The sequence below is a fragment of the Callospermophilus lateralis genome, unplaced genomic scaffold, assembly GCF_048772815.1.
Source record: "Callospermophilus lateralis isolate mCalLat2 unplaced genomic scaffold, mCalLat2.hap1 Scaffold_124, whole genome shotgun sequence".
In the NCBI taxonomy this organism is placed as follows: Eukaryota; Metazoa; Chordata; class Mammalia; order Rodentia; family Sciuridae; genus Callospermophilus; species Callospermophilus lateralis.
In genome coordinates, this window is record NW_027512424.1 from 631,876 (window position 1) to 703,964 (window position 72,089).

General features: G+C 40.6%; 1 non-coding gene and 2 pseudogenes across 1 annotated transcript; 2 read left to right on the forward strand and 1 right to left on the reverse strand.

Moving 5' to 3' along the window:
• Nucleotides 1-15,912: 15,912 nt before the first annotated feature.
• On the forward strand, nt 15,913-19,250 carry LOC143640157 (C-X-C chemokine receptor type 4-like; annotated as a pseudogene).
• A 237-nt stretch (nt 19,251-19,487) lies between these two features.
• On the forward strand, nt 19,488-26,666 carry LOC143640158 (small ribosomal subunit protein uS2-like; annotated as a pseudogene).
• A 28,495-nt stretch (nt 26,667-55,161) lies between these two features.
• On the reverse strand, nt 55,162-55,233 carry Trnaa-cgc (transfer RNA alanine (anticodon CGC)). The gene has a single exon. It is a non-coding gene; the product is annotated as a tRNA-Ala (tRNA).
• Between the last annotated feature and the right edge of the window lie 16,856 nt (nt 55,234-72,089).

Genomic DNA, 72,089 nt, shown 5'->3' on the forward strand with positions numbered 1-72,089 from the left:
ATTAGTTATACATGATAGTAGAACATATTTTGACATATTATACATATATGGAGTATACCTTCTCATTCTTCTGGTTGTACACAATGTAGAGTTACATTGGCAGTGTAATCATATAAGTGCATAGGATAGTAATGTCCTATTCATTCTACTATCTTGCCTATTCCCATTCCCCCTCCCTTCCATTCATTCCCCTTTGTCTAATTCCAAGTATTTCTATTCTTCCCTACCCATCCCCTTATTGTGAATTAGCATTTTCATATCAGACAAAACATTCAGCCTTTGGTTTGGGGGTATTGGATTATTTCAATTACTATGATATGCTCCCGTTCCATTTCTTTTCCCAGCAAATGCTATAATTTCATTCTTTTTTATGGCTGAGTAGCATTCCATTGTGTATATATACCACATTTTCTTTATCCGTTCATCTATTGAAGGGCACCTAGATTGGCTCCATAGTTTAGCTATTGTGAATTGAGCTGCTATAAACTTTGATGTGGCTGTGTCACTGTGGTATGCTTTGTGTATAAACTGGGAGTCAGATGACTGGGTCAAATGGGGTGGTTCCATTCCAAGTTTTCTGAAGAATCTCCATACTGCTTTCCATAATGTTTGCACCAATTTGCAGTCCCACCAGCAATGCATGAATCTACCCTTTTCCCCACATCCTCACCACCATTTATTGTTATTTATCCTCTTGATAGTTGCCATTCTGACTGGAGTGAGGTGAAATCTCAGTGTAGTTTTAATTTGCATTTCCCTAATTGCTAGAGAAGTTGAACATTTTCTCATATATTTGTTGACCATTTCTATTTTTTTTTCTGTGAAGTTCCTGTTCAGTTCTTTTCCCCATTTGTTGATTGAATAATTTGGGGGGTTTTGTTTTTTGTTTGTTTCTTTGGTTGGTTTGGTTTGGTGTTAAGTTTTTTGAGTTCTTTATGTATCCTAGAGTTTAATGCTCTATCTGAGGTAGAGATGGCAAAGATTTTCTCCCATTCTGTAGGCTCTCTCTTCACATTCTTGATTGTTTCCTTTGCTGTGAAGAAGCTTTTTTAGTTTGATTCCATTCTCTTTACTGATTCTTGATTTTACTTCTTGGGCTTTAGGAGACTTGTTAAGGAAATCAGTTCCTAAGCCAACATGATATAGATTTGGGCCTATTTTTTCTTCTAATAGGTACAGGGTCTCTGTTCTAGTGCCTAAGTCCTTGATCCACTTTGTGCAGTGTGAGAGATAGGGGTTTAGGGGCTGGGGATGTGGCTCAAGCGGTAGCGCACTCACCTGGCATGCATGCGGCCCGATCCTCAGCACCACATACAGACAAAGATGTTGTGTCCTCCGAAAACTAAAAAATAAATGTTAAAAAAAATCTCTCTCTCTCTCTCTCTCTCTCTCTCTCTCTCTCTTTAAAAAAAAAGAGAGAGATAGGGGTTTAATTTCATTTTGCTACATACGGATTTCCGGTTTTCAGCACCATTTGCTGAAGAGGCTATCTTTTCTCCAATGTATGTTTTTGGCACCTTTGCCTAGTATGAGATAACTGAATTTATGTGGATTTGTCTCTGTGTCTTTTATTCTGTACCATAAGTCTATGTGTCTGTTTTGGAACCATCTTTTTCTTGCCACCTATCTGGATTTGAATTTCTAAGGGGAGCCTCAAACAGCCCCAAAGCCAGTGACCATTGAGATCCCTGTAACTAAAAGAACAGTCTCTCCTAATTAGATGGGCATTCTTTAGGAATCCGGAAGGACATTTAAGGGGGAGGGGCTTGGCTGTCAAATTGTAAGCAGCCCTTTCCCACCCCCATACTGGAGCAGCTGTAAATAGTGGGTGGCTGTCTCTGGGGGACCCCCATAAGGCACATACATGCTGCACGGTACAGTAGGGAGTATCAAGTCACTGACTTCCCTGGTCCTTACCTAAAAAAAGCAAGATGAGCATCTGATGCCCTTGTCCTCCTCCTTCCCCACATCCTCAACATGGGGCTTCTGTCATCTTCAGAGAGTGGCATCCCCAGCTCAGAAAGGGTGCAGGACAACTGTGCCACTAATGTTGATGATGATGACTACCCTGGTGGCAAATAGCAGGTACCACTATTATCTCTTAGCAGATGCCCTATTACATGGAGTAGGTAACCTGTCCAAAGCCTCTGAGCTAGTGAGCCCAGGCCTCTTATAATGGACAGAGGAATTGGGTGTGTCAGAAGCACTTTTTCAGCACCACCCTGTTCTGGCTCCTGCAGCATCAGTCTTCTGTCACTCCTTGGCGCCAATTTTGTGCTTGAAATCTCAATTGTGGGTTTGAGGTCATAACTGTCTGTTTTTCCTCAAGAGGGGACACACCCACTGTTCCCTGGTTTCATTTGTACATTGGGGTTCCAACTGTCACTCCCCAGCCACCGCATTGGTTTCACTTCCCTGAGCCCTAATTCATTTGAAATAGGGAGCTACCTACCAAGTTAGTGTGAGAAATGAGAAAAGGGGTGTAAATATAATGCCAGCAGGAGCCTCACCATGATCTGTTCATGCACCAGCGAGCACTTCACAAACAAAAACCATCCTAATGAATTATTTTTGTCTTTCATAACAGTCGTCTTCAACTCTGGCTGACATCAGAATCATCCAGAGCGTGTTCTTAAAATACAAACGTTCATGACCCTACCCCAGCCATGCCAAATCAGAAACACAATAATGGGGTCCAGGAATCTGAATTTTATCTAGCATTAAGCTCCTTGTTGTGCAGGGGCTAAGGCCCAGCTCATGTTCATCCTTCTGGAAGGTTCCATAAGGGATTCTTACCCAGTAAGAGGTTTAGATGACCCAAAAGCTACCTCTCAAATAGCAATCCACTTATTTGATTGGTTCTTGGTTTGTAGCTCCCTAACTACAAGTTGAGCAGTGATTGGAAAACAGAGAAATATTTCTTCTATCCCATTCCACATTGGTTATCTCCCAAACTCATATCTCTGGCAGTCAAAGTAGGAATAGGCTCCAGGTACCAGACTAAAACTACACTCCCTCCATAACTACCTTTCCTCTACTAAACATGAATATCACTTTTAACAACCACAAAGTTTTATGAACCAACACATGAAAGCTGGTCATGCTGGTAACATGTCTGTTAACAAATAATATTCTTACACACACACACATAAAACTCCTATGAATTCAAACACTTCCAGATAAATTTAGTACTTTTTAAAATCACAGTGGTATCCACATGTATTTGGAATATTACCAAACATTATTTATTCAACCTTTAGAAAGATTTGGGACTTGGGAATATTTGAACCCTTCACAACACCCTCCATAGGGGTCCAGATTGGGAACCTCAGACTGGGAACTAGCCTGCACCACCCTGTCAGGGCCAAAGGTCAGTAGCCTGCCCTCACTTGTTCATGCACAGCAAATGTCATCTAAAAAACTCCAACTGTGAAAGCAGCAGTGTTTGAGATGAGCTGCCAGTGAGTAACCAAAGAGCCAGAAATGTGATCTGAAGCCAAGAAGGAAAGAGAAAATGGATCTGAAAACAAACTCTTCTCATTGCAAATTGTATCTGTGGCCATCCAGGAACCACACAGCATGAACCAACAATGAACAAGCCAAACTAGACCAAAACACTCAGCAAAGAAACTATTATAATGGAATAAAGGTCTGGGAGACAAAAATAGCTGTTTTCCTTTAGAATGACTCTGGCACAATTTATAAATAAAGGCACAAATGTAGAACAAGTTATTTTCAATGTTTCACTGAAATTATGCCTGCAGGTGGGGAGTCCTGGAAGGACCAACTTCAAGTATCTTGGGTATGACATCCCAACAACACGCTCACCTGGGAGGCGAGTGCCGTGGCGATAGTGTGGGCTTCCTGGGAAGCTCAGCTTAGATTCCATCTCTTCTGTAAATCTTCGCCCAGGTCCACTAGTTTGTAATAACTCTTTCTCATCTGAAACACTGGGTCTTGACCATGGTCATTCTGATTCTGTCTGAGGAGGGTAGACGCCATCAACTTCTTGTTTTCTGTAAAAGTCACCTCTAACCATAAAAGTTACAGACAAGTGTATCTGAACTGTTATGACATCACAGATGTTGATCTAAACTCATACCTAAGCTCCTAGGACATCTGCTTTTTCTATTCTGTCTTTTCTCCTTGAGCTCTTTGGCACAGTCCTCGGCTCTGATATTGCATAGTCACACACTGATTTGCTTTAATCTAACATATTGTCCTATCCTACAGAATCAACTGGTCTTACCCAGGTAGAACATTACAAATATAAGGAAGGATCTAGAAATCTTCATTATTTTTTCATCTGCCAAGTTTACTTCCTTTGATGGTTATCTTCTAAAGATGTGCAAAGGAGGTGAAGTCACCTTGATGACATCAGTAACCGGATGTCATTGTACTACACAAAAGCCCACAAGTCAGAGGCAGGCATTGCTTGAGAAACCCAAAGTCTAAAAAATAAAAAATATAAGCCTTCAAACTTTCTCTGAACAACATCAACTCCCCTCCAAAATAGTCTCCCTTGACCTGCATTCATTATTCATCAACTGCAGTTGGAGACCCCCTGGCTTCCTCTTTCCTCCTCAGTCCCACATCAATGAGTCACCAGATGCTGGTTCCCTAAGTTTCTTCTACCCATTAGCCTCCTTCTAACTCCCACCACTATGCAGCTAACCAGACCTTTATAACCTTCCTCCCTAGTTACCCAGATATTTTTCTATCTGTTCTATCTACTTCAGCTTTCTCCTTCCAATCCATTCACCACCCCACTTACAGACCAAATTAAAGCCTGTAATTCTGCTCAGATTATTCTCCCAATCAAAATCTTCACACTTTTCCTATGCCTTGATAGAACAATATGCAGACCTAGCCTTGTTTATAATTCCATCTCTGTTCTGGCCTCCATATACGTTACCAGACAGAACCCCAGCCTGTATTCCAGACAACCAGCTAATCCCTGTTCATGACTGCAACTTTCTATTCATGCTTTCTTCCTTCCTGTTGAACTCTTTCCAAGTCAAAATCCTATCCATTCTTCACATGTATTTTCTTTGTGAAAGGAAGGCCTCTTCTTTCTCTCCTGGACCTTATGTGTACATTGCCCATCCTGCTCTGGCTCAAGTCACAGTTATTTAGGTTCTTCTATTTATGTCCCATGCTAGACTTAAGTGTCTTGATACTGAATAATGTATGTTATTCATACAGTATCTTTCCCAGTACCTAGGGGAGTCCTGAACATCATTGGGACTCAAAATACTTTGTGGAAAGAAAGGGGAGAGGGAAGAAAGGAAAGATAAAAGGAAGGGAGGAAGGGAGCAAAAAATAAAAGGCAGAAAGAAAGGGGAGGAAGAGAGGAGGGATCTAATGAAGAGGCTTCAGAAATAAGAGGAGGAAATCAGAAGGGGCTAGTTAGTGCAGGAAGAGAAGCCACTGAAGAAGAAGGCAGGTTGTAAAGATAAATGGGGAAAATAAAATACTATAGGCCTTATCCTGGGCAGCATGAGAGTATGTGTACTAAATTTGCAAGGGATTTGCAAGGGAGAACCAAGGAAACTTGCTTGCACCATCAGAGAACTTAACAGCAACCCTGATTTTATTCAGTGGCAGACAATCATCTTATTATCTCCCCCACTTTTCACAGCAGGGCTGAGGTTTTCAGGCCAAAGAATGGTCTCTGATTTATGAAGTCATAATGGGTAGAAACTCACCTCATTTTATACTTATCTAGATTTAATTAAAGCATCTTATCTCTAATAATAATTAACTTTAACTGAACAATCATTTCACTTTACCAAGTAGCCATATGGATTACCCTGGATGATCCTCAAATCAATCTTGGTAAGATAAATAGTTAATAGGATTACCAGAGAGTGGCCTTGCACTTCAGAATGTGATAAACTTCTGGTTGTGTGCTGTCATCCCCCTTGGCCCTCACTCATATCTCCATTACCTAAGTCACACTCAGGGAAACCCATTGACCCCAGTTTGAAGAACACAAGCCACTGCTTTATACTTCCAAGTCTTTGCCCATAGGGTTCTCTGGGTAGAATTTGCTTTTAGTCCTTCAACAACTTCACCTCCAGAATCATGTCTTCTGAGGGGAGAACCAGAATAGCATCCACTGAGAGAATTTCTAGGGTTCTCTTTGGAGGTTGGGGATGACCATCAACAGACAGGCATGCCTGGTTTTTGGCAGCTGCTTCTGTGGAAATTCGGGAAGATGAACCAGGACCTAAGAGATTATGAGACCCATACCATCACCTCTGACCAGTGAATAAATACAGACATGTGCATATACGTGCATATATGCTCTGTCTTCAGCACACCCCACCCCAGCAACAGAGAGAAGGGAGGGCTTACATAGTAAAACCCACTTCCCTCGCTCTCAGGAGAAAGAGGTGTTTACACTTAGAACAAAGTGGGACAGCAGATGGGTGGGGGAGAAACCCAGACTTGTATTGGCCTCTTTGGACCAATTTCTGGATGAATCCATTCCCCCATCTTTAGCTCCTTCTTCTACAGAATTCAAGATGGGCATATTCCATTCACAGAGGGACACAATGGCATGGGGCCTGGAGACTGCCAATAACAGGTCTTGAGATCAGAGTATTCTATGTGGTTTTCTCTGATTCGAGGTGGACATGAACAAATTTTTCCAGAAGAAAATGAGGTGTACAGCTTGAACAAAATATATATACTTAATGATGTACATTTTTTTCAAGGTACTAAGTATTGAACCCAGGGTGCTTTACCACTAATCGTTACCTCTACCCCTTTTTGAGACAGGGCATCACCAAGTTTCTCACTGACCTTGAACTTGGAATCCTGCCTCAGCCTCCTGAGTAGCTGGGATTACACGGATGCACCACTGCATCTAGCATGATGTACTTTTTTAATATTTGGAAAGCAGTCTATTGTTTTCACAATGCAAACTAGAAGAAGTAAATAAAGTTAGCAAAACTCTCTTGACTGTCGGGGAATGGACAGCAGAAATATCTTCTGTATATTTGTACTTTCAAAAAAGAGGCAAAGGACAATTCCTGGGAACTGTTGCAAAAGAGCATCAGTTAAATTTTTACAGATAGCATAAAAGGACAAAGGGGATCTTTGCTGACCAGGCACCAGGGAGCCTCTCTCACTTTCTAGGCCAGTCCTGGGACACTCAACCCCTGAACTCAAAGAGAGAAGCATAGGTAGGAATGTGTGTGATGGTGTCTTAGTGAGCTTTCCCTTTTCTAGAATGGACGTTAGGAATGGGGAAGGCAAATGACAAAGAAGAGAAAAATCAGGAGATGCTAGGGTCTCCACAAACTCAGAAGCATGAACTAGGGGGCAGAGCACTTGCTTGTAAGAGGCTCTGGGTTCCATCCTCAGGATTGAAAAAAAACTTTTTTTTTTCAGAAGCACTAGAGAACTTGGATATCTGGGGCAGTAATAAGTGTAACTGTGTGGGCGTACATGTGTGCACACATGTGTGAGAGAAATTGGGGAAGGTTTTGGTGGAAGGAGGTGGGTGGTTCTTTTTTTAGTCTGGCAAATTGTCAAATTATGACAAAAACCTCAGGACACCCCATGGGTGAAAGGAATAGTAAAAAAATAAATCCCTTCAAAAAAGTAACCAGCTGACAAAACCTTTATGCTGAAGTGAAATTTTACCTGGGAAATTTTACTGAACCTGTTCAGTCTAGAGGAGGTTCATTCCTAAATCAGGTTAGAGAGACACTTGACAATGGAGCTGGGATACCCTCCCATTTTCTATCAATTGGACACACAAATAGAGACCATCTCATGGAAAGGATTAATCCAAGTGGTTCAGAGTTGTTCCTAAAGTGTCTCCGTGGAAGTTGTTCTTTCTTCTCTGCCCCTCCCCCCCCACAAGCAAGTCATAAACTATCCACATGTTAGCTGACTCCCAAACCATAAAGAAACAACAGGGAGGACATAGGACCTTTGATGCCTGCTCAGACAGCAGAGCTGCCCCACCTTGGCTTTCAAAGATAAGAGGGGCCAGGGACAGTGGTAAGCAAAAATAACCCAAATAAACATAGCCCAGCGGGTGCCACAAAGGATTAAACACCTGGATAAATGAGTTGTGGGGGAGGGGGAAATGAAGAAAACCGGAGACATGCCCCTGTGGTATTTTTAAATGACAGTGAACCATTTTCCTTTCCTCTATTTAAAAATAAACTGCTCCAACACAGAGCCATCCCCAGCTCACACAGATCTCAGGAAATTCCCTGAGCTTTTCATGGGAGGGAATGACAGGGAAATCTAGATGATAAAGCAATATTGTCTCCAGGCAGCCACCAGCACCTGCAAAAAGGAAACTCATTTGAGTATGTATTGTCAGATGACTTTTTAAATATTCATTTGAACCTGGTTTTGCCTAACGTAACACAAAGCAAAGAGGGGGTTCACTTCATTCTTTATTAGCCTGCTTCCGACACTGCTACTTTCCTGCATATTTTTCTCCAAGGCAAGTATGTCTGAAAGTCTCAGGAAGCCTTAAAAAGTCTAGCACTAAATCTTTTGAGACACTTAATCCCTAAATCTTCCATGTTTGGAGATAATTTCTTTTATGAAAAGAAACCCTAACCTGGCCCAATTCCTCTCTCAAACTCACTAATGGAACAAAGAAGCCTGCCGCAGTCTCTGGCTGGGCACAAATCACGAGTCTCCACACAGCTTGTAGATTCAAACAGCAATTCTTTATTCCCGAACTCACACCGGCCGTCTACAAACACGTTCTGCCCAAATCCACTCCACATGGGCTTCTGTCTCCCAAAATATACTGTCTGACCCTAAGAACTCAAGAGGAACTCAGCAGCAGGATACGCCCTATTCTAAAGGGGGAACACCCTAATCTCCTATTATGCTAAACTGCCCTATTCTAAAGGGGGAACACCCTAATCTCCTATTATGCTAAACCGCCCTGGTCCTTGAGCAAGGTCACCTTTCAGAAGTCCTTCCACTGGACAGCATGGAAGTAAGCTGGCAAGGAGATTGTCATACCTACTTGGCTGATGGCTCCCAGCAGAAGCCTCTCATTAGACTCATCCCTGTGGCTGCAGAAATAAGTGTCTCAGAAAGAGCACATTTTTTGCTTTAGCCTCAGGATGGCTTTGGCTGTCGCCTTCTTTGGCTTCCTCTCCTCATCCAGGCAAGCTCTAGCCTAGTTAGATCTAGTGGATAGCAAAGAGGAGAGCCAGGTGCCCAGGAGAAAGGAAGAGTTGTCTAGTGACTAGGTTGGCCCAGCATAAAATAGGCTCTTTTTCCCCTGCTGGGCAAGACTTCCCTGGGAGTGTTAAGAGACTGGACCACCCACTGGGTTTTGTTGAAGTTTTTCCTTACAGTGGTTGGAAGATAACACCAAATGGCTCCAGAGGACTCCTTCCAACCCAAATCTGAGACTCCATAACTACAGGAGGGGCTATAGAGGCATGTATGAGAAACTCTTTATTACTTCTCTTTCCTTCCCTCATCACACATCTCTCTTCTGCCCTGCAATTAGAAGAAAGAACATTTCACACTTTATTTAAGGCTCCATTTCTCTTTACCTGACTTCTGTGGGTAATGATGGAGAAAGCCATTTGCCTGGCTAATTAAAGCCCTCCACTGGCAAGAGAGATTTTTAGTAGCTGAGATCTGAACCTATATTTAATATAGATCATGTATTTGAGCACTTATGTGTTCCACACTATATTAAAGATTTTACATATATATTGTATTTAATCCTCCAACAATCTAAAAAGTAAAATGCTACTGTTATCTAGATATTACAAGAAAGGTAATAGATTTTTTAGAGATACGCGTACCCAGATCTACACTGGTAAACCATGTGCTGGTAAATAAGTTCTCAAAAAAAAAAAGCCTTAATTTATCACATTTGCTGATTTCCATGGTGTAATATTCTCACTGTGGTCAATTTTAAGCTATCAACATGATGTCTCCAAATTTAGAGGTAGATACGTTAATGCCTGTATGAGCCAATGCAGTACCCCCATGCTCTGAATCACAGAGTTACACTGCCTGGTTTGCAATCCCTTCTACTGTAACTCCTCTTATTTAAAGAAAAGGATGAAGCGTGTATTTCTTGTTGAAGGATGTTATCCTACAATAGCTGAAAGGAAAAATCAGGCTTAGGGCAGAGGGTGTTGCTCAATGGTATAGTGCTTGCCTAGCATGTAGGAGATTCTGGGTTCAAATCCCAGGGGGGAGGGAGGAAGGGAGGGAGAGAGAGGGGGGGAGGGAGGGAGAGAAGGAAGGAAGGAAGGAAGGAAGGAAGGAAGGAAGGAAGGAAGGAAAGAAAGAAAGAAAGAAAGAAAGAAAAAAGAAAAAGAAAAACGGACCAAGCCCTCATGCATCAAGGTAGCAGATAAAGCAGAGAGCCAGGGATGGGAAAGGGGTTGAAGAATATGAGTCACAGAGACTTTCTTAATTCTCTTTAGGGACCCAGACTTGAATTAGTCATAAGCCACAGTGGAGGATCAATTCTGAAATCCAAAGTGACTAATTTTAATCTCAGAGATATGGGCACCCCACAAGGATTCTGAAGCCAGCTGTTGTCTATTTCCATTGCTGCCTATGTGTGTCTGTTCCTGTCATCATCTTAGACTATCTTAGACCAGTGTAAACTGAAAGTTTGTAGAGTTTTTGTGTTTGTTTTGAACCAATACTATTTACTTACTTTTTTTTTTCTGATGCTAGGGATTGAACCCAGGGCCCAGTGCACACTAGGCAAGTAATGTACCAATGAGCCATGCCCTCAAACCGCGAACCAACATTTTTTAAGTTTATAGATTTCATATTTCAAAAAATCAGGACTTTCATTCTCTCTTCATGATGACTGAAATTCCCTCTATGGAAGGTAGTTGCTGCCACTTTTAGGCAAGGCATACATACACCTTCCAGTTAGCTACAGTCTCCACCACTTTCTATTGTCTCACTCATTTACAATATCTGCAGGTTTCTAAACTTTGTCACTTGTGTCTTAGACTTACAAGAGCTCCATAGCTTTAGATTCAGAAAACTGTCAAAACAGCCAGGCATGGAGGCACATGCCTATAATCCCAGGCTGGGGAGGCTGATGATTCCAAGTTCAAGGCCAGCCTCAGCAACTTAGTGAGACCCTAAGCAACTTAGAGACACCATCTCGAAATAAAAATTAAAAAGGGCTGAGAATGTAGCTCAGGGCTGGGAATGTAGCCCAGATTCAATCTCCAGTACCAAAGGAAAGAAGAAGAAAGTGGAGGAGCAAGAAGAGGAGGAGGAGGAACAGGAAAAGGAGGAGGAGAATAGGTCAAGCAAAATATTGCATGGATTCCCCTACACGCACAGACACATAAACACAAATAATTCCCACCTGTCCTTCTGCCAATGTAATGCTCTTGGTATACTCAAAACTCATCTACATGATCAATCAGACCACCACATTTCTAGAAGAACTGGGGCTCTGCCATGGGATGCATAGTTCTCTTTAGAAAACCTTCTATCCACAGGGCTCTAAAGCTTCTTCTTGTTATATAGCTGCCTGAGGTCACCACCAATAAATTACTGGCTTAAGGAAAACAATAACAAGCCTTTTCCATGGAGAACAGGGTTTGTTCACTCAATTATTTCCTAAAGTCATGCCCTCTTTCCCAGCTTGACACTATAATTTTTGAAGCAATAGCACTGAGTCTGTCTGGTGCTGTTCTTCACACCCACAAAGTCACACAGCACCTGCCACATGAGCACAGCAAACTTTGAGAACAATTCTTCCTCCTGGCAGTGGAATTAGTGAAGTAATGATCATTGCATTGCTAATTAAGTGGCTGCTTTGTTAAAATGACTTACCAGGGTGACTCTAAATTGGCTATATTTGTTTACCAGCCTAGCTTTTTTTCTTTGGGTAGGAAATTATGTTGACTGTTCCTGACTGCTATAGAACTTTGAAAGAAATCACAAATAGTCTCATTTTACTGAAAGCAAACCTTTTAGAAATTTAAGATGTGATTTAAATAATTCCAAGAAAACCAGTAATAATTTTCCTAAATTGGTATAGAGCTGCTTAAGTTCTAAGGCTTAAGTTTCTTTTCCAAAGTCATTTTCCACCTGTAAGTGTTGGAGACAGAAGGCATTAGAGAAGGAGGAGTGGGCTGGGTGTGGTCAGGCAGGAGACCATTTCACTTAACACCACCTTGCAAATAGTTGATATTTGATAGCATTGTCTCTTTGAGATTTGTAACCTATTGCTAGAATTACATGACCCTTGGGGGAAACAGGCTTGCTTTTTCTTTTTCTTTCTTTCTTTCTTTCTTTTTTTTTTAATTACTTGGGAAAACATTAACTTTATCCCTCTGAGTATCCCCTACAACCATCAAGGAAGTTTGTACTATTTTTTCTCTTTCAGAAAAGCTATCAAACATTTTAAAAAGAGATTGGAAGGGTCTGTGAGAGGACAGGAGGATGCTATATATTCTTCAGGCCTTTAAGATCCCTGTCTCCTGCCATCCACCTTCAGGAAGAGGACTGTCCCTAAGCTGTCTTCCTCTCTGACATGGAGCCTATTTTGGAACAGAGTACAGCTTTCTGTCAAACACATAAGTACACATAGACTTACACATGAATCAACCAGCTACAGAGAGAGCAACAGGAGGTGGCAGGATGCTTGCCACCATGTCTCTTGATTTGCAAGCATCTCCTCCAAACCATGGCCAAGGCTAGTAATTCCCTGGGCTAAAGCCAACTTGAGAACTTGGGGACACTGCCAAAGTGCTGACAGTCCCTAAACCTGGATCTGTTCTCAGAGCCACATAGGAAAAAATATTTAGGGGAGAGGAATAAAGACATACATGCATTTAAAAGTTGGATTACTTCACAAGAGATGCCACTCAAGCACTAGGTAAGTAAATGTCAAGTGACCTTCCAGAGGATGCAGCTTTCAGAGGGTAAATTGCAATGACCAGAAAAAGGGAGACACTGTAATGGAATGGAACAAGCCGGAGCTCTGGAGCCAGACAGACTGAGTGCAGATCCTCACTGTGTGGTCACAGGCAAGTTGCTCTTCCTCTCCAGACCTTATTTTCTTTACCTAAGGAAAAGAAGTAATGGCACCTGCCTTTCAGAATTGTTGAGGAGATTATCTGGGGTTGGTTGCACTTAACAAGCAATCAATGTTTGAGTTTTGTTTGTTTTTTAAAGTATATCATAGAGTACTGAAAACAGCGGTTTAGGTAAGATTAACAGGGAGAAAACAAGGAGGACTATCACGGAAAAATTTATCACATCTAGTGAATACTTTAGGAAGTAGAAAGGTATGAGAAAGGAGGCATTCTGATTTTTTTTTCTTTTTTGTTAAAATTTATTGACATTTTTCTGAATATGAAAATGCTTCATTACTATTTTAGAAATAAATGGAAAGTGTTAAAATGCAAGGAAGAAAGTAAAAATCAAATATAATTATCTAGCCAATGAAGCTTCCTATAAATATTTCATTTTTCATCCTATCTTTTCCTAAATTTGTATTTTAACAAAATTGAGATTACACTATATACACAGTTTTGAATCCTGCTTTTGGCACTTATTGTTTCATATTTTCCCATGTTACTAAAAATTCTTCACAACATTATCTGCAGTGTCCACAGGGAATTTCATATATAGATGTACCAAAATCTCAACTATCCACCAACAATGGACTTATGGTATTGTTCAGATATTTCACTATTATTAATGGTCATAAGTTAATTATTAACTATTATTAATGTGGCATAAGTCTTTCTTCCTTAGGATAAATTTCTATAGGTGATGTCCTAAGGTTCCTGCTGAATATAAAATACTTTCACTGAGGCTGTCCCAACCCACACTTGTACCAGTAGTTAGAGATAGAGACAGCTGCTCTTTACAAAGCCCAAAGCCAAATATTATCTTTGAAAGAAAAAAAAATGTTGGCTAATTTATAGTCACTAAATAGCATTTCATTGTTCTTTTGTTTCCTCTTATCTTAAAATGATCCTTAAAGGGAGCGTTCAGATAAATGGAGACTTCTTTTGCCTGCAAACAATCAACAAATATTTATTATTCAAATCATTCTACTAGGGATATATCCTCTCTTCCTTTGGGGGTAAGTTTGAGAGATTCCACCTTTCAGACTTTTGCCATTGTGAAGAATGGATTTTGGAGATACAACACAGCTGTCATTCCAGGATAAAACATACTGATCCCGTCACTACAAAGCTTCCCAAAATGCAAGTCCTGTAGCCCGTCTGAAATTCCAGTCCCTCAACGGATCTTCTGCCTGTCCTAACTAGCTTATGAAAATAAGAAAATACTGAAGTTGTGTTTAGACGTTTTAATAAAAGTGCTTTTGAGTTTTTGTATGTTATTTGGAGGGTTTTGAGGGTTCCACCTGACCCCCAATATCAGCTTTCCTGTATCTGCTAAAGTGCAGTGTACAGGGAAACCTTCAAAGGCAAACATTAGGGAGCCGGCCCTTACAAAAGAAGAAAATCATGCTCAGTAGAGAAAAGGGTCTCAGTCTCCCGAAACACCTCTAAACCGAAAGCTTTTCCTTTGATAAAGTAAAGGTGGGGTACTGCTCAGGGTCCACTCTGGACAAATCCTCTCCTTAGGGCTGTCCCAAGATAGGAGGCTGCAATCTGGGGTCCTTGCCATTGCGCAACCAGAGGTCTCAGGACCCGAAGCTCCTACCTGGGAACCAGCTAGGACTCTTGCGGTCCCCCCGTGTGCAGTCGCACTGATTCTCAGCCCCGCCCCTCCCTCGCTCGCGGCCGCACCCAGGCGAGACGCAGGCGGGAAGTGGCGAGGGGCTGGAAATTTATGTCTGGACGCCTACTGCAAACCCCAGTCCGTCTGGGGCTGCTTTAACCGTCCAATCCCCGCCCCGCCCCTCAGCCTAATTTCTCATTTGTGCTAAAGCTGTTCTCCGCACACAACTGTGGAAGACAACGGATACAGCTCGGAAACCTGGTTCAGTCCAGGCTTGAATCCCAAGGCACTTCGTCTCTGCGGCCGGTCTCCAGTTTCCAAGGATGCTCCCCCTCCCCGGCACGTGGCACACAGTCGGCCCTTTGTGCATAATCTGTTGACTAAATGCATCTCTGTGATGTTACCATCCACACGTTTTAAGAGAATGAGCAAGTGATTCTAAATTCCTTGTGATGTTACAGAAAGTCCCAATCGCCAAACACTTTAATAAAATCGCAAACACAAAAATATTATTCATGAATAATAGTTGCCACTATTGTGAATTTCCTCCCAGGAACACACTTCTACTTCTCTGTTAGTCTCAAGAATTGTATCAAATCCTATCTTCTTCTGAAAGGTGTTTCCTGATTACTTACGCCTGACCCTGATGTAATTACTATGATTATTCACATAAAGTTGCACACAGTTTTGCTCCGAAGCACCTTTACAAAAATCTGCCGAATGGACGGCATCTGCTGAAAGAGCGGGGAATGGAGTCAGACACTGGGGCCCCATTTTCAACATTGCCGCCTACTGGTTGGGTTACTATCGTAAGTCACTTCCCCTTTCTGGACCTCAGTGTCTCCATCTGTAGCATTTCCAGGTCTCGATTCCATCCACGTGAGTGAGAATTGTCGCACTCACCACGCAAAGATGCGTCTCACGGTCGCGCTTCCCGCCTCCCTCCAGACACATAAGGCTTTCCCCCAAGTTCGGGGACGTTCTACCCTACTGTGGACTTTCAAAAGTGACCATCGGTGATCCAGTACGGCTCTGGAGCTCCCCAAGCAGCTCACCCCTAGGCCCCGCCCCTCCGTCCTCCTCTTGGTTGCCAGTACTTCTCCCCAAACACGCCCCCCCCCTGCCCTCTTAACTGCCCATGCCCGGTTTAGCGAGCGTGTTTTTATAAAAGTCCAGCTTCGGCCAGAAACTTCAATCTGTTGGCTGTTGCAGCAGGTAGCAAAGTGACCCTGAGGACCTGAGTTCTCCCGTGGCTTCCGCGACTGGAGAAGGAGCGGCTACCATGGAAGGGATCAGTGTAAGTCCATTTCCAACCTTTGTGCTAAACGTACAGACGCTTGAACTTAGAGCTCAGCCTCTCTCAGAGCGGGCAGAAGGGACCAGAACATTGGATATGTCCATGCCCCCAAAGAAGGGACATGGAAAGAAATTTTCAGGACTATGGCTGCGTGGTGGGTTAAGATTGGAATTCTTTTTTTTCCCCCTGAAAGTTGAGGGGAAAAAATTGAAATGAGGGTTCATGCGGCTGCATGTGTCTCCCCCTTGAGTCCTGCGGTGCATGCTGTTTGCAAACATAACATTTTGTCCAAGTGCAGGGAAGGCGCGCGCTTTGCCCCAGTATTCAGAACCTTGGTCTCTTCCTCCCAGGGAAGTGGGTGTCTTGGAGCGAGTTACATTATCTGAACCTAGAGGCGGGGGTCAGCGCTCCTGGGCTGATTTCCAGAAGTATACTGCGTCCTAGGTTAACGTCGAGCACAAGCTCTTGGGGACTGTTTCTTGCCTTTGGGCGCACGTTAGCTTAACTCTGTGCGGCCAGCAGAGGTGTGCCAGACTCGGGCAAAGTGGGCAGACGGCGGGAAAGTCGGGCAGGCACCTTGCGCTGCTTGCTTGAGGGGTCAAAGCTGTGGCAGCAGCCCGGAGGTGGTTGGAAGCTATCCACACCCCTTGGGATTGAGAAAAAAGGTGCGGTGCCCGAAGCGCTTCGCTTGCCCCTAGCGGGGCCTCGAAGTTTGGGAGTTTGGGATTGTGCAGAGGTCGAAGGAGGCAGGCACATAGAACTTCTGGCCCCGAGGTGTGTGCAGCAGGCACTGAAGTAGCAGGGGTATTGGGACAGCACCTGGGCTGCCTGGTCTCCGGGCGAAGAACAGGTGCAAGCGGGGAGACCGTTTGGCTGTCTTCCAACCTATTGTGTAGCTTAACCGTCGGTGGTTTCCTGAAGCCTTTTAAAACCTCCTTGCCTGGGAGGCTTTTCATTTCCTCCCGCGGCGCGCAATTCAAAGGAGCTCACCACGGAGCCGCCCAATTTCTCTTTAGCACCCTGAGGGGCAAGCCTGGCCGCACAACGGGGCGGAACGCCTGGAGCCGCTACCAGCCTGTTGTAGATGTGGGTGTGGTGGGTAGCGGCTCGGCTGTGGTGGGGTGATCCGACCCCTCCTAAGCCCAATGCCTGGAGGCTTCCAACTGCCCCCTTCCGACCCCTTCAACTGGATCCGTGGCAGGGTGGAAAGCGACCTGGGAGAGTAAGGAAATGAAACTTGGGGCGCGGACCACGAGTGCAGACCCCGTGACTTTCCCCACCCAGGAAAATGCCGCACTCCCTAACGTCTCAAACGTGCCAAGTAATAAACACGAGGATGGCAAAAGAGGCCCACGCCCCCAAGGAGCGTCGGTTTGGACTAAGGGGGTGCCATTTGCTCCTTTCTGACAATTTCTCTCAATACTTCAAGCCCTAAAAGCCCTCGCTTTAATGTCGCAGTCTCCTTCCCCACTACGTGTTGCTTGAAGCGCAGAATGGTTTGCATTTAGACCGGCGTGGGAAAAACAATATTTTGCGTTTTAAAAGAATAAAAGACTTAAGGATTGTGAAGCCCCCTCCCTCCCCCGTCTGTTCCTTCCTCCCCTCTGGCCTCTTTTGGCTGATCTTCATACAAAAAGTTAATCCCAGCTCCTCCTGCAACCCTAGATTCTACACCCACATTGCCCCCACCCCATGCCGCCTGGGAGTGGCCTCTTTGTGTGTATGTTTGGTGTGTGTGTGTGTGTTTTTTTTTTTTTTTATCTCCCTTGTACGTTTTTTTTTTTCCTTTCCTCTAGTGGGCGGGGCAGAAGAGTTAGCCAAGATGTGACTTTGAAACCCTCAGAGTCTCAGCGCCCTTTTGTTCTAAACAAAGAATCTTGTAATTGGTTCCACTAAAGAGGGATATAATGAAGTAACTATGGGGGAAGATGGGGAGTATGGCTGTAGGATTCTATAATAATTCTCTTGGGCCTTTCCCCAGTACTTTAGAATTTCCTGAAGAAGGCTGACCTGAATTGGGTTTATATATATATATATATATATATATATATATATATATATATATATACACACAAACACACACACACACAATAAATTGTTTGCTTTTAATACCCAGAAACATTTTTTTAAAACTTGGGTTGAGTAGTGTCTGCTGACCTTGGAAGTGAATGTGTACCCTTGCCTCTTTTGCAGATATACACCTCAGATAACTACTCAGAGGAATTGGGCTCAGGGGACTATGACTCTATAAAGGAACCCTGCTTCCGGGAGGAAAGTGCCCATTTCAACCGTATCTTCCTGCCCACCATCTACTCCATCATCTTTTTGACTGGCAGTGTGGGCAACGGATTGGTGATCCTGGTCATGGGTTACCAGAAGAAATTGAGAAGCATGACGGACAAGTACAGGCTGCATCTATCAGTGGCTGACCTCCTTTTTGTCATCACTCTTCCATTCTGGGCTGTTGATGCTGTGGCAAATTGGTACTTTGGGAAATTTCTATGCAAAGCAGTTCATGTCATCTATACTGTCAACCTGTATAGTAGTGTCCTCATCCTGGCCTTTATCAGTCTGGACCGATACCTGGCCATTGTTCATGCCACCAATAGTCAGAGGCCAAGAAAGCTGTTGGCTGAAAAGGTGGTGTATGTTGGCGTCTGGATCCCTGCTCTCCTGCTAACTATTCCTGATTTCATCTTTGCCAATATCAGTGAGGCAGAAGGGAAATATATCTGTGACCAATTTTACCCCAATGACTTGTGGGTAGTTGTATTCCAGTTTCAGCACATCATGGTTGGCCTTATCCTGCCTGGTATTCTCTTCCTGTCCTGCTATTGCATTATCATCTCTAAGCTGTCACACTCCAAGGGCCACCAGAAGCGCAAGGCACTCAAGACCACCGTCATCCTCATCCTGGCTTTCTTTGCCTGCTGGCTGCCCTACTACATTGGGATCAGTATCGACTCTTTCATTCTTCTAGAAATCATCAAACAAGGATGTGAATTTGAGAACACTGTGCACAAGTGGATTTCCATCACCGAGGCCCTTGCATTTTTCCACTGTTGCCTGAATCCCTATGGAAGGCATCCTCTATGCCTTCCTTGGAGCCAAATTTAAAACCTCAGCCCAGCATGCACTCACCTCTGTGAGCAGAGGGTCCAGCCTCAAGATTCTCTCCAAAGGCAAACGAGGTGGACATTCTTCTGTTTCAACTGAGTCTGAGTCTTCAAGTTTTCACTCCAGCTAACGTTGATGTAAAAGACTTTTTTTTTTTAATATGAAAAAGAACTTTTTTAAAGTTACACGTTTTTCAGATATAAAAGACTGACCAATACTGTACAGTTTTTAATGACTGTTGGATTTTTGTCTTGTGTTTTTTAATTTTTGTGATGTTTAATTGACTTATTTATATAAATATTTTTTTTGTTTATTTCATGTTAATGAGTGTCTAAGCAGGACCTGTGGCCAAGTTCTTAGTTGCTGTATGTCTGGTTGTAGGACTTTAGAAAAGGGAACTGAACATTCTAGAGTGTGTAGTGAATCACGTAAAGCTAGAAATTATCCTCAGCTGTTTGTGCATAAATAATCTTTCAATTCCAGTGGAACATCTTTTTTTTTTTCCTCCCCTTTTCTTAAGTTCTTTGGTTACACTGTGTGATTTTGCTCTAGAAGACAGCACTTATAACCAAAGTCTTAAGTGGTATAAAAATGCTGGTTTTTCAGTTTTCAGGAATGGGTTGATTTCAGCACCTACAATGTACAGTCTTGTATTAAGTTGTTAATAAAAGTAAATGATAAACTTCCTTGGTGTTTTGTTCTGGTTTCTGTTAACATCCCCTTGGTTGGCAGAAGACAAAAACAATAGACACGTTTATGGCATACAAAATACAAGCAAAGGTATTTTTCTGGTAATATTTTACTTACACTTATCTATAATAGTTTCTGCTTCTGTTATTACTTAACATTTTATAGAGGAGGAAACTGAGGCACAGAAAGCCTAAGTAACTTGGTCCAAGGCGTGTCATCATTAGCAGAGCCAATATTTCATACTAGGAAACATGTCTCTTAAGTCACGATAAGTCATCCAAAGCTCTAACCACGATTTCAACTCTGATGGAAGTCTGGAAATGTTCATCCAGTGCCCATTATTAAAGATCATCTTTCAGAAGGATATGTACATGTGAAGAAGGAATATCATGAAGTAGTGTTTGGATTTTACTCTTGCTTTCTGTATAGATGCCATCACTCCCTTTTTACAGAGGAGGGAAATGAGGTTCAGAGACTTTTCAGAACTCGAATTTTTAACAGGTAGAGCCAAGAGCTGATCCTACTTAACTGTTCCAGCTTTTGTTCTTAACCATTACCCACTATTGTCCCCCAGAACACCTGGTCATATCTCAACTGAATTGTTATTGAAAATAAGGCCAAAAGTGAATGTTTTCTTCATAAAATTAACCATGCCCAAAATACCCTTCTTGCAATATCTCCTATGCAAATTCTAACACTTTTTTATTCTTCATCTATTGCAACATCTCATACCTCCTTTGAAAGGCTCAGCCAAGCAGCTAAAAGTTAATATTGGTGCTTTTTAAAGCACAAAAGAAAGGTCTACTGAAGCAAGCTCCTTATTGCCCATATTTTGCACATTACCATATTTTGCACAAGATTTTGGAGTCTTATGTAATATCACTTAGTTATTTACACTACCATTGTGCAAGCCACAGGCTCTTGAGTAAATTTCACCTCCGGTCTCCAGTTTAAGATAATTTCTAGACTGTAGTGGCCATACCTACTTCACTTTGGAACAGAATGCTTCAGGCATGCACTCAGAAAATGAGTGGGATATAATGAAGGCAATACTTGGTCGACTTGTGGTAATTGTTTCTGGCAAAGAAAATCCATTTTGGAGGAAAAATTGCAATGCCTCATCTTTCTAAAGCAAATCACATTTGTTCAAGACAAATTATAGATCCTGTGAAGGGAAATAACTTAATTACTTAAAATAGAATCTAATTTGGCTGTACATTTTTTGCTGCAGTCTATGGAACTGGGATAATTCAGACTGGTATTCCTATTCCACTTGAGAACACAATTAGATTTGAGATAGGAAATTATCTTGAGGTTTCTTGGTTTTCCCTAGGAAGCCTAATTGGATCACCCTTCATTTAAGCATAGTTTTAGATGTACTTTCCAAAGGTTCAGTCTTAAAGCCATGACCACTGTGACAGACTTCACTTGAACCTTCGCTATAAATATTTATTCTCTGAGAGACAATAAAAGAAATCCTTGGAAGGAATTCCTTTTTTTTCTCATCTTGGCTTGAAAACCTTCTTACCCCAAGTTCCTCTCCTTTGCCTTGGAGTCACAACAAAGGGAACTGAGCTGAAACAAAATTCCCAGTGTCACCAGTCTTAATGGATATTTCATTCTCCCTTGGAACAAAGGTGGGATAGCTCTTTTTCAAAAGGGGGAAAAAAAGCTTTGGCTCTCTCCCTGCACCAAAAGGCTCTCCCCACCCCCATTCTATCCCTAGCCTGCTATGATCAGAGTAGCTCCAAAGCCTTCCCTATGTGGTAGTTTGTCTGACAATGCAGGGAAAGCCAGTTGGCTAGCCACCCTCTCATGAAGTAGGTGATTGTTCCTTCTCCTCTACCCCTGTGAATGGGGCCCTTGAAGGTCAGTAATGTAGATGCAATTGCATAATGAAAACTAAAATATTTAAATTGTATGCATGCCAATAATGGCATAGATATGACATCTGACTTGTTAATAACATTAAGTCAGTAACTAGTGAGGAATGTGGATGATTTTATCTTGAAAAACTTTTGTTTTCTTAAACTGCCACTTGGTAATTTATCTCCCTTATTGTGGGCTTCCCAGCTCCTTTTGTGGCTATGTTAAAATAATGATTCCAGGGTATTCTTTTAAGAAAACGCAGGCTTTGTTTTAATAATCAAACTAATTGTGACTTTCTTCTGGCATATCATCAGACATTAAATAAAGACTCCCCAAAATAATTGAATTTTATTGTTCCCAGATAATACTTATTAAGGAGGGGCAAGGAACCCTAAAACCAAAATCCAAATTACTTTGGGACACAATCCAGTATGCCCTAACAGAAATGCAGCATTGCAGCCTGGCATCATAAGGATTTGCCCAGCCCACTTTAAGGCCATCTTCCACCTGGCTGCCAATGTGCCCAAGCCTCTTAGTGCCAGAGAGATCCACAAGTAGCCAGATGAATGACTTTTCTGAGAGCACAGCCTAAGAGAGATATTAGTGCCTCATGGATCAATAAAGTCGTTGAAATGAATTCTTTAAAAGCAATGGTTCTCAACTGGGGCAATTTTCCCCCCAGGGAACATTTGGTAAGGTCTGGAAACATGGGCACTACAGATGAGGTGCTACTAGCATCTAGTGTACAGGGCCAGAGATGCTGCTAAATATCCTACAAAACTGAGGACAGCATCCACAACAAAGAATCATCTATAGTAGTGGTCAAATTGAGAACCCTTTTTTAAGGTTACAGTGATTATCAAAATAAAGATTTCTCCAGGCTAGTTGTGGTAGCATGCACCTGTAATCCCAGCCACTTGGGAAGCTAAGACAGGAGGATTACAAGTTTGAGTTCAGCCTTGGCAACTTAATGAGAATTTGTCTCAAAATAAAATTAAAAAGGAGCTTGGGTTGTAGGTCAGTGATAGAGCGCCCCAGCAACACACACACACACACACACACACACACACACACACACACATCAGTATAATTCTGGAAAATAACATGAATCCACAAAGAGCTTGAATCTGCCATGGTGTAAATGTTTATATCCTACCAAAATTCCTATGTTGAAATCTTAACCTCCAAGATGAAGGTATTACAAGGTAGGGCCTTTGGGAAGTGATTAGGTCATAAGGGCATAGCCCTAATCATTGGGATTAGTACCCTTAGAAAAGATACCACAGAAACCCAGTTAGCCCCTTCCACCATGTGAGAATATGACTTCAAGGCACCATCTATGAACCTGAAAGCAGTCCCTCACCAGGTCTCCTCTATTTCTTGACAGGATGCTGCATCCCATGCTAGGAAACTATCCCACACGGGACAATAAATGCTAAAAGGGTGACTGCTAAAGATTCTCTGATTCCCTTCAAGTTTTTTTCTCTCTAAAACCTACAGTGTTTACTCATTTAATCCTCATCAGTGCCTGTGACTCAATTTGGAACACTTCCCATTTTTCTCCTTTTATTTAAAAAATAAACAAGGAATGATGTGGTACCAGCTCATCCTTCCATTGTCTGCAACTGACTCGGATTAATTTAAATCAATCCTATTAAGTCCAACAATTAAAATCTTCTAAATCATCTGAAAAATCCTTTCAAGTGAAAATGCAAGTTGATTACAGGCCGAGTTGAGGGATCCACAATGTTAAAGGGGCTCAGAAGGGGAAAGCATTTTTCAAAATCAGACAAACAAAAGTGTCTGTACCAGGTGTGAAATGTTTATCTGGCAGAGGTAGTCCACGATTAAATTCATTTACATATTACAGTTCAACTAACCGAACCCAGCTCATCAACACTGTAAATTAAAAGGAATTACTTCCTCATATTTGACTCTAACAGAAAGAAAGTAATACATACTGAGAGCCATTACATCCCAGGCACTAACATACTCAGATTACAAGAACTCCTACCAGTTAGATATTGCTCTTTCCACTTTTAGGCAAGGATACTATCAAAAAAGTTAAACTATAAATAAAAGGGCTATGCTTTTTACTCTATGCCCATTACAAATAACATTAAAAAAGAACCTCTAAATTCTAGGGCATACCTTGAAGTGCTCTATATATTTAGTCCAAATTTCTCTCTTTTCTATTTCCAGGTCAAGTCCTATGTGATAACATTAACAGTTATTATGTACCTTGAGGAATTTCTATACACCAAGCACTTTGATTATTCATTATTCAATAACTGTTACATAGTACTATTATTTGCCTATTATAGATGGGGAAACTGACTCATAGAAGTTGCTTAAATTTGACCTGTTATCACATATTTAATGAATGATAAAGCCTGGATTTTAACCCAGGCAGTCTTACACCCAAGTGAGACCTTTTAAGCACTAGTGGGACTTTATTAATTGCTATGGTGTTAAACAATATTCAGCACAATAACCACAATGTCAGAAGGATCCTTCATACTCTTCAATACTCTTCAACGTTGAATACTAGACACTCACCTGATGTACAAAGCAGACACCAACATTTTAGAGTTTCACTATTAACAGTTGTAATAAAAAGGAGTTCAGATGAACCTGATACACTGTGCCTTGCACACAGTAGGAGTTCAAAATATTTTGTTGAATGAACAAATGACTTCCATAAATTTCTATTTCTGAGCACACACCATTCTCTAAGCATTCTAATTCATGTTTGCATGTATGATTTGGCTTCCTTCATTCTTTCACAATCATTTATTAAACAACACTCTGGACCAGGCAGGTATGAAAGCTGTTCACAGTAAGTGGAAGGTGTAGTTCTTTAATATTCTAGATATGCCTGAAAATTAGCTAAACAAATTTCAGACTTTTAATTTTCAACATTTTAAGAAATCAAAGTTTCTACCCAGTTTCCAGTTTGCAATTCAATCTTCCTATTACTGTTGACCTTCCATCCCCGTAGATTCCACATCCATGGATTCAACCAACTGCAGATTAAAGATATTCAGGCTCTCCACGTCACCCAAGAAGGGTTCATATGGCAGCATCCTAATTCCTGTTGTGACTTAAAGGGAAACTGTCACAATATCAGAGCCCTTAATGTCCTGCAAATGAAGGAGGAGGATGTTCTCAAATTCCTTGCAGCATGAACCCACTTGGGTGGCACCAATCTTGATTTCCTAATGGAACAATATGTCTTCAAAAGGAAAAATGGTGGCAGCTACATCATAAATCTGAAGAGGATCTGGGAGAAGCTACTGCTGGCAGCTCATGCCATTATTGCCACTGAAAACCTTGCTGATCTTCTCCAGCAATTAGGGAAATGCAAACTACACTAGGATTTCATCTCACTCCAGTCAGATTGGCAACGAGCGAGAACATGAATAATAATAAATGCTGGTGAAAAAATGTATACTCTTACATTGTAGGGAAAAAAAAGTACACTCATATATTGTTGCTGGGACTGCAAATTAATACAACCACTCTGGAGAGCAGTGTGGAGATTCTTCAAAAAACTAAGGATGGAACCACCATATGCCCCAGCTACCCCAGTCTTCAGTATTTTCCAAAAAGAACAAAATTCAGCATATTATAGCAATACAGTCACCTCAATGTTTGTAGCAGCACAATTCACAACAGCCAGTTATGGAATCAACCAGATGCCCAGAAATAGATGAATAGATTAAGAAAATATACATACACAATGGAGTTTTGCTCAACCTAAAGAACAACAAAATAATGGCATTTGCTGGTAAATGGACAGAAATGGGAAAAAATCATGCTAAGTGGAATAAACCAGGCTCAGAAAATAAAGGGTGGATTGTATGTGGAAGCTAGAGCAAAAAAAGTAAAGAAGGCAGTTAGGGAGGGGATCAGATATCATAGAGATACAGGGAAGATCAGTGGAGTAATGAGAAAACAGAAGTGAGGGAGGAAGGAATGGGAAGATAAATGAAATGAATTTAACAAAAACATGTGATAATTATAAGTAAAGCTGCCAAAGGGAATTTCACCTTTATATATATATAAACTAAACTTCCTTTCATACATATATATTATATATGTAAATACATATTTTATATATGTATGTATATGTGTGTTGTATATATATATATATATATGTGTGTGTGTGTGTATATATATGTGTGTGTGTGTGTGTGTATGTGTATGTATGTGTGTGTGTGTGTGTGTGTGTGTGTGTATGAAAGGAAGTTCAGTAGAGTAGAGGAGGGAGGCAGGGGGAGACTGGAGGGGAGGAAAAGCACAGGAGGGCAGGAATGGGGATTGAAATCAAAATCCTTGCATGCATGATGTTGTCAAAATGAACCCAAATACTATGTATAGTTATAATGCTCTAGTTAAAAGAAAGAAAGAAAACCATGCTGTTGTCAGTGTCATATCCTTCAGGAATACTGGCCTGAGGGCTATGCTGAAGCTTACAGCTGCCATGTAAACCTCTCCTATTGCTGGCCGCTTCACTCCTGAAACCTTCACTAACCAGATCCAGGGAGCCTTCCAGGCTGACCACCAGCCTTTCACAGAAGTGTCTTATGTCAATCTTCCTACCATTGCTCTGGGTAACACAGAATCTCCTCTACGCTACATGGACACTGCCATTCTGGGCACAAGGGAGCTCACTGTGTGGGCCCGAGAAGTTCTATGCATTTGTGAGCACCCTTGGGAGATCAAGCCTGATCACTACACCAACAGAGACACTTAAGAGATTGTAAAGGAAGAGCAGACTGCTGCTGGAAAAGTTCTGACCAAGAGTGAATGGACCACTCCTGAGTTCATGCTACTCAATTTGCTGTTGCAGGCTAGTCTGAAGGCACATGCAAGGTGCCTTCTGTGCCTATCCAGCAGTTCCCAGCCCCCCATCAAAGACTGATCTGCAGCTCCCACTGTTCAGGCCACTGAGTGGGTAGGAGCAACCACCATGTGGTCTTGAGCTATGCTTCTGCAGACACTTATGCAAAATGGAAATAAAGTTACAGAAAATAAACTCCAGTTTCTAAACAAATTTAAAAATAAATAAATAAATAATCAGAAAGACAATTGCATCTGTACCAAACAACTACAGGCTTTTCTTATTTATTCCCTAAATAACACAACATAACAACTATTTAAATAGCATTCATATTGTATTTGGTAACATAAATAATCTAGAGATGATTTAAAGTATAAGAGAGGCCAGGTGTGGTGGTGTGTGTTTGTAATCATAGCTACTCAGGAAGCCAAGGCAGAAGGATAATAAGTTTGAGGACAGCCGGGGAAACTTAGCAAGAGCCCATCTCAAAATAAAATTTAAAAGCCTGGAGATATAGCTCAGTGGTTGAGCAGTTACCTAGCATGTTGGAAGCCCTGGGTTCAATCCCCAGTACAATAATAAAAATAGAAGCAAAATAAAGTATAAAGGAGGAAAACATAAGAAATAAAACCAAGAATCAATAAGTGATATGCCATCAAACTGAAAAGCTTCCACAAAGCAAAGGAAATGATTAAGAACATGAAGAAAGAGCCTACAGAATGGGAGAAAATCTTGGCCACTTACTCTTCCAATAGGGAATTAATATCCAAAATAACAAAGATCTCAAAAAACAAACAGGCAAAAGAACTAAACAGAAAACTTCTCAAAAGAAGAAACATAAATTGCTAACAAATATATGAAAAAACATGTTCTACATCTTTAGCAATCAGGGAAATGCAAATCTAAACTACACTAAGATTTCACCTCACTCTAGTCAGAATGGCAATGGTCAAGAATACAAATAATAATAAATGTGAGATAGGTTTTGGGGGAAAGGGTATACTTGTACATTGTTGGTGGGACTGCAGACTAATACAACCACTCTGGAAAGCAACATGGTGATTCCTCAAAAAGCTAGGAATGGAACCACCATATGACCCAGATATTTTTTGGTGTTTTCCCAAAAGATCTAAAATTGGCATACTATAGCGATACAACTACTTTAATGTTTGTAGCAGCACAATTCACAATAGTTAACTTATGGAATCAATACAGGTGCCCATCAGTAGATTAATGGATTTAGAAACTGTGGTATAAAAAAATGAAACTATAGTATTTGCTGGTAAATGGATGGAAATGGAGAACTTGATGCTAAGTGAAATAAGCCAGACTCAAAAACTCAAACAAAGGTTGAATGTTTTCTCCCATATGCAGAAGCTAGAGTGAAATAAAGGAAAGAGGGAGGGAAGTATAGAATAACATACAGATAAGTAATGCAGAAGATCAGTAATGTAGAAGAAGAAGATCCAGAGGCAAAGAAGAGGGATGGGTAAGGGAAGTCAATGCAGAATGAATCATCTTGTGTGCATAGATAAATATATGAAAGGGAACTTCACCTTTAGAAGGTAGAAAAGAATCAATCAAATATAAATTAATAGATGAGCGAAAGTCTAGTAGAGTAGAAGAACCAGAATGGGAGAGAGGAGGAAGGACAGGAAGGAAAAGGGTGAGGGAAAGGTGGAATCATGAACAAAAATTAAACTACATGCATGTATGAGTTTATCAAGATGAATCCAACTAGTATGTATAATTATAAAGCTTTAATTTTTAAAAATCACCAAAAAAGCATTAGGGAGGATATGCACAGGGTATATGCAAATGTTTCATTTTTTCACATAAGAAACTTGGGTACATGCGGATTTGGGCATCCGTAGGGAATCCTAGAACCAATTTCCTAAGCATACGAAGGATGACTATACTTAATGCCTTCTCAGTCTTGCTTCCACTTATTTCCCAGTTAAGGACAAGTCGGTCCCAGTCCATCTCACAAGATAGGTGATAGGCCACCAATCCTGGGCTTCCTGCTTCACCAACCCAAGGGATGCTATTTATGCCAAGAAGATAAGAGCGGAAATTTTGCCAAATTGTAGGATATGGGAAAGGGCCCTGAGGCAGCTTTTTGGACTTCTGTGCACAAAAGACAATTTGTTAGGCCCCAGGGATTAAAGAAGGAAATCAAAACCATCATTTTGGGCCACATCCCACTTCCTTTTGGCTTCTCTACTCAGTCTCTATCTGTCCAAGTGAGCTTTTCCATCTTAAATTCTTAACACATGAAGTTTGTGGCATGTTAAACTCAAAATAAAAGGGTTGGAAGAGTTTTAAATAGCTATTGTATTTACCACCATGTTCTTCTTAAAGTTTTAAATAAATTTTGTTTCTAACTAGTTTAACATATTAAGTGCTAATAACTTTAGAGCTTAATATAGCTAATGATTAGATTTGATTTGATTTAGTGAAAAAAAAAAACAGATTTAATAAGAGTGTGCCAATGTCAGCTACAATTATATAAGGTTACCTTGATGTTTCCAAAGCCAGAATCACGGGTGAGTTCCCTGGGACATCTTTAAAGGAATGTTATACATCAATATAAGTTCTATGAATGCAAAAATTATGTCTGTCTTGTGAAGCTGTATTTCTAGAGTCTAGAAAGGAGTCCCAAGCTTTTTCTATAAAGGCCTCACAGTTTTTGTCATAACTACTCAACTCGTCATCACACACAAACAAAAAAAGCATCATGGATAATATATAAATGAACGAGTGTGCCCCTATTCCAAGAAAACTTAATTTCTGGAAACTGAAATTTGAATTCCATAGCATTTTCAGGTGTCACAAAACATTGTTCCTTTGATTTTTTTTAACCATTTAAAAGTATAAAAATCATCTTTTTTCCTTGCTCCCAGGTTGTAGAAAACATAGTAGACTAGATCTGACCCCCAGGCTATAGTTTGCTGACTCGTGGTCTAGACAATGCTTAGAATATAGTAGAAATTCAATAAACACAAATGAATAAGTGTAACTCTAAGTATAGAAAAGTTTATTCTTTAAGCCAAAGGCACTAAGAACCCCAGGGAAAAGATGGCTTCTCTCCATTCACATAAATATGACACCCACTATTTACAAAGCACTTGATCATTCACAAAATGCTTTCACAGGGAGGGCCTCAGAGTGAATCTGAACCAGTTTGCCCTATTGGTTGGCAAAATTCTCCTGCACCACTGGGGCCATTATTTCAGGAAGAAAGGTCCAGGATAAGAGAGTTGCCTTTTTTACCCATACTTGTGTAGCTCCATCTCTCTCCCAGAGTGTGCATGAAGGTGGCATGTCCCCCTCTGAGAACCCCCCTGTAACTAGGACAGTGACAGCTCACCAATAAAAGTTGTCGGGATACTGACTAACCTTCCTCAGTGTGAGCAACACCAGCTTTGCTTCTCCAAAGTGATAATCATCACTCACAACTTTTGGCAGTGACCCCCCAGACAGTCAGTAAATAGGACAAAAGGAAAAGCCATAATCCATGCCAGTGAATAGTGTTTCCCAGCCGCAAGCTGAGCCACAAAAACCCAAGAAAAATCAATGGTGCAGAAAGAGTTTTTGGACCTGACCCCAGCTTTTGGTGGAAGGAGGATAATTTCTGCTGTTTCCTTTTAGCCTTCAGGTGCCTCATGGGAATGACAAAACTAACCTCCAAGGAGCTGCCATTATTATGTCTCTTACTAAAAATGTCTCCAAGTAAACTCTGTATTGTATAGAATATTCTTCCCAAGGTGAAAGGCCTAATTTCTGTCTCAGGTCAGAAGACACGAGAAGAAGCTGAAGAAACAATAAAGTGTTTTCTACTTTAAAGTGGGTCTTCTGTTATAGCCATATGACAAAACAAAAATGCCTGCTTGTCACCATGTCACATGTCACCATGGCCCAGAATATAGGAAGACAATCCCCCAGGGCTGACATCCTGAGAATCGATTTATCCTCAGTATGGAGTGGAAAAGAAAAAAGAGGTGTGGATTCAATAAATAAAATGGGAAGGGACACAAAGTGCTTCTGTGAAACAAAAGAGGAAATAAAAGTGATAAACAAAAATATGAGGAAATATTCAACCTCACTGGCAACCAAATAAATTAAAAGCAAAACCATAACACGCTTCTTGTCCTGTATCAAACTAGCAAATATTTTCAAAATTATTATGTCCCAAGTGCCAGGGTACAGTGAGCCACACTCCACTGAGCACTGCCAGTCAGACAGAAGCTGACCAAACCCTTCCAAGGCCACTCGTGGCTTCTGATACATCTAATGTCAAGAATTACATCTTAAATATTCTTTGTGTAAAAAAATGAGTTTTGCATTTGTAAATAATTTAAAAAAACTGGCATTTTTCTAAATATCTGGCAGCAAAATAAGAATTAAGGAAACTATGGTGAATCGATGCTGAGAGCCACAGCCAAGTCGGAATGGCCCCTGGCATTTTGCCAGAAGTAATGGTTGAAAGGTGAGCCATTAAGATGATGATATTAAATTAAGCTGTCTATAATTGCTGTGACTGGATGATGCTGGACTGAAACAGGCTGTGTATTAATTGTATATTAGACCTTTACTGTCCGCTTTGAGTGCCCGCTACTTTGGAGTTCTCGCGAGATTTCCTGGGGAGTTCGCATTGGTTGGGGAAGTTCCGGTGGAAGGAGTTCTGGTTGGTGTGTGGTGTGTTCCTGGAGGAGCCCCGTGGAGAGTTCCTGGGGAGTGTGTTTGGAGTGCAGAAATAAAGTTTGTTCCTGCTTGAGTGGTTCGTGATTTGTGCCCAGCCCGACTTTGGCAAATCTACACAATGGATTATTACCCAGCTTCTGTAATGGTGTGCATACTTTCTTTCTTTCTTTCTTTCTTTTTTAACACATTTTTTTCACCGTTGTAGATGCCTTTATTTGATTTGTTTATTTTTTTTAGGTGGTGCTAAGGATCGAACTCAGTGCCTCACACATGCTGGTCAAGCACTATGCCGCTGAGCAGCAGCCCCAGCCCCATACTTTCTGATTATATATATAGCTAGGGATTGAACCCAGGGCCTTGTGCATGTGAGGCAAGCACTATACCAACTGAGCTATATCCCCAGCCCTATGTTTTTTAAAGTCAATGCAAATCAGACATAACTTTCCTATCTTCATATATGAATACATGACCAGTGTAACTCCACATCAGATACATCCACAAAAATGGGAAGTTATACTCCATTTATGTATGGATATGTCAAAATACGTTCTACTGTCATGTGAAACTAAAAAGAGCAAATAAAAATTTAAAAAGTCAATGCATATTTTTAGAAAGAAGATAAAGTGTTATTAGCAGTAGCTGTTTGAGTCATAGATTTTGGGGAGATTTAAATTTTTTAAAAAATGTCTCTGTATTTCCCGAACTTACTAGAATGAATAATGAAAAGATGATTAGCTAACTTTAATAGGTATGGATAGTGTAGGGAGAAAAGAACTGTACAAGCCCTAATACTCTAAGATGATAGTCTGGTCTTTTACTTTTACTTTTTTTTTTTTAAAATCAGCTCAGGGCCCAAGAAGTTTCGAGATAAATGGTTGTTGAGCTGAACTGAAGTAGACATTTATTGGATTTTTAAAGAAAAAAAGATCAGACAGATATATTATCCCCAAGGATTTAAAACCTAGTAGTGGAGTTTGCCAGTAGTAGAAATCTTAACATTACATTCCCAGTGTTTCTAAACTGACGTTTAGGATTTCAGGAAAGCATTCTAGAGAATTCCAAAGGTACAGAAGAATGATATTCTGTGTTTTGTGGCGGTGGCCACAGGCTAGACAAAACTTCTGGAGAGTTTATCAGATCCAACCAATACATAGTCATGGCACTGTCATTATAAGACTGGCCCATTAAGGCTGCAGAGTCAAGAGTGACCTGAGATCTCAAAGGATTTCTCCCAGAGAGGTCAAGTCTTTCAAAATCCACAGAAAAGTAAACATATTAGAAAACCCTAAAGGGAATCTCTGAAAGGGTTAGGCATTCATACATGACAGCAATAGTGTAGGGCCTGATATGGGAACAATGTGTAAGTGGTCAACCCTAAATATTCCATTTTTGTATTGTATTAGAAAGGAAATGTCATGTTGGGGAAGAACTTCCTTCATTCTAATAAGTCCCCAAAATACAGCTGCACACACAATGGTGGTTTACAGTCTACCACACAAGGCGAGGCTCTGAGGTGGGAAATGCCTGCAGAAAGAGATGGGGGTTGGATTTTGTCCAGAGGATACTGCAAATTCATTACTTTTATTCCTTAAGATAGGCTCAGGAATCAGAAAACAAGGATTAAAAAAGAAAAATTAGCACTTTTCTCTATGGCTATAATGAAATTTACATAATTGGCAATAATGTTGCAATTTTAATTATTATTCTGGGAAATATTGTCTGATTATAAATATAAATTCTCAAAAGAATATGTTAGAATAAATGATAGAGATATTATCTGGTTCAATTTATATTTTATATGCATTGGGGTAAAGAAATCTCCATTCTTAGCTTCAGGTATACAGTCATTTATGACTAGGATATAGTTTCTTTTTTGTTTTGTTTTGTTTTATTCTGGGGATTGAACTCAGAGGAGCACTTGACCACTGAGCCACATCCCCAGCCCTTTTGGGTATTTTATTTTGAGACAGGGTCTCACTGAGTTGCTTAGTGCCTTGATGTTACTGAGGCTGGCTTTGAACTGGAGATCCTCCTGCCTCAGCCTCCCAAGCTGCTGGGATTATAGGCATGTGCCACCTTGCCCAGCTAGGATCTCATTTCTTTATTGTGACATATGATTGACTTGGTGGAGTATTCCAAATTTACCCAAGAATTACTGTTGAATTTTTATCTTATACTACATAGTCTGTTTTTTAAATACACATATATAATTCTTTGGCTCTATATTGATCATTTGAGGAAGAATATTAATTCTTTTCCTTATTTAATATAATTTTTACTTTTCATTGTATTTTACTGTGTTTTATTTGTAGTTCCATTAGCATCCAACACAAGCTAAAGTACTTTTTACTAAAGAGTTGCCTTAGTAAAGCAGTTTTATGGACCTCTGTTTTGGGTTGAATTGTGTCCCCAAAATTCAACTGTTGAAGCCTTACTCTCCAGTACCTCAAAATACAACTCCATTTGAAGGTAGCATCTTTGAAGAGGTAATTAAGTTAAAATAAGTTCACTAGAGTGGGCCCTAATCCAAGATGACTGGTGTCCTTGTAAGAAGAGAACAAGTCATAGGCATAGAGATGCTCTTCTATGAACCAAGGAGAGAGGACTCAGACAACTCTGCTGACTCTAGCAACTTACTTCCATTCTTCAAAACTATGAGAAAATAAACTTTTGATGCTTAAGCTACCTGATCTTGTTGCCCTTTGTTATAGTAGCCCTAGCAAGCTAACATAGCCTTCATTTAAAATTCTACTATAGTATATCTTGGCTTTTTTTTCTTTGACTTAATATAAATGGAAATGGTCTTTAAGATATACATTCAAAAACTGTTTGCTAATCTGTCACAAATAAATGACCAGAATTTAAAAAAAAAAAAAAAAAAAAAAAAGATTACATTCAGGTGGCTCAGGGGTAAATCACTTGCTTAGCATGTGTGAGGCACTGGGTTCAATCCTCAGCACCATATAAAAATAAATAAATAAATAAATAAAATAAAGGCAATGTGTTCATCTACAACTAAAAAAATATACTTAAGAAATACTTTAAAAATATATACATTCAACAAATATTCCTTGACCAACATCTGTGTGTAAAGTGTAGGAATCTGACAGTAACAAATAGTGTCAAGTCCCATGAGCTTACAGTTTAGTAACAAAAGCATTACTCTTTTCTGGAATTATACTTCTTTTAGAAATAGGCCTTATAAATTTACTTATAAACTAAAAATCTTCAAAGAGTTAAGATGAGTTAAAATGAGCCAGAATGGAAATTAAAAAAAAATACACAAATAAAGAAATGCCAACATTTAAATGACACAACACTATTATTAGAAGCCCTCTTCATCAGCTGAATCTTTTGGGAAGCAGATGCTGAGACATAACTAGGAGTGTAATAAGGGTATTGGTGAGTAGTCTGAAAGATGGGAGGGAAAGAAAGTGGACTGAGAAGATAAAACCTTCAGATTTCGATATTGGGAGGAAGCAGGACTGGGAAGAGAGAGCCTGAGACCACAATGCTGATTTTAGAGTCATGGCTAACCCAACTGAGAGCTCCAGATACAAGGATATCTGTTGGGAAAGTCCTGCGCCGAGCAGAGATGGACTGGCCCAGGTACTTGGACGATGCTCTGTTAGTAGCTAGAAGCTGCCAGGGAAGACAAGCATGTGACCTCTACTAGAAAGCTGAGGTGGGTTCTCCAGGCCCTCACACCTGGAGACTGTCGCTAATTAGGCTCATGGAAATCTTTCTCAATGGGAGATCTGAGCTGTCCCTCTGCAATTCTTACAACCCCCAAAAGGTAATACAGGGTTCTGACTTCCTAGAGATTTTTTAAGTCAGAACAGACAATTTATACTTGAAATAGGAACATCTCTCAGCAAGTGTTTTAGTAGCCAAAGTCAAAGACTTTAAAGAAACATTTTAGCACCTGATGTAATTTAAATTTGCCAAATATTGACTTTGTAGAGAGAACACTTAAATTGTAAATTTTGTTAAAGTATGTTTTATCTCCATGGACAAAAGCAGTGTTTGCCCAAAAACTAAAGTTGTACTTTTGAATGCAACATTAGGATCTGAAATCTAAAGAAGTCAAATATTTGGAGTTTTTGCCTTTTACTTGTTTATTTCTCCCATTTCTACATGTCAAATGCTATGCTTGGGGATGAATCCAGCAAAATTACACAGCCACTCCCCTAAGTAGGAGAACTAAACATTAAATAAATAACCAGAGCAATAAATGCATATTTATGAACTGACATCACTATTGCTAGAAACCCTCTTCATCAGCTGAATCTTTTGGGACGCAGATGCTGAGACAGAACTAGGAGTGTAACAGGTATATTGGTACAGGTTCTTCCTGTCAGTAGTTCAGTTAGAGTAGACCCAACGTCAAAGGAGAGTGAATTACTACAGGTGACCCCGAAGTTTCACAAGTAAAAGATGAGGAGACAGGTGGATGTGGTAGACAGGGGAAGGTGGTTTGGACATAGATCTGCTTTATGGGAATCCCTCCTGTTTAGGACATACTGAATTAGAGGTGACAGTGGAAAAGTAAACTTGAAAGAATTAAGTCATTTTATATGTCTGTTTTGCAGCCCCTGTGATGTTTTAATTTCAATGAAAAGGTGGTGTCACTGTATCCCATGGTGTCCTTCCCAGAGTGCCCATTTTGAAGCATGCATTGCAGAGGTTAAAGAAATGTTGATCTGTGACTGGGACCATTATCTTTCACCTGGACCACACACTATCTTGCTGAGTGATATTCCAGATCTACTCAGATTCTTTCTAGTTTCTCCTCCACACTATAGTTTACACAAACCCAATCACACCCCTACTTAAAATACTTCCTGTTGCTTTCCAGCAAAGATCATCTATGATGATCAGCCATGTGTGACCTCTGCCTTGATCATCTGGCATCACCTGACACCACTTCTCTCTATGACATACAGATTTCCTGGCTCCTTCCACCTTATCCTGCATCCCTGCTCCAGGGCCCGAGCCACAGTCAGCTCTCTATCCAGAAGAATTATACCTTAAAGGAACAAAGGCTATTGAAGTCTGTTTCCTTGTTGTATTTCATAAGTACAGCCATTAGGTTTGAACCTCTTCTCCTTTATGAAATTTTCCTGTACTACTCTGGTTTCCTTCTCCCCAAATTCTTAGATACAATAGTAAACCATATATAAAGGTATTGTAGATGGACACAATATCTTTATTTTTATTTGTTTTCGTTTTTATGTGGTGCTAGGGATCAAACCCTCCTCTTCTTTAATTGACTACAATTTCCTATTCAGTGAAATGAGAGATGTAGACAAGATTTATAGCACAACTGGTCTTCAAACAAAATCTTATGTAGACACCAAGCATAAAAAACATAACATTATAATTTCTATGACTAAATAAGGGATGTTAGACCTGGAGAGCCTCCCCCATGGGCCCCCACGTCCTTGCCAGCTTCCCAAGGAACCCTGAAGTGTATGTGCAAAAATAAAACAAAGTAACAGATTCACCTGCATGAACTGACTTTTACCTATATCACCACAATCCCTCTACTCTTATGCTGAAAATTATGCTAAATTTAGTGTAAATCATATTGCATAAATAAGTATATCTAATCTTTTGGAATTATTAAGCTCTTCTCTAATTCAAATAGCTCTCTTGTGAATCTTACTGAGATATGTCAATCATCTCATTGTAAGACTAATAATAAGTGATATGATGATTTATAAATAAATGATTGCACTAAACCAGATGCATTTTCCTGTTGGTTTGGTTTTGGTACTAGGGACTGAACCCAGGGGCACTTTACCACTGAGCTGCATCCCCAGTCCTTTTTATTTTTTATTTTGAGAAAGGGTCTTGCAAAGTTGTTAAGGCTGATCTTGAACTTGAGATCCTCCTATCTCAGCCTCCCAAGTCTCTGGAATTATAGGCGTGCACCACCACTCTGGCCCAGATGTTTTTTTTTGTTTTTGTTTTAATTGTAGATGGACACAATACCTTTATTTTGTTTTTTGATTTATGTGGTGCTAAGGATCGAACACAGTGCCTCATATGTGCTATGCAAGTGCTCTACCACTGAGCCACAGCCCCAGCCCTCAGATGTGTTCTTAAAAAACTTTTACTCCTCTCAGTATCTTTTTTTTTTCAGCTCTGTGAAGGATGCTGGTTGTGGGTGCTGCACAGAGATGAGGCAGAACTTATTAAACCATGGAAAGGTGCCAAGGAAGGAACAAAGAATCCCCTTTTGTTTTCATCTCCTTAGGACACTTTAAGAAGCCATTCTTAAACTGTGTGTGCCAATTTACAGTGACCCAGCTGTCCAACTTCCAGAAAATAGGAAACAGAAGTAACTCTCATACTCAGTATTGCCCTTATACCTGGACTACTGGGACCACCTGCACTACAGAGAGGATCTCACAGAAGAGGAGTCCATGGGTCACTGGAAATTCCCACACAGAACCTGGACCTCAGGTGACTCAAACCATGCTCTTGGTACCCAGGACCCTGTAACCTAACAGCCCTAAGTATACTGCCCTAGCCTCAAGGACCCTGGGTCACCATCCTCAGGGTAGAAAAAATCTCCAATATGCACTTTCTTAGACCCAAGGAAGCCAAGGCATAGATATTTGCAGAGGAAAATGGAACTCAGAAGTGCAAATTTGGGTGTCTCCAGCTCCAAGGCAGAAAGCTCTTGATGTGTAGGATGCAGCTGGGATTTAAAATGGTGAAATGCAACCTCCATTTTCATGTTTGACCAAAGGTTAGGAATAGGCCATCTCCAACCCTTGCAAAAAGAGTTGCATTATAAAGAGTCTTCATGCTCAATGCCTGTATGACTCTGCACAATTAATTCCTCCTAGGGTTTCTCTAGCAGGAGACAAACATGTTTGGGAGTCATCCTGAGATTGGCCCATTTTGTTACCTCATGGTTGGTGGAAAGGAGCCTATATGTCAAGGAGGTGCAGAGAAGTTGAAATTTTCCCTCTGGAGGTTTGATAATTGGGTCTGTTGAAATGAACTGATGATAGATTAACAGGAAAACAGGCATACAAATTTATTAAAGAACTGATGTGCTTAGGAGCTACACAAAATATGAAATCCAAAGAAGGACCAATTGGTTCAAGCTTAAATACCCTCTTTATAGGGGGGAGGAAAGTAGAGAGCATAGGCAATTTTAGAAAAACAGTAAATTATTTTTTACAGAAGAAAAATGGGCCTGAAAGACAGATAATAGCTGAGATAAAGTTCATAGAGACTCCAGATATGGTGTCAACTCTAATCTTTCTTTCTGTGATGTGCTTCAGTTTCCCAGTTGGTGAGATATCTTGGGAAGAAATTCACAATGATTGAATATCTTATTATTTTGAAATTTTAGGACAGTTTGGCCTCAAATCCTCCTTTCTCAGCCTCTTAAGTAGCTGAAACCTCAGCCAGGTACCCCCATACCTGACAACAACTGAATATCTTCTGGAGGATCCAGTCTTCAGGTAAATAGGAGAACTTCAGAGAAAGCCCTTGCTTGCTCTCAGGGAAACAAAGAGGATTGAGAGACAGGGAAGGGAAACGTCAGAGACCTTAAGGTTACTTTTTAAAAATTCAGCATGTCAAAGTGTCATACTTTGGTGTATCGTTTTCTGAGCCCAAACAGAGGCATTTGGGAAGTGGGTTTCGGTTGGGGCTCAAGGGTATGCACTGAATTTCATATCTACTTGGCCCAGTCCATTAGGTACAAAAGCCAGAATGGGTTTTGCATGATAGAATGTTACTTTTTTTCTTTTTAGAAAGAAAAAATTTTTTTTAAAAGAGAGAGAGAGAGAGAGAGAGAGAGAGAGAGAGAGAGAGAGAATTTTTAATATTTATTTTTTAGTTATTGGCGGACACAACATCTTTGTTTGTATGTGGTGCTGAGGATTAAACCCGGGCCGCACATATGCCAGGCGAGCTCGCTACTGCTTGAGCCACACAGCCCAAAAATGTTACTTTTATATTTCATTATTTTCTTATATTTTTCCAAAACCAAGATTTAGGTACCTAAACCCCCATTTTCAAAATGTATTTAAGTTTTGGCCAAGATTTTTATTATACTATACTTGGAGTATCATATGATATTTAACTCCTAAAATAGGCCCTTTAACTGCTCTGCAAAATGATAACCATTTTTATTGTTATCTAAAAATGTCTACCTATTTTTCTTTGTTCTCTGCCCTCCCCCATCCTTCTCCCTTTTCTTTTCCTCCACTGAGTGCATACAAGTGGCTAGTGTGCACACACTAATGAGTTGCCCAGGCACTTAAGGATCTTAATCCCAAATCATAAAGACCCTAAGAAGGACCTCAGCTGCCATCCATAAATTTTTATTCAGCAGTAAGATAAAAGTGGAATTCATTCGCATAGAACCAGTGCAGTGAGGGGGGGAAAATTAAGTGTCAATTCAAAATACTTATGTGCATCCCTGCACTTCCTGAGCTCATAACTTCTGCACATGCTTAATAGGTCATGTCACAGTTAATGCTTCTTCCTTCTAGGAACAGCTTCATAAACCCCCCTGAAATGCAGTTAGTACAGATGACTTGGGAATGGAAACATGAGGCAACTCCCTACTTTCTCTAATTGGAATGGCTAATTCAGCCATAACAGCAGTTCTATCCAGATGCTCAGATCTGGTTCAGAGTATGGAAATCTGTAGTAGGGGGATTTACTCAGGATGCTGAACAAAGAAAGCCATCATTATCTATGATCAGGAAAAAGTATTCTAATTAGTGTTAATGTCCTCCTGCTGAGCTTCTTGTCATCCACACTGTGACCCCTGTCCTTGAATTTTCCCCGATCTGATGCCCTTCCCCCCATATGCAAGCAAGGGTCAGAGCACTGAGGTGGACAGAGAAGCTGAGGATGGTGTGCTGTCCAGAGGAAAAGAATTAGCTTTGAAATGCCACCTACATTGACTTTCTAGAATGAGATTGTTATAAAACCTGGCTCAGCAAGTATAGGTTGAATGCACTCAATTTATAAAGGCATAAAAACAGGGAGTAATTGAATAAGAGTATGAGAAGAATATGTGGAACATTGTGTTCAAACATGTGAATTGTCATTAAGGCTCATCTGCAAGTGAATCTGAAACACATGGATACCTATTAAGGCACGAGATTTCTCAACAATAAATTTAGGCTCTAGGGGAAATCAGGCACAAGTCAGCTTGGTAAATCCCTTTTGACAGGGAGAGGTGCAGGTGGGCCTTTCCCTGGATTCCTTTCTTTTCACTCACCCCAATGAAGACAGTGCCCTGATGGGTTGATGTCAAAGCCAAAAAAATAGCCCTAAAGACAGTACAAGGAAGAGAAAATTGATGTACCCAAGTCCCGCATGGAAAAGGAGGAGGGAAGGGAAAGATCCTAGAGCCAGCTATAAATTTCCCATGAACTGCACATTGTCTTTCAAATATTGAGCGATTTAACGGACCCAGGTGAAGTCCTCCATGTGAGCTTTTTTGAGTACTGGGCACCCTGCCAGTCACATATTTTATGTCACACATGCCAAGTGTGGCTCATGGTCAGAGCCAGGCTTGAGAAGAGACCAGGTGGGCAGTTATCAGGGAGGGATACTCTCAGTAGCAAAAAGGAAGATTCTCCCCACCTTCTCACGTCCCTCTTAAAGTAAAAATGACTGTACTGTGACTGTGACAAAGCTGAAAATGTCCGAAATGTCCACCCTGAAAAGTCAGTCACTCATTTGACTTAATTTTTTTTTCAGCCATAGAGGTAGAGGGCAATAAATGTGAAAAATACAAAAAGCCTTTTGAGACTATTGAGGTTCATTTCCTGATTCTAACTGATTTTTAGGTGATAGAGTTCCTGGCCAAAAGACTAAGGAAATCTACCATGCATTTGGCCATTTTACAATAAAACTCCAGTATGAGCCCATTTTATAATAAAGCTCACTTACTATGAATACTTTTTTTTTCCAAAATGAAGCTATGCAGTAAAATGTTCATTTATGTACCACGTTCCTTAAAAAACCTAGAGATCAGTCCACTGACAACAGTTGATCAGAAAAGATTTCATTCGGAGTATGTTCCATTTAAAAAGAGTGTTTTCAAGTCAGATTATTGATTAACAAGTAAATAAATTGAATTCTGATTTTAAAGTATACATTTTGCTTCAATTATTTTCTGTGTAATTTCTCTGTCCACTTGAATCTCAGATAGAAAACAAAGGTGAATAAATAAAGAAATATTAAAGGTAAATACCAAGAAGCCAAGATAAATATGTGAGGTAGGAGAAGAGGAGGAAGAGAAAGGACATCTTAGAAATAAAGTTTTGTCATGATATTAATGTTGTCAATGGTGATGTTTTGTTTTGGTTTTTGTTTGCTTGTTTTTTTGTTTTTGTTTTTGTTTTTGGTACCAGGGATTGAACTCAGGGGCACTCACATATCCCCAGCCCTATTTTGTAGTTTATTTAGACACAAGGTCTCACTGAGTTGCTTAGTCCTCATAGTTGCTGAGGCTGGCTTTGAACTCGAAATTCTCCTATCTCAGCCTTCCAAGCCACTGGGATTACAGGCATGCGCCACGGTGCTCGGCAATGGTGATGTTTTTAATGAAGAAAATTCAAGCAAATCAAAGCTTTTGCTCATCAATTCAGACAATTACAAAGTATTGGGGTGGGGCAGACTTAAGAATTGCGGTTAAAGAAATGAAATATAACAGTATCTCCACAGATGTAAAGGTAGGTATTTTCACTTACCAAGCTTCAATAAATGCTAATTTGCAAGAAAGGAATTAAGGAAAACACAAAGAGCAAAGGACACCTTAGCCAATATAGGTGATATTCACTTCCCAAGCTCTTTGCCCAGCTATCCTCATTGTCAGTAATATTAATAAAATTCATTCATCTTTCATTCAGTAAATATTTATTGAGAACAACTAATGTGCCAATAACTGTTCTAGGCCACAGGATTCCCCTGAGTCTCATTTTGTATTTGTTTGTTTGTTTTTGTAATGCTGGATATTAAACCCAGAACCTCATACATGCCAGGCAAGTGCTCTACTACTGAGCTACATCCCCAGGCTTTTTAAAATTTTGAGACAGGGTCTTAAATGCACAATTCTACTACCTCACCCTCCGAAGTAGCTGGGATTACAGGCATGTACCATAGCATGGGCTAGGCTATAGGAATTCAAAAGTCAAATGGGCAAGATCTCCTCCTATTCTCATAGAACCTCACATACTAGAAAAAGAGACAGTAAACAAATTAACAAAACAATAAGCAAACAAGAAAATTTCTTCTTAGAGTGTTAGGAGAAAGAGCAACAATATAAAAGAAAGTGACTGGGCAAGCTACTTACAATTGGATGACACTTCATCAATAATTCACTCAACTCAGCAAATATATATTGGGCATTTAATCAGTTAGTTTTTGTAGCATAACAAACCACCCCAATTAATTGGAATATAAATTATTGGAATACAAATCCCCAAATTTAGTGGTTTAACACAATTACCATTTCTTTAATTCAAAATTCTTTGGATGACCATTTGGCATGGGCCCCCGCTGGACAATTCTTCTGTTCTTGTCTAGACTCACTCATGCATCTGTGATTGACTACTGGTCATCCAGGTTACATACTTCTGGGGGTTGGTTGGTCGTCAGTTGGGCCAATTAGGGTGACAAGGCCTTGCATCTCTCACCCTTCGGTAGCCTGAGCCCATTCACATGGAGGGTCCAAGAAGGAGAACAAAATCTCTTGAAGTCTAGTCCCCTAACTGAGACCACACAGCTCCTGCCAATTGGATGGCCAAAGCAAATCTCAAGCCAGGAACTGCAAAGTCATATTGCAAATGGTGAGCTTAGAGGGGAAGGAAGAACAATTGGGCTTTTTTTTTTCAATCTAACACAGATGATCAGGGGTAAACTAGGCACTGAAAAGATGACAGTGAGTGAAACAGATTCAATTCCTGTCTTTTTGGAGCATATGTCCTATAATCTATGTTCAAATAACTACTGAAGGAAGTGCCTGCCTATAGCTCTTAGAGAATGGATGTAGAATGGTTGTTTACCTGTGGGACATAAATGTTGATTTCATTAATTGGCACTTGGCACCTGAGACAGGGGATTCGGCCTGCTCAACATGGGACCTATTAACACGCCTTATTGTGAATAGAACTAATTACTAAAATTGGATTCCAACCAAGCCACCCTCCGTTGCTTCTCTGAGCAGTGCCAATCTCATTGCGCAAAGGACAGTGACAGTTCCGTTGAAATCCTCTTTTAAACCCAAGTCATTTGTTCATTTGTTCATTGCCTCAGACTCCCAATTGCATCTGGTGCCCCTGGACTGGAATTATTTGTCCAGAAGGTGACCTTCGCTGTTGTGACTTTCTCCTGAAAAATGGCTTCCAACAAACATGCGGCAAGCCTAAGGGCCAGGAGGCCTGGCCAAGGCTTGTTGGTCATCCACCTCCCAGATGTCAGAGCCCGAAGACAGAAGGTGATTGTCTCCAAATGGCCTCATCCTTAGGCACTGCAGGAAAGCAGCCATGTGGTAGACACGACAGGCCCACTCTGCCAAGGCCATGCAGAGCTCACCACAAAGCCAAAATTCAGAAGAGAAAGTTGCCAAATTCTGGTAGAAAAACTGAGGAAAGTTTTCATGCGCTTTGTCTCAATTTGTCCTCCTGGAAAATGGGGCTGTTACTACTTTATTCTTATTCCCAAAGTATGCAGAACGCATGTCCTTCCACATCTGTTCATATTGGATCTGTCGCTCAACAAACTCTTATGAAGCCCCATAGTAGGGTTACAGGAATAAAAAAGACCTAGAACTTGTCCTCAAAGCATCTGTTGACTTGTAGACATGTATAACAAAGCTTCTTAGGGTCTGGGACTGAAATTATCAAATGGTTTTATTTAGTCACACCAAAAGATCAGGCTCATATAAAACATGGGTGTTGCTAATGGATATGTTTATGCTTTCTATAACTTATAAGGAGAGACTCTCTTTGAACTGAAGGTATCAATGTTGCCTGTGTCATCCTCTTATACCAAAATTCTTTAGCCAGCCAGTTAAAAGTTTTGAAAGAACTCAACAGTACAGAGATTGATCCTTAAAAACTGGAGGAGGGGAAGGTTTTATGATTGGAAATGGAATTCTCATGGATGAGCGAGGTTTTAATCCATCTACTGGGAAAGACTGTGGAAACAAAGGAGGCAGGCTTCTGTCTACTACCTCACCCTCACCCTACTAGGGACACGTTCCTTGTCCCCAATTCTGTGTCCTTTGTGCTGTTCCTTCCACCTAGAAGGCACGTTCTTTCTACAGATCCAGATTCTAACTCTACTATAAAACTTTTCCCTGAACTCTTACCTGAAAGACCTTTGTGAAGGCTTAACCTGATAATTTTACCTGGTAGTCATAGCTTCCCAGAAGTACCCTTGTATTTATTGAAACTTTTAGAGTATGTTCATGTTGTTTTTCTCACACAATGCCAGAGGCACAGTAGGTTCTCAATAAATGTTTGTTGAAATGAGTCAATAAAAAGGAAGAAAAAGGAGAAAGAAGTATTAAAAGAGAGAGAGAGAGAAAGGGCAAAGGAAAAAAAGAAACACTGAGAGAAAGAACCCAAATATTGCATACAAGGATCCCTAGGGGAGAGTTGGCATCACCTCAAATGCAGAATCAGAAGTGGCAGCCTATTTTAGGAACTATCAGATTCCACCTGTAATGTCAATATCCCACTGAGGACAAAGATCTTTCAAATCAGGTTTGAGATCCAACCTTGCAGGCAGGAGCCTTTTCCCCTTTGTTCTGAAATGTGACCCAGAGACTTTGACCAATGAAGGATGGCACCAATACACACACACACACACACACACACACACACACACACACACACACACATTAGCAGAAACAGCTTAATACCAAGCATCAATGCTACCAACCCCCTGTCTAACTCCAGACAGTACCCAGGCTTGCTCACTTCAAAATAGGAGGAAGGTAGGTCCCCAACAGCAGCACAGTTTCTTCTGAGTGGTCAAATGGGATGATTTCAGAAGGTCACCCCCAGAGCTGAAGCAAGAGAGGAAGAGGGGATACTACAATGTGAAGCTGAGAATCTTCCCCCAGTTCCATTTTAACCCGGTATCAGCTTTCTTTTTTTTTTAATTTGCATTTCTTTTGAGCAATAATACAAAAAATAGCTATGGGGAAGGGAGAAGAGGCAACCTCAACCAAGACACAAGAGGATTGTAATCCAACTGGCCCTGGGCCTTGCTGCTCTATTAATGATTAAATTGAGGCTTTACCACAACCCCTCCCTTCTATCTGTAGGTTACGTCCAACAACCCCAGCAGCATTTCCCAGTGCCAAAAGCATTTCTTTCTTCTTTCTTGAGATGATCTTCAAAAATCATAACCTGGTTTAGTAGAGAAATCCAGTGATATTATTTCCATTTTACAAATCAGAAATTGAAAGGCTAAGAGGTTTAATGACTGGTCCAAGATCACAAGCAAGGAAGAGGAACCAGTTCAGGACACTGTTTCTGAAGCTCTGTGTCTTATGCATTCCTCCTTCCAAACACCCTCTCCCCTTCCCGCTGCTCCCAGAGTACCTTGCAATCCCTCCATGGTATATTTCAGCTTTCATTCTGTCTCTGAGGCCAGACTCTGCAATACCCATGTTTATCCAGATCGTAGCACATTAAGGTCCAATAAATACTTATTGAACTAAATTGTAAATAAATTGTACTGAACCCAAGACTTCTAACTCCAAACACCTAGCACTGGAATTCTTTCCTGCCTTGAAGTACAACTTACTGGCAGCAAAAAGTATTGTATAATCACTGAAGATAAGCTAGAAAATAAAGGCAAATATTTTTTTTAAAAAAGGACTAATCTCATAATCCAGAGATAATTTTAAGTAACATTTCGATATATTTCCTTCATCTTTTCTTCCAATAAATAAATGTGTTTTATAGATTGATATTATAATAACCTAACATTGAATTTTACAAATTTCTTCCTCATGATTTTTTAAAATCTTCAATTCAAAGGTTCTTAGAATTGAAATATAAATTATTGGAATATAAAATCCAATATTTAAACATGTTCCAATATTATAATATTCAGACATATGTAAGTATAACTTATTTAGTTATTTTACTTTTATTTCTGACTTTAAAATTATTTTTAATAAGAGGGTCATTGTTATAAATGAAATTTTTATTCAAATTTCTATTTCTGTAGAATACAGTTCTAGAAGTAAAATTACTTTAAGTCATTTACAATTTACTGTTAAATTGAAAGAACATAGCCTGAGGTTCTTCAAAGTTCAAATTTCTAATTGACATCAGACAATTAGAAATATACCATTAAAAGAAGGTTCAGGAATTGTCTACCAAAAACTAAATCACTTGATGGATGGGAGAACCAAGGCCCAAGAATGGTTCATCTGAAGTCATACTGTTGGATTAGGAAGGAGGTTATAAGGAAAACTGGCTCCTGACTCATTTAGATAGGAAAACCAAGGCAGTATAATTTTCAGAAGCTCAGAGAAGAAAATGTTTGAAGAAAAGATGTGGCCAACAACATCCAGTGCAACTGAAAGGATGTAAAAGATGAGGACATAGATAAAGAGAGGTGGGAAAGTGGAGAGCAAGTGGCACTGACTCCTTCAAGTAATTTCACTGTAAAGAGTAAGAGCGAAGGCACTGGGGTTGTGGCTCAGAGGTAGAGCGCTTGCCTTGCACGCATGAGGCTCTGGGTTCAATCCTCAGCACCACATAAAAATAAATAAACAAAATAAAGGTATTGTGTCCATTTAAAAAACATTTAAAGAAAAAAGAACAAGAGGAAAATTTTGCAGCCCCTCATGGGAAGCATGCCTCAAGGGAAGATTTATAGCACTGCCATGCAAAATTCTGTGATTGATGAGAATGCTGTGCATCTTCCAGTGGGCACATGAATAGTAGCCTGGTCAACTAAATGAGACCCTATCTTAAAATAAAATTTTAAAAGGGCTGGGGATATAGCTCAGTTGTAGAGCATTTGCCTAGTGTATATGAGGTTATGGATTGAATTCCCAGTACCACAAGAAAATAAGAAAAAATAGATTCCTTTCAACCAGTAATTTCATTCTTTGTTTATCTTCAGAAAATAATAGATAATCCATGCAGAACTGTTTTTAACAGCCAATAAAAGAAAACTACGAAACAAAACACAACCTAAGATATCCCAATGTAGCAGTTTGGTTTTATACAAGCTATAAAAGTGTTGTCGAAATGTATGTTTATTAACATGAAAGAAAAAAAAAAAAAGAAGTTCATAAGAAAAAAAAAGAAAAGTGGCTCATAGGACTAAGAAAACAAATTTTATTTTATTTAATATTAATTAATATTAATCTAAGTAGCTCCATGTAACTAGTGGTTACTGTGCTGGGTAACACAGTTTGTGGTGGTAGTTCCATTCACGATGATGTTAAGACACATCTGTGTGCTGATAGGAATCATTACATGCATTAACTCAAATGGGTACCTGAGTAATGCTGGATTCTGTGTGGTTTTTCTACCATACCACACCTACATCCCTCACTCTATTGGTGCTTAACTCATAGCTTGTGTTTTACAACTTGTAAAAAAAAATCCCTTATGTTCAATTCCATGATCATTGTTGTTCCAGACAAATGACTTTAATATGTGCTTCCATCTTTGACTGAAGTTTGAATTGAGAATAACTCAGTTCTCATTTTCTGAAGAAAAAAGATGCACTCTGTGTTGGATCTAGTTAGAATGACAGTATGATAAATGATTAAGAACACAGACTTTGGATATGGCAAGACAGAGGTTCAACAACCAGCTTTTCTATGTACTAGTTGTAAGAACTGAATGCATTACAGGAACTTCTCAGGTTCTCAATTTCTACATCTGTGAAATGGAGATAGCAAGAGGCAAGGGTGTGGTGAGACTCAAATGAGATCATTTGGGCACAGTGCCCAGAAATATGGTAGGCATTTAATAAATGTTACCTGTTATCACTAATAACACACATTAGAGAAACCAGCTCTGGAAGCAACATCATGTGTCTGTTACAGAGTCAGTTTGAGGGAGCCAATGCCTCTGATATTTATTTATCATTTGAAAAGTATGTTTATGGTTCATATGACATTGGGACAGCTCAATTTCCTAAACTGGAGATGCAGTGTTAGGGAAGAGCTTTTCCAATTTGCAGCTTGTGGCTCCTTCCTGGGAGTGGGTGCAAGAACAGGAGGGTCTGGAGAGAGCTCCTCCAATAAACATTACCTACTACTGGATGACTTGTTATTTTTCCCAGACTCTTATCTACCAATGCTACCCACATAACCCCTGAGACTTACTGATAATTCTGAGCCCAGCTGCCAGGCCAGCAGTGATCTATTTAGAACTTCAAATGAATGCCCCCCAGATCCGCCTACTTTCTCCACATAGTGCTTCAAGATAAGTCTCCCTTGCTCTTGATAAAAGCTTTGAAGAACAACTTGCCTGTTAACAAACAGCTTTTGATTGTGCCCGAGTTTGATCTTTATTTTGTCCTTATTCATCAGACTCTTCTAAATGGGTTCTTTCACACTCCTCAGATTAGCCTAAAGGAAACCCCATGAAACAATGGGCCTGATTCTCCCTGGTTGCAGGGAGTGAGCTGTCAAAAGAGGACATGGGGCCTCCTGCAGGGCTCTAAGTGGAAAGAGGGGTTGGTGATGCTCCCGGTACTGAAGACTTAAGCTAGCTTCAAAACAAGGTTTGCCTGTGAGGAAAGCAGAGATGTAGCACACAGCCTGCTGGCCCAGGACTCTCTTCATTCAGTTTCAGAGGAAGTTTGTTTCCCTAGAAATAGAGGAGCTTCTTCCTAGGAAAGCCCAATGTCATTCTTAGTGTCTAAAACCCCAGAGCCCATCTCCCATGGCAGGTCAGGAAAACCGTTGGTCTGATTTGGAGGTGTAGAGAATACACTGCCCCCCAAAATTGGTGTGTTTCTGAAATTATTCTGACAAGAAATTTTTTTTCCTTTAAGGAATTGGCTTTCCTTGACCTAGAAAGACCATGCTCACCTCTCCCACCTTAGCACATGGCATACAATACAGACTGGATCATTAGAATCCAATCCCTGTGGACACTGATTAGGCCAATGAAGAACATATAACTCAATCAGGACCAATCAGAGTTCTGTGGGTATGGGGGGAGAACACTCTCATCTCTATCTCCTTCAAAAGTCAAGTAGGTAGTGTCTGTCTTTAAGACCCCCAGGCAGGGAGCTTGGAGATAAAGATACTGCCTCAATGGCAAACTTGAGTCCCCGAATGCAGCCATGCCTGAATATGTTGAGTTTTATTTACTCTTTTGAATGTCATAGCTGTGGTAGCCAATAAATGATCTTTTTTGCTTATACTAGTTTGAACTGGTGTTCAGACACTTACAACTGGAGAACATAAAGATTCCCTAAGAATTTATAGATAGAGGGGCTGGGATTATGGCTCAGTGGTAGAGCGCTCACCTAGCACAGGTGGGACCCGAGTTCTATCCTCAGTGCCACATAAAAATAAAGACATTGTGTTGTGTCCCTCTACACCTAAAAAATAAATATTTTAATAAAAGAAAAAAAATGAATTTGTAGATAGAGATGGAGAAGATGAAAGCAGTGGCTTAGGAATATGTGTTTGACAACAGTTTTATTAAGATAAATTGTAATCTAGGTACCAGGTTGGAAGCCTGTTACCAAACTCTAGGTTTCAAGGTCTTTCATTTTAAGTGGACAAGGTTGACTCTAAGTGATTATGTAGAGGGAAGTCTACATAAGTATAAAGGATATGGGAGACTGAAGCACTACAATTTGTCAAGTCATTTCTAACATGTAAATTATCTCAATCACAAAGATGTTTTCTGAAAAAATTTGAATCACTATTATTTCAAAGAATAGGAAAAAGTATTTAAACAAAACACTTGCTATAAATAAATTTATGACAAAAAAGTCATGCTGGATAACTAATGATTTATACCAAATAACATACAAGAATCATATTATTTTACTCATGTACCATGAACATCACACACACACACACACACACACACACACACATACATACAAAGACTGGAGAATACCCTTGAAGCCAAAGGACTAGAAATAATGCCCACCTTATCGAAGAACTGTTGTGAAGAGACAATCACAACTGCTACCACCAGGCACCAGGCATTTCAGTTTTCACTGTGTTTTGTACCACTTCTGTACCATTTTTGAACATGCAAGTCAGATTCACACCAATGTCTGTTGCTGCTAGTCATATTGTGACTTCCAAAATAGAGCTATATGACCTTGATTTCTGCCACTCTTGCTGACATGGTACCTGTCTACTGTAGTATAGATGTGTTTTTGCCCCCAAGGGTCCCTCTGTTCAGAGCTTGGTCCCCAGGTGACAGCAGTAGGAAGTGCTATGGAAGCTTTAAGAAATGGGGCCTAGGAGCTGGGGTTGTAGCTCAGTGGTAGAGCACTTGCCTAGAATGTGTTGAGGTACTTGGTTTGATTATCAGCACTGCATATAAATAAATGAATAAAACAAAGGTCCATCAAAAACATATAATTTATATATCTATAAAAGAAGTGGGGCCTAGTATGAGGTCTGAGGCGATAGAAGACAAGCATACCCTTGGAAGCATGGTTCTCATGCCATCTCTTGATCATTCTCGACCAAGAGGTGGTTACAAAAGCCCAATCCTGGCCCACCCAGCTCTCTAACTTCCTGTCCATTTGTCACTTGCTCCTACATGGACTCCCTATAGAACCACCTACCATTATGTAATACAACCAAGAGCCCCCGTCATAACTGAGCCAACACCAATGCTGTGCCCTTGAACCTAACAAACCATGAACCAAATAAACTTCTTTTCTTATAATGTCAGCCTGTTTCTGATATTTCATTATAGCCACAAAAAGCTTACTGATACACCTTTGCTCACTAATCCCTAAGTCAAAGCCTGGCCCCAGAATCGACTATGAATGGACTATTATATACTGAATTGTGTCTCTCCCAAAATTCATATATTGAAGCCCTAAACACCAATGTATATTTGGGAGATACCGCCTTTAAAGAAGTAATTAAGGTTAAATTAGGTCATTAAGATTGAGTTCTAATCCAATAAAGCTTATGTTGTTCTAAGACAAGAAAGAGACATTATGGATGCATGTACACAGTGAAAAGGTCACATGAAGATATATCAGGAAAATGGTCATCTGCAAGTCACAGTAGGGAGGCCTCGGAAGAAATCAGCTATGTTGATGCCTTGATCTTGGACTTCCAACCTCCAAAACTGTGAGAAAATTAATTTCTGCTGTTTGAGCCATCCAGTCTGTGGTATTTTGTTAAGGCAGTCCAAGTAAACAAAGATAAAATGGACTGATTTATGCCTTTTCCCCATCTATAAACGAGCTTGGGAAGTGGTAGGTGGTGAACTCATGAGACCTCACCATTAAAGATAAAAGAGGATTTGGTGACTAACTAAAAGTGGGGGTTGATTTAGTTAGCTTTTGTTGCTGTGACCAAAAGACTTAGCAAGAACAATATAGAAGAGGAAAAGTTTATTTTGACTTACAGTGTCAGAGGTTCAGTACATGACCAGCCATCTCCACAAATCTGGACCCAAGATGAGGTAGAATAAAAATCATGGTAGAATGGTATAGCAGAAGAAAGCAGCTCAGGACATGGTGGCCAAGAAGCCAAGAGAAAGCTCCTCTCATCAAGGACAAAATATAAACCCCAAAGGCATACCCTCAGTGACCTACCTCTGTCAGCCACACCCTACCTGCCTACAGTTACCCCCCCAGCTAATCCATATTAGTCAATTAATCCACTGACTCAGTTACAACTCTCATAATCTAATCACATAACCTCTGAACATTCTTGCATTGTCTCATATATGAGTTTTGGGGGGACACTTCATATCTAAACCATAATAGGGGTGAAGGCAGATGGTGAGTCAAAGAGGTCTCTCAGCCTGAGAATTTGGTGACTATAATATTAATAATGATACAATAGAGAAGTTGCACAAGGAATGCACTCTGGGAGGTGTTTAGATGCATTTTGACAATATAGAAGTATCCAGGTGGAAATTGGAAGTGGGTGTCTAAGGCAGGGCATGCATCTTACTTAACTCTAGTGTGTGGAGGTAAAAGCTGAAGTTGGAAGAAAGATACATTGTTTGAAGGACAAATAGAGCTGAAACCTTGGGACAGTCTATTGGAGGTGGTAGGAAGGGATGTATGGGGTTCAATTAGAATGATCTAATTTGGGGTTGGGGATGTAACTCAGTGATAGAACACTTGCCCAGCAGGCATGAGGCCCTGGGTTGGATCCCTAGCACCACAAAAAAAAAAAAAAAAAAAACCTAAAATCTTAATGGCAATAAAGATTTACTTCCTCTATGAAATAAAGTTGGCTGATAGCTTCACTCATCATAATACCTCAGGGACCCAGGCTGAGAGATGATCCATCTGTCATCACCAATGATCATCAACCATGTCAGAAAGTCAGTGGGGTAAATGAGGCACAGACTCTTAAAGATCCACACACAGAAGTCACTTCCAGGCTGGGGACATAGCTTGCTTGGTAGGGTGCTTCTCTCACATGCACAAGGCCCTGGGTTCAATCTTCAGTACCGCCAAGAAGAAGAAGAAGAAGAAGAAGAAGAAGAAGAAGAAGAAGAAGAAGAAGAAGAAGAAGAAGAAGAAGAAGAAGAAGAAGAAGAAGAAGTCACTTCCATGTGTTCAGAAAACATACCCACTGAACCTGAAGGGAATGAGAAAGTATAATCCAATCACATGCCCTAAAGTGTAGAGATGGAAATATTTAGTGAACAGCATTAATGCCAACCACAGGAAACAAGAGAACAGGAACTAGAGGACGAGATGGGGTTGCATCATTTGGACTCTAAATTTTAGAGGCAAGTGGTAAAACAAGCCAATCTAGGATCAAAGAGGCCAACACAAAATAAAAGCAGAATCACTGCTTTGTTTGCTAGAATAATAGCCATGAACGTGTGTGTGTGTGTGTGTGTGTATGTGTGTGTGTGTCTCACATTGCTTTGTTGTTGATGGTGGTGGTTTTTTAGCAGAACTGGGGCTCAAACCCAGGAGGACCTCGCACATACTAGGCAAGCATCCTACCACTGAGTGACACCCCTTGCTTTGTGTTTTATTACACAGCTTCCCTTCTTATTTGGGAGGATTTCCTCCTTTTGTATGATCCTGGGGAAAGGGAGAGCCTAAGGCCAGATCTTTCCTCCTGCTACTCTCAGAAATCAAGGCACAGGCAAGTGACTTAAGCAAGCTCATGACCTTCAAATCTTAATTTGAAGATTTGGTGGTTAGAATCTTCCCATGGTAATGGGATACATGCTGGAGGGCAGATGGGTAGTGGAATCATGCCCAAAGTGTGATGGCCAGGACCAACCATTCCTGCCCAAAGACCAGTTCTCAACCCTTAGGCCTGCTTTGTTTGCTACCCACTCCCAAATTCACACTTTTGGTTGGTTCTCTAAGCCATGATATACTCCAAGTAAGTTGATTAAGATAACTAGAGTTGGTCTCAGATTCTTGGATCTGAGAGCAAACCTCTTCAGGGAGAGGTCTGAAGGGATAGTCAGATTTAGGCATCTTTTCCCATGGTTAGCCAGATCCCCAATTATGGTTTCACAGCTGAAAATGAGAAAGCAGACTATAATAATTGTGACAGTAACATATTCTAAAACAGCAAGAGACATAATGATGAGAGTGTAGAGGAAGGGCAGTGATTTAGAATCAATCACCTGGGGGTGACCTTTAAAGTTACACTCTAGTCTTACTATCCTAACATTATGTTAGGTCATCAGTAAAAATAAATGGAGTGAATCTTTGCCACTTCTTTAATTTCCACTATCTGAGCCCCCACCTCTGCTTAGGAAATTCTCCATTGTGTGTCCTGGTGAAAAGCACAGCCTGCCTCCCACCAAGGCTGAAAATGCTTATCCTGTCCTGGTAGCTACTGCATATGATTGGGACTCAACCAAACAGATGCTCCTGCATAGAACTTTTTGGATTTGTAAAAGAGGATTTAGAATTTAGTGGCTTCAGTGGCAGAGAGAGTGTAGTAGTCTCCATGCTCAATGTCTAGGAGCAGGGACAATAGCAGTGGTAGCCTTACTAATTAGGCATGAGTTGGGTTCCAACTCCCCAGGCTATTTCAGGTCCCACCCACTTCCCAGCCTGGTTTTTTAATCTTCCTAGGAATCAGGAAAATATACTTCCAGGATATTCCTTTGCTACTTAAGCTAATGTGATAGTTTTATGGATCAACTTGACTGAGCCATCGTGCCACCTATTTGGTTAAACATTATTCTGAGTGTTTCTGTGAGGGTGTTTTGGATCGGACTTACATTTGAATTGGTGGACTTTGAGTAAAATAGATTGTCCTCCATAAGGGCAGACAGATTTCCTCCAATCAGTTGAAGACCTGAATGGAATAAAAAACTGATTGCTCAAAGCAAGAGGGGATTCTGCAGTAGAAGATCTTTGGACTAGAACTAAAACATCAGGTTTTTCCTGGTCCTGATGGCTTTGGACTTCAACTGAGCATTGGACATTCTCTGGGTCTCTGGCCTGCTAGCCCACCCTACAGATTTTAGACTTGCCATTCTTTATAATCATGTGAACCAACTCCTTAAAATAAATTTCTTTCTACATATGAACAGATCTTATTTGTTCTCTTTTTCTCAAGGATCCTAATAGAGCTAATCATAGTAGCTTCTATTATTTGAAGTAAGAAACACTGACTTATGTATTTTGAAATTCCATAGGGAATTCTAGTATATATCCTACTTTTTAAAATTAATTATCTCCCTGCTTTATTCTTTGTCTGATTTTTTTTTTTTTTTTTTTTTGGTGATGCTGGGGATTGAACCCAGGTCCTTGTGCATGCGAGGCAAGCACTCTACCAACTGAGCTATATCCCAGCAACCCCTTCTTTATTCTTTTATGTATTCCTCTGTATAAGTGCTCTGGAGAATTCTAGGATAGTGGACCCACTGATATAATTTTTCCACCCTGGGTAGTATACAATGTTCCTGTTGTTTCTCCAAACCTCTAGATTCTGATTGAAAACCATACTGCATTTGTCTGTTTTTCTGTTGCTAGGACCAAATACCTGAGGCTTAGTACTTTAAAAAGAAAAGAGGTTTATTTAACTCTTGGTTTTGAAGACTCAGTGTCCAAAATTGGGCAGCCCAATCCATTCAGCATCTGGTGAGGGCTCCCGACAGCTGCATCACATCATGGTGAATGCCATCATGGCAGGAGGGAGAGATAACATGGCAAGATAAGAAGAAGGAGAGCAAATTCAGGTGTGCTCTTTTATAACATCCCACTCTCATTAGAACTGACTCTCTGCTAGAACTACCTTAATTTACTCCAAGTGCCCCCAGTGACCCCTACCTCCACTAGGCACACCACCTCAACACTACCACACTGAAGATTAAGACACCAACACATGAACTCTCTTGGGGAACAAACTACATCCAAATACTTTCTGTTTCTACCACACTTTTTTGTTCATTGTAGAAAAAACACACAACATAAAATTTACCATCTAAACCATTTTCAAGTATAAAATTCAATAGCTTCAAGTAAATTCACAGTGTTGTGAGACAGATCTCCAGAACTTTTTCCGCCTTGGAAATCTGAAATTCTAAACTCGTTAAACAATGATTCTCCTTGCCCCTCTCCCCCAGGCTCAAGTAACCAGCTTTGTACTTGTGTTTCTATGAATCTGACTACTTCAGTTACCTCACATATGTGGAATCCTATGACATTTCTGTCTTTTTGTAATTGGCTTATTTCACTTAGCATTCGTCCTCGAGGTTCATCCATCTTATAGCATGGCATATGACAGGATTTCCTTTCTTTTAAAGGTTGACTAATATTCTATTATATATGGACACTACATTTTGTTTATCTATTCATCCACTGACATTCACTTGGGCTGCTTCACGTCTTGGCTTTAATGACTGATGCTTCTATGAATATGGGTTAATGCTAGGAAAAAGATCTCTGATATCTTGCTTTGAATAGTTCTGTTGGCTATATATTCAGAAGTTGCTGGATCATGTTAGGAGCCTTTGTCCTACTTTGCTTAGGTTGCACCATTTATCTATCATGCTTTAAACTCCCCAAAGCACTCCAAAATTTATAGTTTTGTCCTCACAGCCCTATGAGATAGGTAGAACATAGATTATTCCCATCCTGTAGATGAGGTAACTGATACATAAAGAGGTTAAACAGCTTGCATAATATAGCATCTATTTGATGACAGATTGGCTTCATAGTTCAGTACATTTTCTATTAATCAGGGACACTCAATCAAAAGAAGGAGGCAGGCATGGCCCCCTATGTGAAGGACTCTTTCAAACTACACTCCCACCCTCAACCTAAATAAATTGAAAACATTTTTTTTAATGAATGTCATTACTTATGGGCATGTATTGTGCATGTGAAGGGTATAGAATTAAGGGAAGGAAATACAGAATAACAGTTATGGATAACACTGTCTTCTTGGGAGCTCAGCCTTGTTTATGTTCTTGTTTTTTTCTTTTTTTCTTTTTTCCCCCAAATAACACTCTTAAAAAAAAAAAACTGTCTAAGGATTAAAATAAAACAAATGGTTCTTAGCGAGGGCATTGGGGAAATTTTTGTTTTGTTGTGTTTGTGTTGTTGTTGTCATCACAATGGTTACCCCCACTACATGGAATTTAGTGAGCAGGACCAGAGATACTGAAAGTCTTGCAAGACAGGACAGTCCCACATAAAGAAGAATGAACGATGCCAGTGGTGCCCTCATCAAGAAACAAGCTTAAGCCAAGTGCAGTGGTGCATGCCTATAATCCCAGTGGTTCAGGAGGCTGAGGCAGGAGGACCACAAGTTCAGAGCCAGCCTCAGCAATTTAGCAAGGCCCTAAGCAACTTAGTGAGACCCTGTATCAAAATAAAATAATAAAAAGGGCTGAAGAGTTTAAGAGTCCCTGGGTTCAATCCCTAGTTTCAAAAAAAAAAGAGTTATAAGAAATGGGCTCAGGAGTGGGGGTCTGAATCAGTGGTAAAGCACTTGCCTGGCATGCAGGAGGCCCTGGGTTCTATTCCTAGAAAGGAAGGAAGACAAGGAGGGAAAGAGGAAGGAAGGGAAGAGAGAAGGCAAGAAAATAAAGAAATACAGGCTAATGAGAAGATCAGTGGCAGCATCAAGGGTGAGATTTAGGGGACTCCAGTTCTAATACCTCTCTGAGACACTACAATTATATAATCTAGACAGCATGGTATGCTTGCTACATAACTTCAGCATGTAGTTCTCAGCCCTCCCTGAGAACCATCTAGTTTATTTCAATCCTTAGACAGAATTTTTTTTTTTAAGAGTGTATTTGGGCAAGGGCGGTGGAATGTGATGAACATCATTATCCAAAGGAAATGTATGAAGACTCGAATTGGGTGTCAACACACTTTATATATAAACAGATATGAAAAACTGTGGTATATATATATATGTGTGTAATAAGAATTGTAATGGAAAAAAAACACAAAGTACATGTATTGAAGGCATGAATTGGCATGAACATACTCTATATACAAAGATATGAAAAATTGTACTCTTTATGTGTAATAAGAACTGTAATGCAATGTGCTGTCATGTATTAAAAAAATAAAATCAATAAAACTAAAAATAAATAAATAAATAAATAATAAAAGAGAAAAAAAAGCATATTTGAAAAAAACATAACTTCAAGCCATGTCCCCCAACCACTGCTATTCTAAGAGATCCACATTCTTAAGCACCTCCTATTAAAAAAAAAAAATTAGTTCTAGAGCTACCACTGAGAACGCTCAGAGCATCATTCCCAGAAGTTCCAGAACACCATTGTCACTGCCAACTTCAAAGGATTCTTCCTTTAAACATGAACAAACAATAAGTTTTTTAAAACAAAAACCTCTTAAACCCACTGCTGCTCCAAAAGAAACATGAGATTCCCAGTTTCAAGTCATCTTTTAGATTAGAGGAATCCTATCTCCTTGCAGGATTCCCTGTGGAAAAGGCACTTTTACAGAGTAAACGCCTTTCTCCAGAACAATGTGTGTTTTTGCAAATAACAAAAGGTAATAGAACCCTTTTCTGAAAATTGGTTCCTGAGCCTGTAGCTGGCATTTATCCCACACTTCTTCCAACATTACTTGGCAAAAACCCACAGTGAATCTGTACAGTGCCTCTAACCTGAGTACTTTTAGCTCTCTGTGTTTCAGGGCCTCTAATCTTGAAAAGATCTAACTTAAAAGAGGAAAGAAAGGAAAAGGGGGCAAGGTGCTTTCATGCTCATTAGCATTTCCAATTTCCTCTCTGGCCACTCCTCCCTCTCCCCGCCTCCCAATCTCCACACAATGAACTAATTCTTTGGGATTAATTGTGGCCTGTAGATAACTGAGTGTACTTTCTTCCTTTCATTTTCCCTTGTCTGTCACACAAAGCATTCTAAAATGCTGCCTAGAAGGAAAGCTGGCCTAAACCTTCAGAATGTGGACATGCATGTAGGGTGGCTCAGAAAGCTCACTTTCAAGCTACTTCTTCCCACTCCTGTTTTCATGAAAGGAGGGAAATAATCTGGCTGCTTCAGGTTTACTCTCTCAGAATCACAGTCAGAAAAGAATATGAATCTTTTGGTAATGAGCATGCAGCCCATCCCTGTCACACCCTGGAAGCTATAAACATTTTCATTGCACATACTACGGATGATCAATTTCTTAGCACATCTTTGTTTTTCCTAAATAGCCGCATTATTCGTCTGATGTTGAAAATGGCATCTGCACTGTATGTAATTTCCATACTCACTTGGCACCATCAACTGCCTTTGATGACACTCAGGGCCGTTTCTTTTTTGTCTCCTCCTTCCCTCCAGCTGCAAGACCCAGATGTCAGGTTCAGGAATGCATTTTCTCTGGCTGGGATATCTGGCTTCTCTCCCCAGTCCCTAAGTTGGTGGCTATTGTGGAAGTGCCAGCAAAACAGCACAAGATCACACTAAAGACGGGATTCAGATGTTTTTGTGAAAAGGAAAAACAGAGTCCGAATCTTGGGGTGGGGTGGGGGATACATTTCTTATGCCTCTAATTATAAGCCAGGCAAGTGGCAAGCCATGCCTGAGCAAATTGCAGATCCTTCTATTTAGCTGCTGCTCATCCATTTTCCTTCTTGACAGTTTTTTATCTCCCCACTCTGCATCTGAAATCAGCAGCTGGGTACGATTAAGGGCTTGCCTAAGTTAATCAAACCTGGGGTAGTGACAGAATCAAGTCTGATTTAAATATTGTGGACAAGAAAAAGGAAAATAGAAAGGAGAGTAGGAAAGGAGGAAGACAGATGAAAGGAACTAGTAATGGGAACCAAGGATAGAGAGCAGAAGACCACCCAGTACCTCTGTGCCCAAGGAGGCAATTCAAAGCAGCCTTCATGTCACCTGGGAAGTGGAACACCCCAACAATTGGCTTTTCTTTTTCAAGCAGCCTTTGTAAATATGAATGTAGATCAAGCGCCAACCTGCCCACTACCCCAGCCTGGCTTATGCTGAGTCTTGATTCAAAGACATCTTGAATGAGGCAGAAATTCAAAAACCCATGCCCCAGAGCACCACATGCCAGCAGGGGCTGTGTCAGACCTGGAGGTGAAGAGGCTCTGGAGCCATAAGGCGGCCTTGTTGTGTCTAATTTTTTTTTTTTGCCCTCTAAGCAGCTGCACTGGGCTGAGCAGTGTGTGCAGGGCAGAGTTTGGAAGTTTCCCACGACCAAGCCAGTCTACCAAGTGCCCACCCAGCCACCCCTTGCTCACTGCCTCAGATACTCTCAACTGTTCAAAGAAATTTGCTGAAACTTAGAGAGAATCTGTCTCCCAAGCCAAAATACAAATTAGGTAGTCCTTTTACAAGCATAAAGTGTTCCATATTCATGAAATTTGGATTCACCTGTCTGTAGAGCACACCATCCCATGCAGCTCTGTCATTTCACTGGATGTCTTGTATAGATCTAGATTGTCACTGTCTCATTCTGTGAAGGCTGCTATAACAAAATACCGTAACTAGTGTCTTAGTCCATTTTCTGTTGCTATAACAGAATACCTGAGATTGGAAAATTCATAAAGAGATTTATTTTCACTCTTCTGAAGGCTGGAAAGGTACCCGACATCTGTTCTGCTTCTGGCAAGGGTCTTGTATAGCTTCAACTCATGACAGAAAGTGGAAGAGCAAATAGAGGACATGGGATAGACAGCAAAAGGAAATCACTTTGTAACAACCTTCTTTCACAGTCTCCTGAGAGCAAGAACTCACTCGTGGGAGGAAAGCATCAATCCCTCTTAAAGGCCAATGCCTCTCAACAAGTTGCATTGGGGGCCACACCCCAACACAAGTTTTGGTGGGGACAAACTATATTCAGACTATAGCAACTTGGTAGCTTATACAACAACAGGAATTTCTCTCTCACTGTTCTGGAAGCTAGGAAGTCTGAGATCAAGGTGCAAGATGATGCAGCATCTGGTGAGGGCCTTCTTCCAAGTTCATAGAAGTCTGTCTTCTCACTTTAACCTCACACTAGTGAAAGAGGGGAAGGGTCTCTCTCAGACCTCTTTTTTAAGGGCACTAGTTCCATTCACAAGGGCTTTGCCCCATCACCTAATCACTTCCCAAAGACCCCCACATTCTAACATCATCACCTTTGGGGAGGGGGGAGATTTCAACATATGTGTTTTGGGGGGACATAAGCATTTAGACCTCTTACTAGTCCCTGTTTAAGTGAAGTTCACTCTCAACTGTGGACAGCCCTGCTTCCCTCCACAGACTAACTCCCTGGAGCACCCCAGCTCCCGGAATTCACACAGCCTAAATTCAGTGCATATGTGAGCCTTCATCCTTCCCCCATCCTTGAATCTGGAGAATGGAGTGAGCACTTGGGAACATCCAACAAATGGAGGACACCAGCATCTGCAAATTCTCCTGGGAGTTTACACCCAGCCATGGTTACTCCTTCCAGCTCATTCTCACTAATTTAACACTAGAATTATTTTTGATTCAACACAGACCCAAGGGGCAAGAGCCAGATCGAGGCACTCTCTCATTAACTCTGAAACACAGAAAATGCAGCACATCTATATTAACTCAGTAAGGGGAAAAGGTGGATATATATCAGATAAAGTGTGGCTCTATCCAAATTGTGTTACTGTTGCCTCTCAATATCATGGCCAGCAGATCGAATGGGATATTACTAACAAACCACACATGGATTGGGCAGGATGAGGATTGGATTGGACATGGATTGGATTGGACATGGATTGGATTGGACATGGATTGGATTGGACATGGATTGGATTGGACATGGACTGGACATCATTACCCTAGGTACATGATGATTGCACAAATGGTGCATCCCTATACCATGTAAAACCAGAGAATTGAAATGTTGCACTCTGTTCTTTGTACTCGGGGTGCCTCCCTGACCCCTCATCATCTGCCTTTTCCCCTTCAGCTGACCTTCAACTAGATTTCCCCTGCTCAAGACCCCAAGCCTTCACCAGTATAGCCCACCCTATGCCTCATCACTCACTCATACAAAGTGACCTCAAAGGTGTCTTGAACACTTTTCTCAGCATGGTGAGCATAACAAGCTCCCCAGACTCTTGGGCTTTAGATATCTCCCCAGCAGAATAAATGCACCTCCACCTTGCCCTACAACCTCTTGTGGAGCCTGCATCTCATACTCCTGGGTACCTACAGGCCCCAGAAGAGTTTTCCAGCTTTATCCTTCTTATACACATGCTGTCTCCCTTCCCAAGAATTACCCATCTTGTCCCCACCATGAATTTTTATGCTTAATCTTTTGTTTTCATGCTAGTAAGAAGACAGGCTGAAGGATCTTAAAGGGCAGTTCTTCTTGCTCTCTTTATTCCCCCCAGCTGGTTCCAGGGTAACACAGCTGGCACCTGAGCCATAACCAGCATCTGGGAAACAGGCAGCCTGGCAGCCACAAGTAGAGCTGTCCTGCCTCAGCACACAGCACAGTGCTGGTGGTGAGTTGAGTCCATCCAGTTTGGAATGTCTGGTTGATAATATTAGAGGGGCTTCTTTAACCTCAGATTCAAGAAGCAACAAGATCAAGGAGATGAGGAAGACCAAAGGAAGATGAATGACCTACACATGAGTTGGTTAATAACCTACTGTCATAGATACTTTTGTGATATGTATATCATGAGTTGTAGAAAATCTCATTGATGATCCTCTTGTCAGGGAGACTGTGTGGCTGTTTAGAAGAAGTATTTTATTTGATCCTCTGATTTGGGGAATTAGAAGCCCTAAGGTGCTTTTCTCCATCAATAGTAGATGTTCCTTAAACCGACAAAAAAAAAAAAAAAAGCCTTTCATTTGTAGATAAATGGATGGAGTTGGAGAATATTATGCTGAGCAAAGTAAGCCAATCCCAAAAAACTAAAGGCTGAATATTTTCTTTGATTAGTGGATGCTGATCTATGATGGGGGTGGGTGGGGAGCAGTATGGGAAAAATGGAGGAACTTTGGATTGGGCGAAGGGGAAGGTGAGGAGGGGTTAGATGGTATAAAAGATGGTAGAATGAGATAGACATCATTACCCTAGGGACATGTATGATTGCACAAATTGTGCATCCCTATACCATGTATAACCAGAGAATAGAAATGTTGCACTCTGTGTACGATGAATTGAAATGCATTCTGCTGTTATGTACAACTAAGTAGAACAAATAATAATAATAAAGCCTGGGTTTTGCGGACTAAGTAGGCATACATGTTGGGGAACTGACATGCCTGGTGGGAAAGGTGGAAGAGCTGAAGAAGGAAAAAGGAGTTCAGGCAAACAAACTTGTTTGATGAACATATTTGCAGTTGTTTGCTATGTAGTATGCACTACAAATTACTTTGTTTTTCTAATAAACTCTCCTACAGAATCTTTTTTTAAAATCACAAAGCATGACTATGATTAGACTTTCTGGTGTGGAAATGGCAAAGGTCTGCCTACCAGCTGCCGAAGCACCAAGCTCATGAAAATGCGGGAGACCTTCTACACCCCAACCATGGATGTGCCACAGATGGGATTCAGTTTATCTGTTCTTACTTTTTATGCTAATCTTCCTGGATGACTACAGGGCTCTTGAGGTCTCTGTGTTTTTCAATTTCTAGTGATTATAATGCAAGAACTTTCTTCTTTTGCTAGAATTTTTTTTTCTGCCATTAACTGCATTGCTGCTACAGCTTGAGGCTTCTTACAGCCTCAGCACGTTTGTGGGTCCTACAGAATGCTGTAGTTGGCTGTTTCCTTTGTGATGCTACTCTGGGCTATTCTTTGTGTCCATTTTTTGACCACTTTCTCTTGAAGATGGCTGTCAGATTTCCCAGCTCTTCCCACTTAGCCACATGGTCTCAGCGTTCTGGTCTCACAGGTCTCATCCCTTTTCTTACCTTGCTGCCTCCTTCACAACATGCCCACATGTTATACATTCATTGATATTCAAAAGCATTGATGGAGTAGCTTTTTTGTGCCTGGCACTATTTCAGTTCCTGCTTCCATGGGTTTTACAACCTAGTGAGGGAAAAAGACTATCAACAAGTAAACAGAGAACATATGCTAGACAGATTCTCTGTGCTATTCAAAATCTGCTCCCATCCTTTCCCATTTTTCTTAGGGGCCCCAGAGGGCAACCTCTATCTGTTTCATTACTTGGGTTTCCTTGCCCTCTTGCTTCTGGTTGGTTTGGCCAATAAGGAACAACAGCAGGAGGTGAGAAGCCATAATGAGAAAGAAATGAGAGTATTTATTCTCCTATGCCCCCGCCCACTATGGTAATTGCCAGTGACCATAGTTCTCTACCAAAGGCTACATTTTTCTTATGGATGTCCTCTCCATCATGGCCACATGTTTTCTAGCTTCCAGTATCAACTTCCTTCCCTTATCACTTCAGAGCCACCTAAATTTCTTTAAAATAGCTTTCCACGAGGGCCAAATCCTTCATATGCCACCATCCCTTAACTCTGCCCACATTCTTGAAAACCAGTGTGTTCATTCAGTAACTGCCCCCGCCTTGGGTGTGCCTTCTATTTCCTACCAGGATCCTGTTTCATACAAATGTATAATGCTAAGAGCTACAAAAGTACACTCACATAGAAATAAAGCAGGGTAAGTGACAGAAGTGAGAGGGAATAAAGGGAGGAGGGCTTGTTAGCATCCAGTGACTGATAGTAAGGAAGACATTTGAGCAGAGACACAAAGTGAATAGGGAGTAAGTCCTGTGATATCATGAAAGAGCACCCCTCGCAGAGGGAATAACAAATGCCAAGGTCCTGAGATGAGAGCTTTCTTAGTGTTTAAAGGGCTACAAGAGGTCTGCAGTGTCTGGAGTACAATGAGATCAGGGACGGGGTAGAAAAAAGAGATGAGAGTGGTAGCAAAGACCAGCATAGGTAGCGCAATATAGACCACACTGAGGACTTTAAAGTTTATTCTGAGAGAAAGGAGAAGCAGTTGGAGAGTTTGATCAGAGGAAGAGCATGACCTGACTTTATTTTTTAAAGGATACCACTGTTTGCTATATGGAGAAGATGCTCTAAAGAGACAAAAGTGGAAGCAGGGAAAACCATTTATAGGCAATTCCTGTTGTCCAGGCAAGGGGTGACAGCAGCCTGGACTGAAGTCTAAAGCGGCGAATAGTTTGTTTTTGTAAATGTTAATTTGAGATGCTTATTCTTCATCCAAGCTGGAGATAGCAAGTAGGCAATGGGTTTTCAGCTTTGGAGTCTGGAGAAGAGGTCAGGATAAAACCAATAAATTAGGGAATTATCAGTCTATAAATGACACTGAAAGTCATCAAACTGGATGAGATCATCTTGTGAGTGTCTTTGGAGATGAAGAGGTCCAAGGGTTGAGTGCTGGAACCTATCCCACTTCAGGGTTCAGAGTCCAGCAATAGAGACTGAGTGAGGAAGCAAGGCATTCAGAGTGGTCTCATTGTTTAAGCAAAGAAATTTCCAAAAACAAGGAATAATCACCCATATGGACCCTAGATGGATCTGAGAATTGATTGCTGCGTTTAGCACTGTGAAGCTAATTGGTGCCCTTAAATGGAATTGTTCTGGTGCATGGTGTAGATAAAATCTGCTTTAAAAGGGTTTTAGAGATAGAATGGAAGGAAAGGCATTTAAGTCAAGGATGAAATATAACTTTTTTGAATGTTCTGCTATAAAAAGAAGGAGTACACCGGGAACATGGCTGGAAGGGAACATAGGGTTCAGGAAGATTTTGTTGTGTTTTGATTTGCAGGCTGAAGAGGATGATCCAGTAGAGAGAGGGGAAAAAATGGGGAAAAGATAAAGAAGCCAATCGTGCAGGACAGAAGGGCTGGCCTTCAATAGGAGTGCAGTCAGTTCAGCCACAATTCAACGAGGGAAGATGAGTGAGATGGAGCTGAATGTGTAGTTGAGGTGGTGAAAGCTGATGGAGATTCTTTCTAGATTGCTTCTGTTTTCTTAGTGGGAAATAAGAAACAAAATTCTCATCTAGGAATAAGGAAGGAGGAAGAGGCATTGGTAGTTCTGTGGAAAGAATATGTAAATAGGTGTCTAAGAGAGTGGGAGAGTGAATTGACTGGAAATGTAGAAGAATCACTGGGCAGCACTGAGTCTCTTTGAGCCGGCCAGGGACAATGGCCCACGCCTGTAAAACCAGCAAGTGGAGAGGCTGAGGCAGGAGGATCCTAAGCTTGAGGCCAGTCTCAGCAACTTAGCAAGACCCTATCTCAAATTAAAAGTGTTTTTTTGTTTGTTATGCTCGAATTCGGGACCCCCAAAAGACCACCAGAGACCAAGATCAATGTAAACAGCAAAGAGGTGTTTATTGCGAGCTAACTCGGTCCTCCACAGGCACACACAGCAACTGGTGATGACGAGAGGCCCCAAGCCCAGGGTCTGCAGCAGTTTTATACATTCTTTGGAGAAGGCAGGGACCTCGCATACATCATATCATCCCTTAGCAAATCATCACACACCACAGGGAAAATCAAATAACAACTCTAAAACATGATTAGCACATTCACTGGCTGGAACAAGTTGGGGAGGGGTGATTGGTTACTACAAGAGGGGGATTCGTTTGAACTGATTGGTTTAAGCAAAGAGGGGTGTACGTGGCTGAACTACATGGTTTCCCAACATGTTATCAACCACCATAAACTACTGGGAGGGTCATCTGGCATCCCAGGTATTTCCCTGTCTCATGCTGATTGGTGGCTGATAGGGGGTTGCAGGGACACCTGGTGTAGCAGATCTCTTCTGTTATTTGTAGAAAAACAACTCAGCAGAGTGGTATGTGCCTAGGAGTGCTCTTGTGGGTCTTTCCAAGGACAGAGGTGATGTCCCTTCCTTGGACAGACCTTGATCTGAGGTAGAGGCTGGTTTTTCAGTTTTGTTTTGTTTTTTTTTAAGCCTGGGGATATAGCAAAGAGGCAGAACACTCCTGGCTTCAATCCCCAGTACTGCAAGAAAGAAAAAAAAAGTCCCTTTGAGATTTTATCAACCATATATCTTCTGGTCAGACCAACACAGGGTTCTATTTCCCATCTTCAGGATACTGTCACTCTTGGGAACCACTCACTCCTCAACCATAATCTCTTGGTATATTGAGAAGCTATTTTCCAAGCTTTGGGATGGATGCCTTTCAGGCAGGATACCACTGGAAAGCCTAGTCCTGGAAATAGCAGAGTTTTCCTAATCTTCCTAGGTCTGTCATGGGAGCTGTCTTGTCTGGGAGACAGGAATTAATGCTGTAACTCTGCTTTCACTCCCTTGGTCTTTCTTTAAGGTACTTCAGTAACCAAAGACTAATAGGGATCCTGTCTCCACCCAGTGAATTTAGAATCTAGTTGGGAAGCAGGGATTTACACACAAACCCCTATGTACAAATAACTAAACACACTTTCAATTATGGGTTATGTGAACCAGATCAGATATTAGAAAGGATTAGAAACAGGAGAGATCAGGAAGGGATTGGCAGTATGAGGGAAGTGTCTAATGAAGCAATGGGACATAAGAACATTCATTAGACATGCAAATCATCTGGTGGGCTTTCCAATGTGTGCCCTGAAATACATTACTGAGCTCAAATCCCTCCCAGTGCTAAAGCTCTGCTCTATGCCTTTGAACTGACACACCCTGTCAAAATATGTGGAAATTGAGTATTCTGAGTCTAGACCTCCCAGGGAGGCTCTGAAGGGAAGAAAGAAAGAGCTACTCACATGTTGGCCACCACCACCTTGCTCCCTCCCAGGCAGCTAGATGTAGAAGCCTTGGTCCATATTGGTCCAAATCACTTCCTTTTCAATACTTCTTTGTCCTTGATATTTGTTTTAGTCAGTGTGCTCATATTTGGGTTTGAGGAGGTGTATCAATAGACAGATAAAGTCCCACTCTCCTAGGTTGGGCTCCTTCTAGTTCTTGGGAGTCTGAGATGTATACATTATCTCTGTTTTAGGTGGCTACAGCTGGGGCAGGAATTCACTCATTTTGTCTATTTAAATTAATAATCAGGGAGTGTGTTGTTCATTTCATAGCCAGTTGAGTGACAGATCTATGCCTTTACCTGATGCTGACACTACATGGGAAACACCATGTACTCTGGCTGAACTCCAGGAAAAGGCAAGTGCCACAAACAACTTAATTTTTAGATTTTATCTGTCATTCACTTTACCTTTCCAATGTTTCATAATGATAAGAAACTCATTAACATCTGTCTTTCCAAAGATCCTAAACAAGGCTGTTCATTTTGTAACCTTAAGGACATAGCAAAAACAACATTATAGCAAGCAGTGAAATTACACAGTGCTCTGGGACAAGCATTAGAGATTCCTGAGAATATATTTAAGAATATCATAGGGAATAAAATGACTAGCAAATTTTAAAGAACATAAAAATGACATCATTTGGACTTAAAGGGCAAACAAACCATAGGTATAGCTGAAATTGGCAATCTCAGAGAAAAAGCAAGAAAAAAAGACTGAAATAAATTTAGGTTAAACAAATTTAGACTATAGAGAGGCATAATTCTGGGCTAATTTCAAAAGCTGATTGTCCTTTGCCACAGTGGGACAAATAACAGCCCTTTCACCTGGCCTTGCAGTCTCCAGTGGGTGTTTTCAGGTTGCTATCTGTCAACAGCTGGAGCTGATTACAGGTTTTTTAGTGAAGAACAATCAGAAGGTTTGCCTTTGGAAACCTGGGGAGGGACTTTCTCATTAGACAAGCCTTACATCGAAAGGGAAGAAGAGAACCCTTTTCTTAGACTTTCAGAGAATCTGAACTGTTGAAAGAAAGGTGGACTTTTCAATCCTGAGGCCCATGGCTTGGTCAGGAAGGCAGCTTCCTTGAGCAGAAAGGAGAGGCAGACAAAGCAGATGAGGTCTGTGGATGAGCTGGGAGTCAACTAGTAGAAGCTCTACACAGGTCTTCCCCCTGATCTGAGAGAAGAATCAGGATAGGAGCGAATGGAGACTATCATTTCTGAGTTAGAAGAAGAGAAGGGCTTGGGTTAGGGAAGGACTAACTGCTCCAGAGCATTTGTCATCCAGACGCTCACTTGGCAACTCAACTTGTATTATTAGTTAATATCTATTTAGAGTCAGCATTTCCCCAACGAGGTGGTCATACTTTAGAAGGCAAGTTTTTTGTGTTAAGCGTTTGATCTCTATGGCAACCTATGAGATAAGTACTATTACTGGTTCTATTTTGCATAGGAGAAAAGTGAAGAGAGATGAGTAATCAACTGATATAGGATCAGCCAAGAAGTGTCTCCTTACATTTTTTCTTAAATAAAGCAATAAAGCAATGAGCAACAATGTGTACATTTTCAAAAACATCCTTTTCAACCTTCTTTCTTAAGCAAGTTTAAGATGCCATTTGGAATTCATAATTAAAAGTACTGGAAGCAAATTATTTAAAGGGAGAAACTCAAATGGTGCGCATTGAGAAGGCAAAATAGTCAAAGGGTGATCTTTAATTGGTTTATTCGACTGTAAAATGCAAAACAGTGAAGACTGTTATCTAAAGGAAAAGATAAAAGGCAAAAGCAGAGTCAAAGATAACAGATTTCAGCAGTCACAAATTTCTCTCTCTCTGGAAATCACAGCTGTTTTTTGTATCTGCCAACCAACTGGAACTCGTCAAAAGACTTCTGTTGAAAGCCCACAGGTCCTGGCAGGGAACACAAGAGCTGCACAACACATGGGTCCTCCCTTTCAGGACCTTACATTTTAAAATGGACTCATTACAAGACCCTGGAAAGAAACTGACTTAGTGAGGGGGGAAGAACAAGGTTTAGGATATGCTTTCATACACCCTAATATTTCAACCAGGGGCACAGCCCCTACTCTGTACAAGGGGGAAACAGTGACACTAATAAGACTATATGGGCTAAAAAGATTACTAACAATTTTAGTGCTTAGAGGTGGCAGCAGAGTTGACAATGGCCAGTGCTATGGTTTGAACATTTATCCCCTCCCAAACTCATGTTAAAATTTAGTTGCTGCTGTAATAATACTAAGGAGTGGAATCTTTAGTCCATGAGGGCTCTGCCTTCATGAATGAATTCATGCCATTAATGCTAGAGTGGATTCCTTATGAAAGACCAAACTGGGCTCCCTTCTGCCTCTCTCCCTCTCTTCTGCCCTCCTTTTTTCTTCAACCCTTCTTTGCTCTAACACTATGGAATGATGCAGCAAGAAAGCCCTCACCCCTTATCTTGAATTTAAAGCCTCCAGAACCACAAGCCAATAAATTTCTGTCCATTATAAATCATCTGGTCTGTGATATACTATTCTAACAGCACAAAACAGACTAAAACAGTCATCTAGTCAATCAACAAGCAGGAGCCTATATTCCAGACTAAATGCTAGTTATAGATTTGCCAGCACAGTAGAGCTGTCCCTATTGTCTGCAATTCAAGGGACCTTATTTCTTTGTGGAAACCAATGACTCAATCAGCATCAGGTAGAAGATCAGCTGGATTAACTTATCAGCTGAGCTCTTATCCAGTCAACACACTGTTGATTGCTTGGCTTTCTGTCATCAAAGAAACAGGGGTAGGCCTGCCCCTGGCTGCCAGAGGCCCCCACTGACAGCCCTCATCTCCCTCTTCTGACTGCCTTGCCTGTCCTACAACATTTCTACCCAAAGCTGTCCCCAGTGTTGACATTCATGCTAATCAAGGTCTCCCTTGAAATTTCATTTTTACTAGGCTTCATATATCTGTGGCATTTCTGGGCTTTAGACACCTTTTGCTCAGAGAAGCTGTGTGAATAGGTGCTACCAAGATGGCTGGCTGAGATGAAAGAAAAAATGGGGTAAGCATTTACTGAAATTGGTCAGGCTGAAGTGGAAATCCCCAAAGAGAAAGATACAAAACACTCTACTGCTTCTAGGAGGAATAGAGAGATTTGTGGAACCAGAGTGGGGGTGGGGGTCACAATATGGTACAAGCTTGGTTATATGGTGACAGGAAGATAAGCTGAATGCTATGACTCTTTAGATGAAAAACGAAAATTTTCAAACATGCAGGACAGTAAAGAAAATAATCTACTAGTGCCCAGATTAAACAAATGGTGGTGTTACGCCTTTTTGCTACAACTCTTCTGTTTTAAGAAATAAGATAAGGCCCACTTTGTGATCCTTCTGATCTCATGTCCCACCCAATGCATCCCCAAATGCAGATAATTTTCAAAAAGAATGAGAGCTACTAACTCATAGTATTGGGATTTTCTTTTATAGCTTCTCATTGGTTTTGGCTTCATGCTAAACATAATAAAGTTGTGCTAAATGACCATTGGCTTGTTTTTTTAAAAAAAATGTGTAATGTATGAGATAAAGCAAATTCTTTTTTTTTTTGGATGTTCTATTTTCTGGGTTTTTGTACCAGGGATTGAACCCAGGATTTTGTTGTTGTTGTTGTTGTCTTTTTACCCCTAAGCCACATTCCCTGCCCTTTTTGATACAGGGTCTCACTAAGTTGTTTAGGACCTTCCTAAATTGCTGAGGCTGACTTTGAACCTTCAATCTTCCTGCCTCAGCCTTCCCAGGTGCTGGGATTATAGGCGTGTGACACTGCACCCAGCAAATTCTATTTCTTATACACTGTGTTTATATACTCACTGTGTTTAAATGAAGCAAGCATGTTCATGTAACATGTCTTATGGATGGTTGCTCATTTCACAGTCACTTCTGGGCCCCATTTTTTAAATTCACTTCTTTTGACATTTCTCTCATGTAGCCTGTGTCACTTCTATAGGTACCTAGCACCTCATCCTAAGAACTTCTCTCAGTGTATGTCAACAAGGACTAATCATATATATATATATATATATTAATTAATTTAATCTTCACAATAACCTTTTGAGACACAGTCATTATCTCTATTTTACAGATGAGAAAACTCAACTGCAAAGCATGCTGGTTTTTTGTATATTTTCCTAAGAGAATCTTGTGGCTGTCATAAGCTCTTGTGTGCAGAGTAAACTACAGCTCTTGTCCAATTTTATGTCATTGCACTATGTAATTACTGGATCTTTAATAGGCCAGGAATTTGAACTATCCAGGCATTGCATCTTTACTTGGTTGTACTGTAGCTACTCCCTTGACTTTCTTAAAATACAGATTTTTCATTTCTTCATAGAGAATTCACTAGAAAACAAATGCTTCATTGGGTCCTGGTTGTCCGTTTGGCACACAG